The sequence below is a fragment of the Macaca fascicularis genome, chromosome 19 (genome assembly GCF_037993035.2).
Source record: "Macaca fascicularis isolate 582-1 chromosome 19, T2T-MFA8v1.1".
Taxonomy (NCBI): Eukaryota; Metazoa; Chordata; class Mammalia; order Primates; family Cercopithecidae; genus Macaca; species Macaca fascicularis.
Genome location: NC_088393.1, coordinates 51073742 through 51127939, shown reverse-complemented (window position 1 = coordinate 51127939; position 54198 = coordinate 51073742). Strand labels below are relative to the sequence as shown.

Genomic DNA, 54198 nt, shown 5'->3' with positions numbered 1-54198 from the left:
GAATTGAACTCAACTCTCCACCAAGCGGACCTAATAGACATATACAGAACTCTCCACCACAAATCAACAGAATATACATTCTTCTCAGCACCACATCATACTTATTCCAATATTGACCATATAGTTGGAAGTAAAGCACTCCTCAGCAAATGTACAGGAACAGAAGTTATAACAAACTGTCTCTCAGACCACAGTGCAATCAAACTAGAACTCAGGACTAAGAAACTCACTCAAAACCACAAAACTACATGGAAACTGAATAATCTGGTACTGAATGACTACTGGATACATAACGTAATGAAGACAGAAATAAAGATATTGTTTGAAACCAACAAAAACAAAGATACAACATTCCAGAATCTCTGACATATTTAAAGCAGTGTGTAGAGGGAAATTTCTAGCACTAAATGCCAATAAGTAAAGCAGGAAAGATCTAAAATTGACACCCAGAGATACACCAGTGGAGCAGAACAGAGCCCTCAGAAATAATACCACACATCTGCAATCATCTGACCTTTGACAATCCTGACAAAAACAAGACATGGGGAAAGAATTCCCTATTTAATAAATGGTGCTGGGAAAACTGGCTAGCCATAAGTAGAAAGCTGAAACTGAATCCCTTCCTTACAACTTATATAAAAATTAATTGAAGATGGATTAATGACTTAAATGTTAGACATAAAAAACCAAAAACCCTAGAAGAAAACCTGGGCAATACCATTCAGGACATAGGCATGGGCAAGGACTACATGTCTGACACACGAAAAGCAATGACAACAAAAGCCAAAATTGACAAATGGGATCTAATTAAACTAAAGAGCTTCTGCATAGCAAAAGAAACTACCATCAGAGTGAACAGGTAACCTACAGAATGGGAGAAAATTTTTGCAATCTACATCTGACAAAGGGCTAATATCCAGAACCTACAAAGAACTCAAACAAATTTACAGGAAAAAGCAAACAACCCCATCAAAAGGGGGCAAAAGATATGAGTAGACAGTTCTCAGAAGAAGACATTCGTGCAGCCAACAGACACATGAAGAAATGCTCATCATCACTGGCCATTAGAGAAATGCAAATCAAAACCACAATGATATACCAACTCACACCAGTAAAAGTGGCGAACATGAAAAAGTCGGGAAACAATAGGTGCTGGAGAGGATGTGGAGAAATAGGAACACTTTTACACTGTTGGTGGGACTGTAAACTAGTTCAACCATTGTGGAAGAGAGTGTGGTGATTCCTCAAGGATCTAGAACTAGAAATATCATTTGACCCAGCCATCCCATTACTGGGTATATACCCAAAGGATTATAAGTCATGCTACTATAATGACACATGCACACGTATGTTTATGGTGGCACTATTCACAATAGCAAAGACTTGGAACCAATCCAAATGTCCATTAACGACAGACTGGATTAAGAAAATGTGGCACATATACACTATGGAATACTATGCAGCCATAAAAAAGGATGAGTTCACGTCCTTGGCAGTGACAAGGATGAAGTTGCAAGCCATCATTTGGAGCAAAGTATCAGAAAGACAGAAAACGAAACACCACATGTTCTCACTCATAGGTGGGAATTGAACAATGAGAACACTTGGACACAGGATGGGGAACATCACGCACCAGAGTCTGTTGTGGGGTGGGGGAAGTGGAGAGAAAAGCATAAGTAGATATACCTAATGTAAATGACGACTTAAGGTGTGCAGCACACCAACATGGCACATGTATACATACGCAACAAACCTGCATGTTGTGCACATGTACCCTAGAACATAAAGAATAAAAAAATTTTTTAAAAGACAAAGGAAATTAAAAAAAGAAAAGAAGAGAAATTATGAAAGCCCAAAACTACAGTTACTGAGACTAATGTTAATTCTTTAAGTTTTGATCATATTTTCACCTAAGTGAGAGTACAGACACTACAAAATAGAGCCACACAGGCTGGATGTTATATACTCCCAGTGAAATTTTAAGGATTCAGATAGCTCTCAAAACAGATCATATTTTCCTGTAAATAGAAGATTCCAGTCTACATGAGTGAGCATAATAAGGAAGTCCCCTCTGCTTTAACTTTTACCAAAATAAGTGACCTGAAGTACTCTGATGATAACCAATCAATTTATTTCTATGGCTTTGTTTACTGACTCGCATTTGACAAAACCCACTGTTTTGTTATTGTATTGCCCAGGGGGAGTTATCACTGTATCTGTAGAGGGGAGCTGCCCCAAATCATAAATGACAAATTAAACCCAATTCCATGTATAACTAAATTTGTTGAAATTTTGTCTTGTCACACATGTTCACAGCAAGCAATGGCCAGTGGAGTCTCTCAGCCTGCATCCTTCTCACTCTGACTCTCCTACCTTTCTCTTTCACTTACAAGGACCTTTATGATGACACTGGGAAAAACCCAGATAACCCAGAATAAGCTTTCCATCTCAACATACTCAACTGTGTCACCGTTGAACAGTGTTTTTTCCAAGAAAAGTAAATGCATGTGTTCCAAGGGTTAGGATGAGAATTTTTTTTTTTTTTTTTGAGACAGAGTTTCACTCATGTTGCCCCAGCTGGAATGCAGTGGGGTGATCTCAGCTCACTGCAACCTCCACCTCCCAGGTTCAAATGATTCTCCTGTCTCAGCCTGCCAAGTAGCTGGGATTACAGATGCCCGCCACCATGCCCAGCTAATTTTTGCATGTTTAGTAGAAACAGGTTTCACCATGTTGGCAAGGCTGGCCTCGAACTCCTGATCTCGTGATTTGCCCATCTCGTCCTCCCAAAGTGCTGGGATTACAGGTGTGAGCCACTGCACCCAGCCCAGATGTGGACATTTTTAAGAGGCCATTGTTCTGTCTCATACAGGTCACTTTCATAAACATTACCCACAACAAAAGTACGCTTTGCCTTCCTTCCATGTCTCACTTTTCTATCTGCACAAACCACAGTGAAACATACTCGCTCTGCTATGAAGTGGCTGAATGAACCTAAGTTCCTCATTTGACCTCCCTCAGCCTCTTTCCTCATCTGCAGTGTAAGGTTGACTCTTACTGCATCAGAAAATGACAGTGGAAGAGTAAATTAACATGTGTAAGACATTAGTCACAGAGGCTGGTACCTGATGAGCCCTCGGTAAACATTCCTTTCAGTCCTTTCCTTTCACCATCCCATTTTTCTTGCCCTCACTCATCTTTTCCTTCAACTCCTTTCTCTTCAATAACTTTCTCAGTCTATCCTGCGAATTAAAGATGCCACACTACCCATTCTCTCATGACTCTGATGGTGTGTTCTTGTGACAGAGTCTGTTTCCCACTCAAGGCAATGGTATTATGTATATGGAGAGGTCTGTTTGCAACAAGAAATCCTTTTTATGTTCACACAAAATTTATGCACGATTTGTCTTAACTTACACATACCAGTCTCAATTCTACCCTGTTATTTCATACATGCACTTCATTATTTTATTCTTCAGTCTTTCTCCTTATGCCCTAAAAATTAGGATAGTACAAAAACAAAAATAATGGCCTGGGCCAGAAGAGGGTATTCCTTTAGCAAGATGAATGCTGTCTGCAAGGCAGCCCTGAAGCCCATTTCTGGGTTTGGCTTACATCACAGCCATTCCACTCTAGGACACATCCTTAGATTCCCAGGAGACAATGATTGTCACAGAAGCCACATCCACTCTGAGCATTCCTACTGTTAGGTAAATGAATGTTTACTGAATGTTGTGCATGAGTTACTCCTCCTAAATTCTTCTACTCCTGGAAGTTAAGCTTCCCTACTAACCAGCTTCATCTCTAACTGGCCTGCCTGGACTCTGACTGGAAAGTACCTCCCCACTCTGCATGGCCAGGGTGGCACTTTTGCCTATTCCCATCATTATAATATCTCACACAGTGATACAGCACTCACTATGCACCAGGCACTATCCTAAGGGCTTTTCATGTAGCTACAGTCCTAACAAAAATATCCTAAGTGCCACCACCCCGTTTCTGGAGATTAAAAAAAAAGAAAAAATAAAACCTGTGGCAGAGAAGTATGTGCCCACTGTCACCTAACTCCATAATTTAACCTCATCCTCCACTTCATCTGCTAAGATGACACTCTAAAATTAACAAGGTCTCCTGAATGACATCCACCTTCAAAAATGATTTCTGTCCCATTTGCTTTCAGGATTTGACAGCCAGCATTTTGTTTTCTGTCTCATCCTTCACTTATGCACCTGTTCCCTAACACTATACTCACAACTGCACAGTCCTGCATAAAAGCTAGCTTTTAGAGACCTCAATCTGTTTTGGAAAAAAGAAAGGCCAGGTTCCAAGTCTCACAAAAAGTCATTTTTTATTCTATTGTCAACTAGTTGCATGGCCATTCTCTGGCCATAAACAAGTGCACTAGAAACAGAAAGTGTAATGAGAAGAAAGTAGGAGGAGGGTGAGTTTCTAGATAGACACACAGGGAAAAGATTCCAAATCCAGAAAAATTCATAAAATGCACCCAGGGTGTGTGGCTTTGAGCAATGATAGCCTCACTTGCCATGTTCCACGGTGTTGGCCTCTTACTTCCTTCTCAACCTGCCCTTCCTGGTCTTGCTTTCTTAGACCAATACAAACAACCTGGGAGCTGGGGCCAGATCAGAGCACACAGCACTGAGTGGTAGGGTTGGGAAAGGCAGAAAAGGAAGAAGAGTGTTTGACTCATGAAGAGCTCACTCACCTAGGTACATATCACCTATGCAGGTAATAGATTACTGAAGGGCTTTGCAGGACTCATGGTTGTTATCCGGAATGACTGACTGAGGCAAGGGTCTTGAACAATTGAGTTTTATTGAGCCATAGCTCGAAGGTGCACCCTGGGAAAACATGAATTGCAAAAAACCTCGGTGGCTTGTGTTCTCTCTGAAGAGGTTTCAGGAGGCTTAGTATTTATACATTTGATTAAGGGAGAGAAGGCACATAGGAAGAGATGGAGTGGGCAGAGAAACAATTGATCTAATCTTCTCTTCCTTCTCTGCCTCAGAAAATGATAAAGTTATAATCAGCATGTCTTTCTTTCACAAAGAAATACACGTCGTGAAAGGTTTTGAGGTCAAGAAAACACAATTTGTTCAGGCAATCATCCAGAGATGCCTCAGATCTTTGGCTTTCCTGTTTACTCCATTCTTTATCTTTCTTTTTTTTTTAAGAGATGCAATCTTGCACTGTCACCTAGACTAGAGTGTACTCACTGCAGCCTTGAACCCCTGTGCTGAAGCGGTCCTCCCACCTTAGACTCCCAAGTATCTGAGACTATAGGCATGCACCACTGAACCTGGGTAACTTGATTTATTTTGTTTAATAAAGATGTGTCTCTCTTTGTTGCTTAGGCTGGTCTTAAACTCCTGGTTTCAAGTGATCCTCCTGCCTTGGACTCTCAAAGTGCTGAGATGACAGGCCAGTGACAGCACACCTGACATTCCAATTCTTCAAAAGCTCTCAGAGAAAGCATTGTAGAAGACGTTTGTGACTGTATGTTAAATCTGATCCTACATGACTAGGAAAGCTCATTCTTAAGATGTCACGTCCCATGGTAAAGGGGATGAAGTCAAATCAGAAAGGGCAAAGGGAAGCTAAAAGGTGACACTATAGTCCTGGAACCTCATTACAGTCACACAACTGTTGCTTCAATTATAGCAATTTGTTTGGGAAACATGGCTCTAACCCTTTCTGTTGTATGTTGGCTCACCTGTAATGTCTGGAGCAGTGTATAGACTAGATTTTCTAGAGTTTCTGAAGCATCTTCCAATTGCAATTACAATCTGACACAATTCTCTGAATTGCAGTCTGAACCCAGTGTTCATGTGTACCTTTTGTGTAGTCTACACATCAGCAGGCTAAAGGTTGTTTATATATAAGTTGCTATGATTTCTCCAGAATTTTATGTAAGTCATCTAGTTTCAACTTGCAAGGTTTAATCTATCCATCTGACAAAATGCTAATATCCAGAATCTACAAGAAACTTAAACGAATTTACGAGAGAAAAAAATGAACAACCGCATCAAAAAGTGGGTGAAGCATATGAACAGACACTTTTCAAAAAGAGACATTTATGTGACCAACAAATATAATGATAGAAATACAAAGATAATGATAAAAAACTCATTATCACTGGTGATTAGAGACATGCAAATCAAAATCACAAGGAGATACCATCTCATGCCAGTTAGAATGGTGATCATTAAAAGGTCAGGAAACAACAGATGCTGGAGAGAATTGTGGAGAAATATGAATGCTTTTACACTGTGGGTGGGAGTGTAAAAAGACACATGCGCACATATGTTTATTGCGGCACTATTCACAATAGCAAAGACTTGGAACCAATCCAGATGCCTATCAATGAGAGACTGAATAAAGAAAATGTGGTACATGTACACCATGGAATTTGATGCAGCCATAATAAAGGGTGAGTTCATGTCCTTTGCAGGGACATGGATGAAGCTGGAAACCATCATTCTCAGCAAACTAACACAGGAACAGAAAACCAAACACCACATTTTCTCACTTATAAGTGGTAGTTGAACAATGAGAACACGTGGACACAGGGAGGGGAACATCATACACTGGGGCCTGTTGAGGGGTGGGAGGCTAAGGGAGGGATAGCATTAGGAAAAATTCCTAATGTAGATGATGGATTAGTGGGTGCAGCAAAACACCATGGCACGTGTATAGCTATGTAACAAACCTGGAGGTTCTGCACATGTATCCTAGAACTTAAAAGTGCAATTTTAAAAAACGATACAAATTTTAAAAGCACAGTTTTAAGTTATAATATACCAAAATGGAAGAAGAATGGAAGAAAATTCTGAAACCATTAGTTTTGAAACTTGTAGGAAGGAAAAAATTTAGGATTCAGTTCAAATTGTAGGTAAATAACAAAATTCAAAAAAAAAAAAATGAGCACGTCTAAAATTCAATAACTGTTGCTCTGTTGTTTTCTTCTGAAAAATAATCTTCCCCTCCTGTTTCCCATTTTTATGAAACAGAAATAACATGGGACCAATGTATTTCCAAAATAAGCTTTAGTCTTTTACCTGGATTGTTTACATAAAGTGCAGGAAGTATGTAGATTCAAGGCCTGTATTAGTAACTATATGTTGTATATATATTTATATATGTATAAATATAAGAATATATATATATTCTATCATGTAGAATGGCACTAATGTATATTAGCAAATCTGTACAGGTTTTCAGCAGCCTCAATTCTTGTTTCTTCAGAAGAAAGGATTCAACTAAGGGTCATAAGGCAGAAGAAGAGAGTGAGGCAAGTTTTACAGCAAGAGTGAAAGTTTATTTAAAAGCTTTAGAGCAGAAATTAAAGAAAGTAAAGTACACTTAAAAGAGGGCCAAACAGGCAATGAGATTTCATGCGTGTGGTTTGACTTTGGACTTAGGCTTTTGTATGTTGGAATAATTCTGAAGTCTGCATTTCTTATTCCCTGATGTTTCCCTTAAAGTGGGCTGTCTGCATGTGCAGTGGCACACCAGCACTTAAGAATGGAGCCTGTGTAGTGTGTTTCCTGGAGTACAGTTGGAAAACAGATATCGAAATAAAAGCTATGTATGTCAACAAAATTGGTCTCCTTATAAAATCCTGTTATAAATTTCTATCATTTTTGTGTTACCTTGGCATCTATTTTTAATCTTCTTTGAACACACCCACATTCCTTCTCTCTCTCTCTCTCTCTCTGCTTTGAGATGTAAATTTATTACCTACTTTCTCTAAAACTCAGCAAGGGCTTCCTCAGATAAATGTTACCTTTTTCTATTTACAAAAGCACAATGTAAATACAACTTTTTTTTAAAATAGTGAGTTTTATGGGTTCCATGTATAAAGTTTTAAAATCAAAAATCTGGAGGGGTGGAGCAAGATGGTCGAATAGGAACAGCTCCAGTCTCCAGCTCCCAGCACCAGTGACACAGAAGACAGGTGATTTCTGCATTTTCAACTGAGGTACTGTGTTCATCTCACTAGGGAGTGCCAGACAATCGGTGCTGGTCAGTTGCTGCAGCACGACCAGTGGGAGCTGAAGCAGGGTGAGACATCGCCTCACCTGGGAAGTGCAAGGGGGAAGGACATCCCTTTTTCCTAGCGAGGGGAACTGAGATATACAACACCTGGAAAATTGGGTAACTCCCACCCCAATGCTGCGCTTTACAAAGGGTCTTAGCAAAGGGGCACACCAGGAGATTATATCCCACACCTGGCCGGGAGGGTCCCATGCCCACGGAGCCTCCTTCATTACTAGCACAACAGTCTGTGATCTAACGGCAAGGCAGCAGCCAGGCTGGGGGAGGGGTGTCCACCATTGCTGAGGCTCAAGTAGGTAAACAAAGCCACTGGGAAGCTCGAACTGGGTGGAGCTCACAGCAGCTCAAGTAGGCCTACCTGTCTCTGTAAACTCCACCTCTGGGGACAGGGCACAGCTAAACAACAACAACAATCACCACAACAAAAAAGGCAGCTGAAACCTCTGCAGATGCAAACGACTCTGTCTGACAGTTTTGAAGAGAGCAGTGGATCTCCCAACATGGAGGTTGAGATCTGAGAATGGACAGACTGCCTGCTCAAGTGGGTCTCTGACCCCTGAGTAGCCTAACTGGGAGACATCCCCCACTAAGGGCAGAGCGACACCCCACACCTCACACGGTGGGGTACACCCCTGAGAGGAAGCTTCCAAAGCAAGAATCAGACAGGTACACTTGCTGTTAGGCAATATTCTATCTTCTGCAGCCTCTGCTGCTGATACCCAGGCAAACAGAGTCTGGAGTGGACGTCAAGCAATCTCTAACAGACCTACAGCTGAGGGTCCTGACTGTTAGAAGGAAAACTAACAAACAGGAAGGACACCCATACAAAAACCCCATCAGTACATCACCATCATCAAAGACCAGAGGCAGATAAAACCACAAAGATGGGGAAAAAGCAACAGAAAATCTGGAAATTCAAAAAATAAGAGCACATCTCCCCCTGCAAAGGAACGCAGCTCATTGCCAGCAACGGATCAAACCTGGACGGAGAATGACTTTGATGAGATGAGAGAAGGTTTTAGTCCACCAAACTACTCAGAGCTAAAGGAGGAATTACGTACCCAGTGCAAAGAAACTAAAAATCTTGAAAAAAGAGTGGAAGAATTGATAACTAGAATAATTAGTGCAGAGAAGACCATAAACGAACTGACAGAGATGAAAACCATGACACGAGAAATACGTGACAAATGCACAAGCTTCTGCAACCGACTTGATCAACTGGAAGAAAGAGTATCAGTGATTGAAGATCCAAGGAACGAAATGAAGTGGGAACAGAAATCTAAAGAAAAAAGAAGAAAAAGAAATGAACAAAGCCTGCAAGAAGTATGGGATTATGTGAAAAGACCAAATCTACGTCTGATGGGGTGCCAGAAAGTGAGGGGGAAAATGGAACCAAGTTGGAAAACACTCTTCAGGATATCATCCAGGAGAACTTCCCCAACCTAGTAGGGCAGGCCAACATTCAAATTGAGGAAATACAGAGAACGCCACAGAGATACTCCTCGAGAAGAGCAACTCCAAGACACATAATTGCCAGATTCACCAAAGTTGAAATGAAGGAAAAAATCTTAAGGGCAGCCAGAGAGAAAGGTCGGGTTACCCACAAAGGGAAGCCCATCAGACTAACAGCAGATCTCTCGGCAGAAACTCTACAAGCCAGAAGAGAGTGGGGGCCAATATTCAACATTCTTAAAGAAAAGAATTTTCAACCCAGAATTTCATATCCAGCCAAATTAAGTTTCATAAGTGAAGGAGAAATAAAATTCTTTACAGATAAGCAAATGCTTAGAGATTTTGTCACCACTAGGCCTGCCTTACAAGAGACCCTGAAGGAAGCACTAAACATGGAAAGGAACAACCGGTACCAGCCATTGCAAAAACATGCCAAAATGTAAGGACCATCGAGGCTAGGAAGAAACTGCATCAACTAATGAGCATAATAACCAGTTAATATCATAATGGCAGGATCAGGTTCACACATAACAATATTAACCTTAAATGTAAATGGACTAAATACTCCAATTAAAAGACACAGACTGGCAAACTGGATAAAGAGTCAAGACCCATCAGTTTGCTGTATTCAGGAGACCCATCTCACATGCAGAGACATACATAGGCTCAAAATAAAGGGATGGAGGAAGATCTACCAAGCAAATAGAGAACAAAAAAAGGCAGGGGTTGCAATACTAGTCTCTGATAAAACAGACTTTAAACCATCAAAGATCAAAAGAGACAAAGAAGGCCATTACATAATGGTAAAGGGATCAATTCAACAGGAAGAGCTAACTATCCTAAATACATATGCACCCAATACAGGAGCACCCAGATTCATAAAGCAAGTCCTTAGAGACTTACAAAGAGACTTTGACTCCCTCAAAATAATAATGGGAGACTTCAACACCCCACTGTCAACATTAGACAGATCAATGAGACAGAAAGTTAACAAGGATATCCAGGAATTGAACTCATCTCTGCAGCAAGCAGACCTAACAGACGTCTGCAGAACTCTCCACCCGAAATCAACAGAATATACATTCTTCTCAGCACCACATCACACTTATGCCAAAATTGACCATATAGTTGGAAGTAAAGCACTCCTCAGCAAATGTACAAGAACAGAAATTATAACAAACTGTCTCTCAGACCACAGTGCGATCAAACTAGAACTCAGGACTAAGAAACTCAATCAAAACCTCTCAACTATATGGAAACCGAATAACCTGCTCCCGAATGACTACTGGGTTCATAAGGAAATGAAGGCAGAAATAAAGATGTTCTTTGAAACCAATGAGAACAAAGAGACAACATACCAGAATCTCTGGGACACATTTAAAGCAGTGTGTAGAGGGAAATTTATAGCACTAAATGCCCACAAGAGAAAGCAGGAAATATCTAAAATTGACACTCTAACATCACAATTAAAAGAACTAGAGAAGCAAGAGCAAATACATTCAAAAGCTAGCAGAAGGCAAGAAATAACTAAGATCAGAGCAGAACTGAAGGAGATAGAGACACAAAAAACCCTCCAAAAAATCAATGAATCCAGGAGTTGGTTTTTTGAAAAGATCAACAGAATTGACAGACCACTAGCAAGACTAATAAAGAAGAAAAGAGAGAAGAATCAAATTGACGCAATAAGAAATGATAAAGGGGATATCACCACCGATCCCAAGAAATACAAACTACCATCAGAGAATACTATAAACACCTCTACGCAAATAAACTAGAAAATCTAGAAGAAATGGATAATTTCCTGGACACTTACACTCTTCCAAGTCTAAACCAGGAAGAAGTTGAATCCCTGAATAGACCATTAGCAGGCTCTGAAATTGAGGCAATAATTAAGAGCCTACCAATGAAAAAAAGTCCAGGACGAGATGGATTCACAGCTGAATTCTACCAGAGGTACAAGGAGGAGCTGGTACCATTCCTTCTGAAACTATTCCAATCAATAGAAAAAGAGGGAATCCTCCCTAACTCATTTTATGAGGCCAACATCATCCTGATACCAAAGCCTGGCAGAGACACAACAAAAAAAGAGAATTTTAGACCAATATCCCTGATGAACATCGATGCAAAAATCCTCAATAAAATACTGGCAAACCGGATTCAGCAGCACATCAAAAAGCTTATCCACCATGATCAAGTGGGCTTCATCACTGGGATGCGAGGCTGGTTCAACATTTGCAAATCAATAAACATAATCCAGCATATAAACAGAACCAAAGACAAGAACCACATGATTATCTCAATAGATGCAGAAAAGGCTTTTGACAAAATTCAACAGCCCTTCATGCTAAAAACGCTCAATAAATTCGGTATTGATGGAACGTACCTCAAAATAATAAGAGCTATTTATGACAAACCCACAGCCAATATCATACTGAATGGGCAAAAACTGGAAAAATTCCCTTTGAAAACTGGCACAAGACAGGGATACCCTCTCTCCCCACTCCTATTCAACATAGTGTTGGAAGTTCTGGCTAGGGCAATCAGGCAAGAGAAAGACATCAAGGGTATTGATTTAGGAAAAGAAGAAGTCAAATTGTCCCTCTTTGCAGATGACATGATTGTGTATTTCGAAAACCCTATTTTCTCAGCCCAAAATCTCCTTAAGCTGATAAGCAACTTCAGCAAAGTCTCAGGATACAAAATTAATGTGCAAAAATCACAAGCATTCTTATACACCAGTAACAGACAAACAGAGAGCCAAATCATGAATGAACTTCCATTCACAATTGCTTCAAAGAGAATCAAATACCTAGGAATCCAACTTACAAGGGATGTAAAGGACCTCTTCAAGGACAACTACAAACCACTGCTCAGTGAAATAAAAGGGGACACAAACAAATGGAAAACATACCATGCTCATGGATAGGAAGAATCAATATCGTGAAAATGGCCATACTGCCCAAGGTTATTTAGAGATTCAATGCCATCCCCATCAAGCTACCAATGAGTTTCTTCACAGAATTGGAAAAAACTACTTTAAAGTTCATATGGAACCAAAAAAGAACCCGCGTGTTAAAGACAATCCTAAGTCAAAAGAACAAAGCTGGAGGCATCACGCTACCTGACTTCAAACTATACTACAAGGCTACAGTAACCAAAACAGCATGGTACTGGTACCAAAACAGAGATATAGACCAAAAGGAACAGAACAGAGTCCTCAGAAGTCATACCACACGTCTACAGCCATCTGATCTTTGACAAACCTGAGAGAAACAAGAAATGGGGCAAGGATTCCCTATTCAATAAATGGTGCTGGGAAAATTGGCTAGCCATTAGTAGAAAGCTGAAACTGGATTCTTTCTTTACTCCTTATACAAAAATTAATTCAAGATGGATTAGAGACTTAAATCTTAGACCTAATACCATAAAAACCCTAGAGGAAAACCTAGGTAATACCATTCAGGACATAGGCATGGGCAAAGGCTTCATGTCTAAAACACCAAAAGCAACGGCAGCAAAAGCCAAAGTTGACAAATGGGATCTAATTAAACTAAAGAGCTTCTGCACAGCAAAAGAAACTACCATCAGAGTGAACAGGCAACCTACAGAATGGGAGAAAATTTTTGCAATCTACTCATCTGACAAAGGGCTAATATCCAGAACCTACAAAGAATTCAAACAAATTTACAAGAAAAAAACAAACAACCCCATCAAAAAGTTGGTAAAGGATATGAACAGACATTTCTCAAAAGAAGACATTCATACAGCCAACAGACACATGAAAAAATGCTCATCATCACTGGCCATCAGAGAAATGCAAATCAAAACCACAATGAGACACCATCTCACACCAGTTAGAATGGCAATCATTAAAAAGTCAGGAAACAACAGATGCTGAACAGGATGTGGAGAAATAGGAACACTTTTACACTGTTGGTGGGATTGTAAACTAGTTCAACCATTCTGGAAAACAGTATGGCGATTCCTCAAGGATCTAGAACTAGATGTACCATATGACCCAGCCATCCCTACTGGGTATATACCCAAAGGATTCTAAATCATGCTGCTATAAAGACACATGCACACGTATGTTTATTGTGGCACTATTCACAATAGCAAAGACTTGGAATCAACCCAAATGTCCATCAGTGACAGACTGGATTAAGAAAATGTGACACATATACACCATGGAATACTATGCAGCCATCAAAAAGGATGAGTTTGTGTCCTTTGTAGGGACATGGATGCAGCTGGAAACCATCATTCTTAGCAAACTATCACAAGAACAGAAAACCAAACACCGCATGTTCTCACTCATAGGTGGGAACTGAACAATGAGATCACTTGGACTCGGGAAGGGGGACATCACACACCGGGACCTATCATTGAGTGGGGGAGGGAGGATTACATCAGTGAGTTATACCTGATGTAAATGACGAGTTGATAGGTGCTGACGAGTTGATGGGTGCAGCACAGCAACATGGCACAAGTATACATATGTAACAAACCTGCACGTTATGCACATGTACCCTACAACTCAAAGTATAATAATATTTAAAAAAAAAAAAAAAGAGTTAACAGCAGCGGCCCTGATCTGCCAGTGTAATTCGCATTTATTTAGTACAGATTAAATAACAAAGGTCTTGAGTAAACACCACTAGAAGGTAATTGACATTGCCGACCTTCCGGAGAGTAGTTCCCCCAGCATAAGATTAAATGTTGGTTTTAGGACTGCCTGAGTAAACAAGCTATTTAGATAAACTCCTCTACATTCCTGTGTATCTATGCCCTAAGCTTTTAAGATAATTCAGCTACCTTCAGCCAAACCTTTTACTGAAGCTATGCAAACCACCAGGTTCCAAGAAGGTTTGTGACTATTTCCTATAACTATCTTTATAATTTTTCTCTTAAAATATTTCCCACCACCTTGACTAAAGTCCCAAAGTTGAGAAGACAGGAAAGGGCATGAAACAGGCAAGAAAAAATTAGAACAACTTTGACCATAAGAAAGTAAAATGTTGGTCAAGTCTTTCAACACAGATCCAGAAAAAAAGGGAGATTAGGGCCACGCTATGAGGACACCGAATGGCAGCCTACATAATGGGAAATTCATCCTACAGATAAGAGAAGTCACTGGAAATCTTTGAGAAGGTCACAAACATGACAAACAGCATTGCCAGGAAGATTACTGTGACCAGCACTAGGCAAGAGAAGTTGGGAAATGATCTTCAACTTTGGACACTTAATAGAAATATTTAAAAGATCTATATTTCTTTTCTTTTCATGTTTAATTTTGAAATAATTTCAGACTTTCTAAAATGTTCCAAAAGTAGGCAAAGTCCTCATATGATTTTCATTCAGCTTCCCCAAATATTAACATTATAGATATGCATCTAATAATCAAAATCAGTAAATGATTATTAACACTGTAAAATGAAAGCCTGTAGAGACCTTATCCAAATCCACTCTATGTTCTGACTAATGTCCCTTTACTGGACCAGGATCCAATCTAATATCACATATTGCTCTTCATTGTACTGTTCCCTCAGTCTTCTTTAATCTGGGAAAGTTAGGATTTACCTTTAAGAGCTTCACAATTTTGAAGAGTATTGGTTACTTATTTGGTAGCAGACCCTCATTTTGGACTTTTCTAATATTTTCTCACGATTAAACTCAGGTTATACAGTTTGTAGAAGAATACCACAGGGATGATGCTGCACCTTCTCCATCCAATATATTAGAATGCCCTAAGATGTCATCATCTCTGACTACTGAAGACATTAACTTTGATTATTGGGTTAAAGTTCCTCCACTGCAAAATGACCCTTTTCCTTGAAAGCATTTTTAAACAACCAATCTCTGGGCTACACCACACATTAGCCAAATCAGAAATGCTTGAGGGATGGTACAGGCATTGGTAGGCTTTAAATGCTCTACAGCTGACTGTAATCAATATCTGGAAATGGAAACATATGGCTTAGACAGTGAAGATTAGAATCCTGAAAATCAGCTAGGAGACCATTCCTAAGGCTTCTCTTAAAAAAAAAAAAATCTAATTCTAAACAAAAGCAAATACATGTGGATTTTGGCATGGACATGTGGTTGAGACATTGAGGAAAAATGTAAATCACCTGATGAGGAAAGAGATGCGTGAGTAGACTGCAGTCCAGTTAAAAAAAGAAAAGGCAGAATCAGGTGTGGTGACACTTGCTTGTAACTCCAGCATTTTGGGAGTGAAAGTGGGCAGATCACTTGGGCCCAGAAGTTTGAGAAAAGCCTGGGATTACACCAGCCTGGGTGAAACCCCATCTCTCCAGAAACAAACACAAAAAATTAGCTAGGCATGGGGGCACGTGCCTGTGATTCCAGCTACTCAGCAGGCCGAGGCAGGAGGATTGCTTGAGCTCACAAGATTGAGGCTGCAGTCAATTATGATCTCGCCACTGCATTTCAGCCTGAGTATGAGAGTGAGACACTCGCTCTTTAATAATAATAATAAAAAAAACTACCAAAAAAAAAAACCAGTAAAAAAAATGTTCTAAAGTGAGATCTAGTACAAAAACTGCATCTTATTCTGCGATGTTTAGATGCTACAATTAAAATAGAACATGGAGGTGTTTCCATATGAATAGCTGACAGATTCTATACTTTTTATACAGCTGCTTCATATTCTATTGTGTAGATATAAGGTAATCTGTTGAATTAGCATCGTGCTGGTGAAAGTCTAGGTTGTTCCCAACATTTTGCTGTTAAACAAACAATACAGTGAATAACCCTGATTAGGTGCCATTTTTCATGACTGGTAGTGTGATAAATTTTTCCAGTAAAGTTTGGGAAGCAAAAATATGTATATTTAATATTTTGACATGCATTAAGAAATGTTACTCTCCAAGGTTTGTACATATTTTTGTGTTCCAAGAAAAGTAATGGAGGGTAATATCACCTCAGCTGCTCTCAACTAAAGTCCTGAGTGACAGGATCTTTAGGGACACAGGCACATGGCCATATCCCTGGTGCCCACACAGGGCAGGGGCATTTGGATCCTGGGAAGCTCCAGGAAAGGTGAGGATCCCCTCTAGAGGACACCCTACTAAGGATCAGAAAGGGGCCAAGGAAGTCAAGAGATTACAGCAGGTCTTAAACTATGGGAAAGTTCAACTGGAGGGTATTAAGGTTCAAGGAGCAAGCTGAGGTGAGAAAGTGGTAGAGACTGATGAAAGGAGAAGGTAAAAAGCTCTAGGGAAGCTAGGGAAGGCACATGAGGGCTCTCCACTCCTCCTCAGCCTTGAACTTTGTAGTGGTCATGCTGGTGGGGCTCTGTGAGCTCTAGAATGCTCAACACTATCCGGGGACTCTACCCACTCAAGGCCAGCAGGACTCCCTCCCCCAACTCTGACAACCAGCAATGTCTCCAGACTTTGCCAAATGCTTTTCTCAATGAAAAATTTTCCCCTGGCAGAAGCATTAATCTACACTAATCTATAAAAGCAAATCACCACTAAAATCCATCATCTCTTGGTAGAAGAATTGCAAGTGTGAGAGGGGTAAAATGGAGGTCTTCCATATCTACTGAAATGACTTTTACTTAATCAATAATTTGATGACCCAGAAGGCATGTTTAGAGGTGATGCCACATGGCTGCCTGTACCTCACAGTAGAAAGGGTGTGGGTTTTCCGAGGGTTTTAACCGTGAACTGGAAATGTCTGTAATTGTGAAAGGGAATGACACCCACTGGGTTACATTAAAGAATTGATGTAGGGAATTTTGTAGATATTGGGAGAAAAAATACACAATGTAAACCCAAACCCCATTCTGATTCTCTCACCATTTTAGGGCCATCTTGTCTATCTATGAATGATAGCATAGAGATTTTTGTATATTTTCAAAATTGCATACTGTTGGATCATTTTTAAAATAGGAACAAATCCCAAACTGGATGAGGTAACTGGACACTGATGGAGTTTCACTTTTGCCCAGGAGAGTCAACAACATCCTGCTCCCCCTGGCCTGGACATTGTCTGACTCAGGGGCCTAAATGCTCTCTTATTATGGAGAAAGAAGATGTTTTGAACATTCTCATCATTCACCCATTCACCTCTCACACCCGTTGACCTCTCAAACCTCTTCCTCACTCCTGAATTTCATTCTCAATTACTGAGCTCCATTTCTGTCCCTCATTCATTCCAACATGTGATGGGTCCAGGTGGTGGCTTCTGCCCATGGTTTTGTAAAAAAACAAAAAAACAAAACAAAAAACAAACAAAGAAACAGAAACAATGAAAAAGACTTTCAAAATTGCTTTGCCTGAATCCTCCTTAAACTGACCTACACCCGCAGCACCGTGATCATACCAGCAGAATTTGAACACTTTTTCTGGTAATCAGATGCTTTCCATCTCTCATTAGGAAATGTGACTCTCTCCACCCTGCATAAAGATTTCCCAGTAGAAATCAACACAGAGATACTGCCCGTGTGTTCCCAAAGGAAATGGATTCTATAAGAACAAGTGAAAGCTGCAATTATAGAAAAGACCATGTAAAACATACATTATGCAGATGATTCTCACCATTCCTTTAAGAGATATATTGTAAAACATGACATTAATAATCATTCTAGAAGAATAAAGCATGCATAGTGTTTTCTTAAATTAATTTTAATAAGGTGGTTCCTCCCACGTGCCCAGGCTGGGACTCTGAACAAAATTCTCCATCTTCAGGGGCAATGCCTGAGAGGATGACATGGACTTAGGCCTGATATGCAGCCATTTCTGTCCACCCTGTCCCTGCTGCAGGACAGTACCAGCCCAGGGCCTAAATCTCCTGCTGAAGAGCTGAGAGAGAAAATGGAATATCCAAAGCCTCTTACCTTTTTCCAGTCCACTTGAATGGGTACCAGTGCAGTCCATTTTCCCCTGAGGACACCCACCTGCTAGTCTTTGACTTTTAAGAGTCAGACCTCACTGGCTTCTCTGGGTCCCAGCTGCTTTCACTCTGCTGAGTCCTACTCTTTCCCGTGGGGGTCACTCCCCTTCCAGGCATGTCCTCCAGCTCCAGCTGACAGGTCAGCCACCCAGAACCAAGAGAATGAACAAAGATTTCAATATCTAGTGTGTCCAGCAGAGATCTAAACTGCACAAAAAAATAAAGAAGTAGAGAGGCACACAGCTCCCCTGACAACATTGTGTCCCAAAGCAATGTCTTCTGTGCCCCTCATTAAGGAGCTCACTGTCTCTCACCACAGAGGCAACTGCTTCCGGCGTCTCTCAATTCCTCAACGGGAGGCAACACACATTTTAACCCAGTACCTCAGCAATGGAAGTGGTGATAATTTACCTACTTGTGATAAAATTCCTGAAAAAATCCCTAGACTGCAAAATTCCCCTCCGAAATACGACAGAAAAAGCTTTCCAATTGCAAAACATTGGCCTCCTTGATGTTAAAAAGTACCCCTGAAAGAGCCAAAACAGTTTTGCCAAAATAAATTGCAGAACTTGAACTTTCTTATTTGAAATCTCACAAATCATTACAAGTACTAAAAACAGCAACTGCTGGCATAAGAATACAACTAGGGACCAAAGGGATAGAAATGAGAGTCCAGAAATATACCCTCACCCTTATAGTTCATTTCTCTTGAATAAGGGTGTCAAGATAATTTAATGGAGGAACAATCATCCTCTCAAATAATGGTGCAGAAACAACTAGATAACCACATGCAAAACAATAAACTTAGGGAACTCTGCTTTCAACCATATCAAACAATTATCTAAAAATGGATGAGTGAGTTAATTATAAGATCTCTCACCACAAAAATATCTTAGAAAAAGACATAGGGGTAAAACTTAATGACCTCAAATGTGCAATGGATTCTCAGGTATGACCCAAATGCATGAGAAAGAAAAAGGAAAAATAGATAAATTGGGCTAAAGACGCAAGCCTTTTGTGCGTCAAAGGATATTATCAAGAAAATAAAAAGACCAAACACAGAATGAGACATAATAGTTGCAAATCACATAGACAATGGTTTCATGCCCAGAATATATAAAGAACTGCTACAACTCAATAACAAAGAGAAAAACCTCCCAATTTATATAAATGGGCAAAAGATGCAAATAGACATTTCTTCAAAGAAGATATGCAGATCATCAAGAGGGACATGGAAAGAAACTCAACATCATTAGTCATTAGGAAAATACAAAGTCAAAGCCACAATAGGATCCCACACTAAACCTACAAATATGGCTACCATTCTTTTCAAATGTTAAATAACAAGTGAAAGCCTTATGTAGAATTTGGAATCCTCATACATTGCTGGTGAGATTATAAAACTGTGCAGCCACTAGGAGAAATAGTTGTGCTGTTCCTCAAGAAGCTAATCATAGAATTCCCATGTGAAACAGCATCCATTCCTAGGTATATACCCAAAGAATTGAATTCAGGGACTGAAACAGGTACTCACATGGGAATGTTGGTTGTAGCATTACTCACAAAAGATAAAATATGAAAACAATCCAAGTGTTCATCAGCACACGAATAAACAAATGTGGTCACACATACGACAGAATGTTAATCTGCCATAAAGAGGAATGAAGCTCTGATATCCGCTGGAAGATGCATGGACTTTGGAAACATTATGCTAAGTGAAATATGTCAGAAACTAAAGAACATATATATATAATTCCATTTATATGAAACATCAAGAATAGGCAAATTCACAGAGACAGAGTAGAGATGATCAAGGTCTAGGGTGGACAATACAGGGAGTTATTATAGTTTCAAAGATACAAAGTTTCAGTTTAAAATGATAAAAATTTTCTAGGAAAAATAGGGGTGATGGTAACTTAACACTGTGTATGTGGTTAACTCCATTTGACTGCACATTTTTAAGTGATTAAAATAGCACATTATTCACAGAAGTGTGCAAAATCGCTTTCTATCATTTAATTGACCCAGGCTAAGGTGTTTGTTATGGCAGCTGAAGCCCATGAATACATCATCTGACCCAGTGTTTTCCATGAAACGTATCAGTTTTTCAATCAAGTTAGCTGGAAGCTCCTGTCCCCAGAAGAACTGCAGGTACCAAAACAAGAGCTCCAGCAGGGGTTCAACCAGCACAGGTCCCACAGGGCAGCCTCGATGTCAGGCCCTGGATGGTATGTGAGGCTATAATGATACAACCACAACGTGAAAGTATTTTTACTACTTACAGACACTGGGGCGCACTCGGCACACGTGGAGACCACAGATACAGAGGTCAGCGAGCCCAGGCAGGGAGGAGAGAAGAGACTGGTAAGCCGATGGCTTTAGTAAGTCCAGGTGTTATCTGACAGGTTTCCAGCAGGAGCTTTAATGGATGTGATTAAAGAAAGTAGCAAACACTGGGACCAAGAGATCATGCTGTGATTGAGAAGTGGTCACTTTAAATGTAAGGACAAATGTCAGAATATCAGTTTAAGGAAATCAGATGGAGAGAGAGGAGCCCAGCACACCAAGCAGGAGAGATGCCTCTTAGATTTTATCGCTGGCCACCAACTGCAGTCACTTGAACCAGATACAGTATTGAAAACTGCCATGGTGAGCAAGGCCTGCCTCTGATGTGAGGCAAATAAATTTACACCTTAAAAAAGGAATGCCAGGCAACATGATACTATGAGCACTCATGACATCCAGGGACACCAGCAGGGTGTGCTACTGTGCCCTGGAGTCAGAATCCTGGGTTCTGGTCCCTGGGAGTGAGAAAATGAAAATGACTTGTCCCTGCTCCCCTTTCATTGATCCTCCCGCCCTGCTGCTCCGTCTTCTGCTCCCAAGCCCATGTGCAGTGCTCAGCCCCAGACATCACTGTCCCCCAGGTATACAGAGTGCCGCCTACTGCACACACACACACAAACTCACTGAAGGTGACAAAAATCTGCGTTCGGGACATCCGATCGTGAAAGAGGGAGAACAGTGAACGTAGAGCCGCAGAGACTGGGACTCACAGGGCTGAAAGGTGATGGAACTGTAACATAGCATATGTGTGACCTCGTTTGAAACGTGCAGATCCTTGTGGAATAAAATACGCAGCCTTGGCCGGGCGCGGTGGCTCAAGCCTGTAATCCCAGCACTTTGGGAGGCTGAGACGGGCGGATCACAAGGTCAGGAGATCGAGACCATCCTGGCTAACATGGTGAAACCCCGTCTCTACTAAAAATACGAAAAACTAGCCAGGCGAGGTGGCGGGCGCCTGTAGTCCCAGCTACTCGGGAGGCTGAGGCAGGAGAATGGCGTGAACCCGGGAGGCGGAGCTTGCAGTGAGCTGAGATCCGGCCACTGCACTCCAGCCTGGGCGACAGAGCGAGACTCCGTCTCAAAAAAAAAAAAAAAATTTTGTATCCTGAGACTTTGCTGAAGTTGCTTATCAGCTTAAGGAGATTTTGGGCTGAGACAATGGGGTTTTCTAAATATACAATCATGTCATCTGCAAACAGGGACAATTTGACTTCTTCTTTTCCTAACTCAATACCCTTGATTTCTTTCTCTTGCCTAATTGCCCTAGCCAGAACTTCCAACACTATGTTGAATAGGAGTGGGGAGAGAGGGCATCCCTGTCTTGTGCCAGTTTTCAAAGGGAATTTTTCCAGTTTTTGCCCATTCAGTATGATATTGGCTGTCTGTTTGTCATAAATAGCTCTTATTATTTTGAGGTACGTTCCATCAATACCGAATTTATTGAGCGTTTTTAGCATGAAGGGCTGTTGAATTTTGTCAAAAGCCTTTTCTGCATCTATTGAGATAATCATGTGGTTCTTGTCTTTGGTTCTGTTTATATGCTGGATTATGTTTATTGATTTGCGAATGTTGAACCAGCCTTGCATCCCAGGGATGAAGCCAGGATACAAAATTAATGTGCAAAAATCACAAGCATTCTTATACACCAGTAACAGACAAACAGAGAGCCAAATCAGGAATGAACTTCCATTCACATTTGCTTCAAAGAGAATCAAATACCTAGGAATCCAACTTACAAGGGATGTAAAGGACCTCTTCAAGGAGAACTACAAACTACTGCTCAGTGAAATAAAAGAGGACACAAACAAATGGAAGAACATACCATGCTCATGGATAGGAAGAATCAATATCGTGAAAATGGCCATACTGCCCAAGGTAATTTATAGATTCAATGCCATCCCCATCAAGCTACCAATGTGTTTCTTCACAGAATTCGAAAAAACTGCTTTAAAGTTCATATGGAACCCAAAAAGAGCCCGCATCTCCAAGACAATCCTAAGTCAAAAGAACAAAGCTGGAGGCATCACGCTACCTGACTTCAAACTATACTACAAGCCTACAGTAACCAAAACAGCATGGTACGGGTACCAAAACAGAGATATAGACCAATGGAACAGAACAGAGTCCTCAGAAATAATACCACACATCTACAGCCATCTGATCTTTGACAAACCTGAGAGAAACAAGAAATGGGGAAAGGATTCCCTATTTAATAAATGGTGCTGGGAAAATTGGCTAGCCATAAGTAGAAAGCTGAAACTGGATCCTTTCCTTACTCCTTATACGAAAATTAATTCAAGATGGATTAGAGACTTAAATGTTAGACCTAATACCATAAAAATCCTAGAGGAAAACCTAGGTAGTACCATTCAGGACATAGGCATGGGCAAAGACTTCATGTCTAAAACACCAAAAGCAACAGCAGCAAAAGCCAAAATTGACAAATGGGATCTAATTAAACTAAAGAGCTTCTGCACAGCAAAAGAAACTACCATCAGAGTGAACAGGCAACCTACAGAATGGGAGAACATTTTTGCAATCTACTCATCTGACAAAGGGCTAATATCCAGAACCTACAAAGAACTCAAACAAATTTACAAGAAAAAAACAAACAACCCCATCAAAAAGTGGGCAAACGATATGATCAGACATTTCTCAAAAGAAGACATTCATACAGCCAACAGACACATGAAAAAATGCTCATCATCACTGGCCATCAGAGAAATGCAAATCAAAACCACAATGAGATACCATCTCACACCAGTTAGAATGGCGATCATTAAAAAGTCAGGAAACAACAGGTGCTGGAGAGGATGTGGAGAAATAGGAACACTTTTACACTGTTGGTGGGATTGTAAACTAGTTCAACCATTCTGGAAAACAGTATGGCGATTCCTCAAGGATCTAGAACTAGATGTAGCATATGACCCAGCCATCCCATTACTGGGGATATACCCAAAGGATTATAAATTATGCTGCTATAAAGACACATGCACACGTATGTTTATTGCAGCACTATTCACAATAGCAAAGACTTGGAATCAACCCAAATGTCCATCAGTGACAGATTGGATTAAGAAAATGTGGCACATATACACCATGGAATACTATGCAGCCATCAAAAAGGATGAGTTTGTGTCCTTTGTAGGGACATGGATGCAGCTGGAAACCATCATTCTTAGCAAACTATCACAAGAACAGAAAACCAAACACCACATGTTCTCACTCATAGGTGGGAACTGAACAATGAGATCACTTGGACTCAGGAAGGGGAACATCACACACCGGGGCCTATCCTGCGGAGGGGGGAGGTTGGAGGGATTGCATTGGGAGTTATACCTGATGTAAATGACGAGTTGATGGGTGCAGCACAGCAACATGGCACAAGTATACATATGTAACAAACCTGCACGTTATGCACATGTACCCTACAACTTAAAGTATAATAATAATAAATAAATTAAAAAAAAAAAAAAAAAAACAAAAAAACACGCAGCCTGGCCTGGGACTTCGGCCCCCCACACTTCCCTTCCAGTCCACCAGAGGGCGGCAGAGTCCCTACAGCCTGAGGCCTTCCCAGGGGATGCCGACCTCCCTCAGCAGAACCCGTAGCCAAGCAGGGTCCACCCTCACCAGGGTCACCTCGGCCGAAGTCCTCAACGTCCTCCATGCTCCCCACACGGACTCTGTCAGCTCCTTCCTGACCTGGCGGCCGCCAACGTAACACCACTCCCTCTGCAGGCAGCTCCTGCCCCACACACCTGCTCCTTCCCTGGGCTCAGTTAAAAAGACATCTCCCAGGGCAGCGCTGGGGCACGCGACGCCGCACTGTGCCCTTTCCCCTCGTGACTTCCCTCCATCCTCATCAACTCTTTCTGTCACTGCTCCCTAAATGCCCGCCTCTGCTCCATCTGTCCTGTTCGGTGGGGCATCCTAGGCCAAGCCTAGCGCTGACACAGAACAGCGGCTGCCTGAGGGCCCACAGCCTCCCCGGGAATCAGTCAGGCACCCTGTGACCTGCCTGCCCGCTGCACCCCGTGGGGCTCAGAGCGCGCGTGATGCTCACACACAGGCACCACATAGGATGTGACTACCTACCCCCGGCTGTCCCTTGGGAAACAGACCTCTCCTGTGTCCCTGCCGGGAGAAGGGGGTATTATTGCTCTTTGCTCTGAGAACACAACTCACCCCCACCAGCCTTCTCAGGTGTGAGAGACGTCCCTCCAGACAGGCTCTCTGGTGACTGCCTGTTCCTCCTCTACAGAGAGCATCTTGGCCGGGTGAAAACCCTCAGGACAGAACCGTGGGTATGTCAGCACATGGAGGGCTGAGCCCATCACGGCCACGGAGTAAGTCTGGATGAATCTCTCCAGCTCTGAATCCCTGCTGTGTCCCAGGTTCCCTTTCCTGTATCTCAACGAGTCATGTTCCACGGGGTTCCTGGGTAGCTCCCCACTTCCTCCTGCACCACCACGGGGAAGATGTGGTGTCCACAGGACAATCAGACGGCCAGGGAAGAGTGGACACCAAAGATGGTCAGGAAGAAATGAGAGACCCACCCACCAGTCCCAAGGGAGCAATAGAGTGACTGAGAACTGTCCCTTTCACCCTGGGAGTCACAGCCCCCACTGAGCAACCAGCACATGCCTCTCCTCCCAAGAGGCATGAGAGACTCACCCTGCACACCTCCAGGAAGGACAGTTTCCTCCGGGACACCCAGGTCACGAATGTCCATCCTTGGAAGTTGCAGCCAAGCTAGACACAATTAGAGAAAGGAAGGGTCCCTGTCACCAGGCAACACACAGCTCACCCACAGCACAATGTGGTGTCCCTATAACAGGGACCTGATGCAGCTCCAGCCTCCTGCACTGAAGGGGAGAGCCAGATGGGGATAAAAGAGGGTGAGGGGTGTGAATGTGCACCCCGACCCAGAGCCACTGGGACAGCAGAAGGCTGAGGCCCAGCTGTGCTTGCCCAACCTACAGGGTATGTGTGTGACTCTCTGTGTCTGTGCACGTTTCTTTTGTGTGTGTGTTTGTGTTTCTGCACATAGTGTGTACCGAGGTTTGGTGACAGAATCACTGCTGAAAAAGGCAGAGGCCTCCACAATTCCCAGGGACCTGACACACAGACAAAAGGAAAAAGAGAAGGAGGGACAAAGAGGCAGGACTGAGAGGGGAGGGGATAGAGAGGTGACCTGGGCACAGACCCCGCCCATAAGCCTGAGAAGTGCTCCTGCCCCGGGAAGAGGCTCAGCACAGAAGGAGGAAGGACAGCACCGCTGACAGCTGTGCTCGGAAAGATTCTGGATCCCAGACTCATCTCCACAGAGGAGAACATACAGGCAGAAGAGGCCATGGGGCCCCTCTCAGCGCCTCCCTACACACTGCACATCACCTGGAAGGAGCTTCTACTCACAGGTGAGGAGAGAACTTCCTGGGAGAGGACAGGAGGAGGAAGCAGAATGATTGGATGGGGTCTCCTGGAGGGGATGGGGTTCTAAAAAATAAAATAAGCCAGCACTTTGGGAGGCTGAGGTGGATGGATCATGAGGTCAGGAGTTCAAGACCGGTCTGATCAACACAGTGAAGCCCCGTCTCTACTAAAAACAGAAAAAATTAACCAGGTGTGGTGGTGAGCACCTGTAATCCTAGCTACTCAGGAGGCTGAGGCAGGAGAATTGCATGAATCTGGGAGGCAGAGGTTGCAGTGAGCTGAGATGCTGCCACTGCAAGCCAGCCTGGGAGACAGTACGAGACTCCGTCTCAAAAAGAAAAAAAAAAAAAAAATAAAGGAAAGAAGGCTCTGTTGGAGCCTGGATTGGGGATAATATGCCAGAGAGAGACAGGGTCACAACAGGAAAATCACATTGAACTGGAATTGGTAATAGGTAGGAAAATCTCAAGTGTTCTGTTCTCCTGGTTAAGCATCACTGGCCACAATATTTTGAAAAATGATAATAATAACTATTATCGGATGACACTTCAGGTGAAAATATAAGCAGGACATGAAACACTGTCCTCAGCAAAACACCTCAACAACTGGGGAAAGACAAAAAAAATAGCCCTGGCTTGGAGATCCCTGGGAACCTTCACATCTGCAGGAGTCTGCAGCCTGTCCCAGGCACTGGGGTGCAATCAAGATCACAAACGTCCCTGTCCTCACGGAGCTCATGCTGTCATGGGCAGGAAGACAGACATGCAAAGAGATCTAGAATGTGAGGTCAGGTGTTGGCAAGAGCTCCGGAGGGAGCAGAGCACAAAAAGGTCAGAAATGGAAGACCCAGGGGCTCTGAAGGAGGTGTCAGGAAAGAAGTCTAAGGATGCCCTGATGTGAGCAGGACCTGAGGGCAGTGTGGAGGGAGCCATGCAGACCCCTGGGGAAGAGGATTTCAAAGAGAAAAATGCCGAGGTCAGAAGGATTGAAGGAATGGGGGTTGTGCTGCTGACCTTGACCCAGTAGGACAGTAGGACAAAAACACACACACACACATACACACAAAAAGGGGTGTGTGTGTTTGTGTGTGTGTGTCTACAAGGCTGATGATTGAAGAAATCTTCTCAGGACCCAAGGCTCCATCTTTTCATCCCAATACATAGGTCTCAATATTGACTGATGCTCTCTCCACCTCCTAGCATCACTTTTAATCTTCTGGAACTCGCCCACCACTGCCCAAGTCACGATTGAAGCCCAGCCAACCAAAGTTTCTGAGGGGAAGGATGTTCTTCTACTTGTCCACAATTTGCCCACGAACGTTGTTGGCTACATCTGGTACAAAGGGCAAATAATGGACCTCCAGCATTACATTACAGCATATACAACAGACACTGAAATGATTCTATTTGGGCCTGCATACAGTGGACGAGAAACAGTATATTCCAATGCATCCCTGCTGATCCAGAGTGTCACCAAAAATGACACAGGATCCTACACCATACAAATCATAAAGCGAGGTCATAGGACTGAAGGAGTAACTGGACATTACACCTTATACCGTGAGTGATTCCACATGATCCCTGGGTGTTGGGGGGTGGGGGTCACTTCTACTTTGCACACCCAGGATGGTCAGGCCTGGACTGTGCCTGTGTCCCTCTCTGCATTATGTCCCATGTTGGGGTTTCGGCATTTAGTGCAGGACACACACAGAGGAGACAAACATCAGCAGATCAGAATTCCTTTCCTGCCTCCAGACCCTGCAGACACTTGCTGCACAGGAAGGACAGTCTGATGGGGGGGGGGGGTGCTCAGCAGGAGGAGATCAGCCTCAGCCAAGCACCTCATGCCCTCTTCATAAACTTGACCCTGAGAAAGACCCTGGAGAACTGAGTAGGGCTTTGCCTAAGAGGCCCCTTGAGATACTCTCAGAGAAGCTCAGCCCTAGAAACCTGAACCCCAGACCGCTGTCCCTAAATCCTTACTCCAGATAAAGCTGAGGAGCCTGTGCCAGGGCTCAGTTGTGGCAGGGCTTACTGGGACCAAGGATTTACCAGCTGTCTGAGGACTGTGTCTCCTGGAGCTGCTCACCAGCCAGGGCTCAGCCCTCAGAGCCTCATCTAGGCAAGGACAGAGCTTTCTTCACCTGAGACTCAGAGTGGAGAGGACAGAAAGACAAGCTTTGTAGGCCATCAGTCAACTGCCTTGTGTGGCTTAGGACACTCCATAGAACGTCTATAGTCCCCAGAAGCAGAAACAGAAGACAGAAAATGTACTTGGCAACAGCTTATCCACAGGGATCTGACCTAAAGGTGCTCCCTCATGGAAGTGAATAATAATAAATGCTGTTTGTGTGAACACCTCCACTGTGCCAAGCATTAGGTCAGGTGACTGTGAAGAATTTACAATTTATTCACAGAAAGCATGAAAAGCCACAGTCCATTGGCCATTTAGCTTATTTGACTGAGAGAAAACTGAGGCACAGGAAGGCACAGTCACTGAACCAGAGTCACACAAACACAGAAGGCAGATCAGGGTCACATGAGGTCTGTCTGCAGCCACAGGCCCATCCTCTCCTCCACCAGAAGTGAGGGATTACTGGGATCCAAGGGCCCCGTAGTCATTTCTTGGCTCAAATCCTCTCACCTTCGGCATCCAAACCTCAGAGGAGTGAGAGCAAATGGTCAGCTGATTAGTGTGTACTCCAGAACTAAATCACCTGCCTCAACTGTCAGAGTCAGTGCAAAAAATGTCCAGGCGTCCCCCTCAGATCTTAACCCCTGTCACTGAACCTGAAATCCTGTGTTTCCCAAAGTGTCCATGTCACTGGCATGACAGGATAAAGGAGAGGAGCTTGTGTTCTTTCCCCACTGACACCCTGCACTAGCATAGGCCCAGTGAGAGACACACACTCAGGTGCTCTCACATAACAAATGGAGGAATTGAATGAAGAAATGGATGATCCATAACCTCTTTAGAGACTGGATCTCAGATGCAGAATCCTAGGAGGTCTAGGCCACACCTTTCCCTTGTCCTTCAGAGGCTGACACCCATGTTTCATCCCCCCACTACCTCTTGCCCCTAAAGACACCCCACCTCATGGAAGTTGAAACCCTTTGGCAACTGGAGGGTTTTCAGGGCTCCCTGGTCCTGGACTGTTGAACTGGGGCACCTGGTCCCTGGGGTCTCTGAAGTCACTGTAGTCCCCACTGTTCACTGCCATGCTGTCTCTGCCTCGCTCTGCTTCTCTGTGTCCCTCATCTTCCTCCCACTTCATTCTAACTGGCAAGCCCTGTCCTGCACAGCTTCTTCCTCCACCCCTAGGCCTTCCCCAGACACTCGCTCTAACTAGGCTGCCTTCTAATCCCTTCCTGCTAACACTGTGGAATGGTCCACCTCCCAGGTAATAGGAATGGCATAGAAATGACCTGGAGTTTCCACTCCTGCCAGGCTTCATCTCGAGCCAATGTCCCCAAGTCACTAAGAGAATAAGCTTCCACTGTATACCCATCCAGGGCTCTTTCCTGTTGTGAGACTGATCTGTGCACAAGACTGTGGGACAGGGATAGGCAGCTCCTCCATCCATTCTTATAATTCCCAGACATGTTCTTCTGGCCTCCTGCACAAACAAAACCAATTTATCCAGATGGTGTTTTGCAGTAAAGAAATATTTTAATGACTCCAAGTCTGCCAAATAGGAGGACGGAGGTATATTATTACTCAAATCAGCCTCTCTAGTGGATCAGGGGTTAGAGAGTTTTTCTTTTTTTAATTTTAAAATCTTTTTTTAAAAAAATATACTTTAAGTTCTAGGGTACATGTGCACAACGTGCAGGTTTGTTACATATGTATATATTTGCCATGTTAGTGTGCTGCACTCATCAACTCGTCAACACCCATCAACTCGTCATTTACATCAGGTATAACTGTCATTGCAACCCCACCCCCACCCCCTCCCTATAATAGGCCCCCGTGTGTGATGTTTCCCTTCCCGAGTCCAAGTGATCTTATTGTTCAATTCCCACCTATGAGTGAGAACACACGGTGTTTGGTTTTCTGTTCTTGCGATAGTTTGCTGAGAATGATGGTTTCCAGCTGCATCCATGTCCCTAAAAAGGACACGAACTCATCCTTTTTTATGGTACATAGTATTCCATGGTGTATATATGCGAAATTTTCTTAATGTGGTCTGTCACTGATGGACATTTGGGTTGATTCCAAGTCTTTGCTATTGTGAAGAGTGCCACAATAAGCATACGTGTGCATGTGTCTTTATAGCAGCATGATTTATAATCCTTTGGGTATATACCCAGTAATGGGATGGCTGAGTCATATGGTATTTCTAGTTCTAGATCCTTGAGGAATCGCCATACTGTTTTCCACAATGGTTAAACTAGTTTACAATCCCACTAACAGTGTAAAAATATTGCTATTTCTCCACATCCTCTCCAGCACCTGTTGTTTCCTGACTTTTTAATGATCGCCATTCTAACTGGTGTGAGATGGTATCTCATTGTGGTTTTGATATGCATTTCTCTGATGGCCCGTGGTGACGAGCATTTTTTCATGTGTCTGTTGGCTATATGAATGTCTTCTTTTGCGAACTGTCTGTTCATATCCTTTGCCCACTTTTTGATGGTGTTGTTTGTCTTTTTCTTGTAAATTTGTTTGAATTCTTTGTAGGTTCTGGATATTAGCTCTTTGTCAGATGAGTAGATTGCTAAATTTTTTTCCCATTCTGTAGGTTACCTGTTCACTCTGATGATAGTTTCTCTTGCTGTGCAGAAGCTCTTTAGTGTAATTAGATCCCATTTGTCAATTGTGGCTTTTGTTGCCTTTGCTTTTGGTGTTTTAGACATGAAGTCTTAGCCCATGCCTATGTCCTGAATGGTAGTACCTAGGTTTTCTTCTAGGCTTTTTATGGTATTAGGTCTAACATTTAAGTCTCTAATCCATCTTGAATTAATGTTCGTATAAGGAATAAGGAAAGGATCCAGCTTCAGCTTTCTTCTTATGGCAAGCCAATTTTCCCAGCACCATTTATTAAATAGGGAATCCTTTCCCCATTTCTTGTTTTTGACAAATTTCTTGAAATTTGTCACTCGGTTCTAACAGTAAGTAAACAGCTGAACAAACTCAAAAGTCGACAACTCGTTAAAATCCCTCAGAGATGGCCAGGCACAGTGGCTCACATCTGTAATCCCAACACTTTGGGAGGCCGAGGCGGGCGGATCACGAGGTCAAGAGATGGAGACCATCTTGGCGAACACGGTGAAACCCCATCTCTACTAAAAATACAAACAAATGAGCTGGGCATGCTGGCGGGTGCCTGTAGTCCCAGCTACACGGGAGGCTGAGGCAGGAGAACGGCGTGAACCCGGGAGGCAGAGCTTACCATGAGCCAAGATCGTACCACTGCACTCCAGCCTGGGCAATGGAGCAAGACTCCGTCTCAGAAAAAGAAAAAAAATGCTGTTAGAGAAATGAAGAATGCTTTTGATGGTTACTGGTAGAATGCACACAGCTGAGGAAAGAATCCCTAGCTTGAGGATGTTTCAATAGAAACTTCCAAAAATGCTGCACCCATCAACTCATCATTTACATCAGGTATGCACACCAACATGTCACAAGTATACATATGTAACAAACCTGCACGTTATGCACATGTACCCTATAACTTAAAGTATAATAATAATAAATAAATTAAAAAAAAAAAAGAAACTTCCAAAAATGAAACACGAAACTTCAAAAGGAGTAGGGGAAAAAAGTGGAGCAATATATTCAACTTCATATTTACCATTTTGTATTGACAATCGCAATTTTAAAATTTTGTAGTTATGGAACAACTACCAAGGCTGTAACATTCATGGAATGGGAATACTGGTGGGTTCGGGGACCTGTTGGAGGTGACCAGGGGGTGCTACCTGATGGTTTTCCTGCCTGGGGCACATTCGATTGTTGCTTCATGATGATGCCATCTTCATAAGTTGGGATTCTTCTTGTGGGGGACACATGACCCAATGGCATCTCACTTAGACTCTTCTTAATTCACACAAACTTAAACTCTAGTTGTATTTCCTTAGGTTGAGAGTAAATGAAGACAGCACTTCACATACCTGTTTTGGGCTCCTCCCCATTTTTCCTAACTCTGCACAGAAATTAGAAACAGGGAGTTCTTTCTATATTTACTAACATAACAAACATCACTTCTTTTAATTCGGCATCATTCCTCCCTTTATGTAATTGACACACTAACCAGTTCTGTCTCTTTAACGGGTCTCTTTCTACTCAAGGACTTGCTAATTTCAAATCACCTTTGGCATCTTTCTTTCAGCATAATGTGATCCTGCTGAATTCACCCCACACCTAAACCTTAATTGGGTATCAAGAGAAATACTACTACCAGCAATTCATCTTAGATACTTGGACCATCAGTAAAAATTTCCACTGATGACAACATTTTAATGTTTCCTTCAAATTTTGTTTTGTTTTGTTTTGTTACTAGAGTCACATCATAACATGAGGTCTAAACTCCTGACAACTTTTTATGGGAAAACTACAATATTACAAATTGAGCATCCCGAATCCAGAAATCCAAAATCTGAAATGCACCAAAATCCAACACTTCTGACCACTGATGTGCTAACTGGAGCATTTTGGATTTAAAATTTTTCAGATTTGGGATGCTGACCCAGTACATCTACTGCAAATATTCCAAAATAAAAAAAGTTAGAAATCCAAAACACCTGGTTTTAAGCTTTCTGCATAAGGAACACTTTATCTGTATGAACTATAGGTATGAAGATCTACAGGAGATCTCTGGAACCTCCTCATCCTGCATAACTGAAAACTCACACCCACGGAACAATGCCCTATTCCCCTCACCCCAGCTCCTGGAAACCACTATTCTACTCTCTGATTTACTCTGGAATCCACTGAGATGAGGTACATAGAGTAGTCAAATTCACAGAATCAGAGAGTAGAATGTCTAACGACAGAAAGTATCTGCAAGACTTCTTCCCAAATATTAGTCTAATAGCCACCAAACACAAACGGTCCATGAGGACCAGACTTCCATCATCAGTTCATGCTCGCCCTTTCCACCAGTCAGTTCTGCATTTGCAAAAATCCACATGTATTTCTAGAAAGATCCACACGGTCCTCACCTGCCCTTTAGAGGGGGAAGGGCAGGTGAGGGCATGGACACAGGACAGGGAACATGGTCTTGGTCCAAAGCTATCAGCTCTTGCCTGTCCCCTTCACTCTTTGTAGCTCATTCCTTGGACTCTGCTCTATCTTTAGAGGTCGCTGGCTCAAGTCAGTCACTAAGAGACAGCTGGGAAAACTGCCCCAACTTGTAGCTCCACTCCCTGATGACTAAATTGACCTCCAGGCTTGACTCTGGTCTCCCCTGTGTTATTTCTGCTGAAGTACCCAGTCCCAGGCCAGTTTTCCCACTACCCAAAGGGTTTAAGAACAATGGGAAGTTCCATCATCCATCTCTAGGATGCCCTTGGAAAGGGAAGCTGCAGGGAAAACATACCTTGGGAGCAAAGTAAGATTGAAACTAAGAAGATTCTAGCACTGCATGCTCCTGGTGAGGATCACAAGGTGGGCCAGGCAGGCAGTTGGAGAGGGAGGGACTCAGAGAGGCACCAGGGGCTCTGACTGCTGGACCCATGTTTTTCCATGATGCAATGATGCTGCTCAATTCACACTTGAGAAAGTCTGTGCTTCTCCCACATACAGAAGGCAGCCTCACAATCTCTGAGCCCTCAGATTGCTATGCATCTGTCTTGTAACACACACATCTGCCATGGATTTTTAAGGACTTGGGTGGGCTGAAGTGGGAAACGCCATCTCTGATTGAAAAATGTTTTTGGAGGATTCAAAGGTGCCACACAGGACAATCTTCTCTCTGTTATCTGCACAGTGGAGACTCCCAAGCCCTACATCTCCAGCAGCAACTTAAACCCCAGGGAGGGTACGGAGACTGTGATCTTATCCTGTGATCCTGACACTCAGGATGTAAGCTACCTGTGGCGGATAAATGGTCAGAGCCTCCCTATCAGTCACAAGTTGCAGCTGTCCAAAAACAACAGGACCCTCGTTCTATTTGGTGTCACAAAAGATACTGCAGGACCTTATGAATGTGAAATGAAGAACCCAGGGAGTTCCAGCCGCAGTGATCCAGTCACCTTGAATCTCCTCTGTGAGTATCTTCTGTTCCTCTGTGAGCCAGGCTGCCATCCCAAATACACATGGCCAGAGGCCAGGCCTCCCAGTCCTTCTCAGGTGCAAGTACAGAGACCCTTCTCCCCGGACATCAAAGCTGGCCATGAGTCCTAAGAGTAGGCTTAGGCTTGATCACCAATGGGAGAGAAGAGGCTGCTCCTGTCATGGGAGACTCAGGGACCAAAGCTTATGATGGGAGAAGTAGGTGAATGTCTCAGGCTCCTGATCAGTGAACACAGCAGGGATTTGGCTGGGACTTCAGTGTTGTGACTTAGCTCACAGGGTCACCGTGGCCGTTCCACAGACCAGGATTTTTGCTTCCCTCTGACAACATCAGCTGTGATTTTATTCTCTTGGCTCCAGTTGGCCTGGACGCCCCCACCATTTCTTCTTCATACACCTATTACCATCCAGGGGAACTCCCCAAGCTCTCCTGCCTCACAGACTCTCACCCACTGACAGAGCATTCTTGGCTGATTGATGGGAAGTTCCAGCAATCAGCACAGGTGTTCTTTATCCTCCTAACCACTAAAATATAGAGAGGGGTCTATGTCTGTTTCATGCATAACTCAGTCACTGGTGGAACAAATCTCATAATCAAGAGGATCATAGTCCCTGGTAAGTGGATCCCTGGAGCACTGGCAATATGTTTTCCAGTGAAGTCTATCTGGCTATCAGGGAAGAGCCACCTCCCCTCTGCTAAGGGAGAGGGAAAATCAAAAACCCAGGACAGGGAATATGTTTCTGCTCGAAAACCACGAGCTTTTGCCTGTGGCCTTCACTCTTTCTAGATCATTCTTTAGACTATACAGTAACAATGAACAATGTGAAAGGAAAGTCAGAAAAGAATTTCCATTCTCACTAACATCAAAAGGAATAAAATATTTTGGAATAAGTTTAACCAAAAAGGTCTAAGGGTTATACCCTGAAAACTACAAAATGTTACTGAATGAAATTAAAGACGACATCAATATGTGGGAAGACATTTCATTTTCATGGATTGGAAAAATCAACATTGTTAGGATGACAATACTACCCAAAGTGAGCTGCAGATTCAACGCAACCCCTACCAGAATCCCAGTAACACTTTTTTGCAGAATTACAAAAATCTGTCCTAAATCTGACCTGATAGGCTCTTATTGATGACTGCCACAACAGAGACACTGAGAAAAAGATGCAATCATGGAAAGGTGGAAAATGTTCATGACATAGAAAATAGCAATCATTATTTCTCACATCCCAAAGCCTTCAAAAACATACAAGTGCAGCATGGCCAGTATGGAATTGACCAAAAACTATTCACCAAGCTAGAAAAGTGGTGAGAAAAAAAAAGGACAAGAATGTATTTAGCCTATCGCCACCCACTTTTGCTGACTAATCTGATGCTGAAAAGTAATGCTCACTGGAACATTTTAGATTTTGAATCTTTCAGATTTGGGATGCTAAACCAGTAAGTATGTGACAAATATTTCGAATCAAAAAATGTCAGAAATCCAAAACACTTTCTGTCCTAAGTCTGATGTGTAAGAAACACTCAATCTGTGTGAACTATAGGCATCAAGCTGTACAGCAGATCTCTAGAACCTCCCCATCTGGCATAACTGAAACTGCACACACATGAACAACTTCTGATTCTCCCCACTCCCAGCTCCCGGCTACCAGCAGTCTCTTCTCAGATTCACTGTGGAATCCACTTACATGATGTCCCTAGAGTAGTCAAGCCCATGGAATCGGAGAGTAGAGTGTCCAATGAAAGAAAATATTTGCAAAATTTCTCCCCAACTTTGTCTCATATCCATCAAACACGTATGGTCCACAAGGACCAGATTTCCAGCAGTTAATTCCCACCCTTTCCACCAGTCCATTCTGCATTTGCAAATGTCCACCTGTATTTCTGGAAAGTTCCATTTAGTCCTCACCTGCCCTCTGCAGAAGGAGAGGAAACTTAAAGAACCCAGAACAGGGAACATGGGTCTGCTCCAAAGCCACCAGTTCTTGTCTGTCCCCTTCAGTCTTTCTAGATCATTCCTTGCAGTTTGCTCTGTCTTTGGAGGTCACTGGCTCAAGTAAGTCATCATGAAACACCTGCAGAAAACTGCCCCACTTTGTGCCTCCACGGCCTGATGACTGAAGTGACCTCCAGGCCTGACTCTGGTCTCCCCTGTCTTATTTCTGCTGAAACATCCAGTCCCAGGCCAGCCTGCTCAGTATCTTCAGGGTTTCAAGGCAATGGGAAGTCCCATTATTACTCGTCTCTAGAATGTCCTTGGAAATGGAAGCTGCAGATAAATCACATCTAGGGGGGCAAAGTAGGATGGAATTTGTAAGGAGTCCGGCAGTTGCACATTGCAGGTAAGGAACCCAAGGAGAGCCAGCCAGTCAGCTGATTAGAGAGGGACTGGGAGGTGTATCAGGGCCTGTGACTCCCACTGATGTATCTGTCCATGACCCAACACTGCTGCTCAATTCACACTTGAGAATGTCTGTGCTTCCCTAAGACAGAGCAGGTGGCCTCACAGTCTTTGAGCTCTTAGATCATCATGCATCTGTCTTGTGACACACACACGAGCTATTGGTTTTCAAGGACTCGGGTGGGCTGAGGGGAGGGAGATCCCAACTCTGATTGAAGGATGCCTGTGGAGGAATCAAAGGTGCCACAGGACAATCTTCTCTCTGTTATCCACACAGTCCCAGGCTAAAGCAACCCGGTGAAAACAGGATCCTCATTCTAGCCAATGTCACAAGAAATGACACAGGCCCCTATGAATGTGAAATATGGGACCAAGTTGGTAGCACACCCAGTGACCCAGTCACGCTGGATGTCCTTTGTATCTTTGGTTCCTGTGTGGACCAGGCCACCCGTTAAAATCCAAAGGAACACAGGCCACGCATCTCAGTCTCTCTCAGGTCCAAGTACAGACACTTTTATTTCTGGACACCAGGGTTGGCCATGGCTCCCTGCCCTGGGAAATTCTAGGTATGCATAGCCTTAAACAAAAATATAAGGGGAGGAGATGCTTTTGTCATGGGAGACTTGGAGTCTACAGCCTGTGATGGGAGAAACAGGAGAATATCCCAGGCTTTGGCCCAGTGAACACAGGAGCGGTTTGGCTGGGCCTTGAGGGTGTGTCTTGGCTCAGAGGGACACTATGTCCCTTTAAGAGACCAGGAACATCCCCTTCCTTCAGATGACATCACCTGTGACTTTATTCTCTTTACTCCAGATGGTCCACGCATCCCCAGCATTTTCTCTTCATCCCCCTATTACCGTTCAGGAGAAAAACTCTACTTGTACTGCTTCGCGGACTCTAACCCACCGGCAGAGTATTATTGGACGATTGATGGGAAGTTTCTGCAATCAGGACAAGAGCTCTCTATCCGCGAAATTACTGCAAAGCATGGCGGAATGTATGGTTGCTCGGCTCGTAACTCAGCCACTGGCAGCGAAAGTTCCGCATTCAAGATGATCAAAGTCTCTGGTAAGTGGATCCCTGCATCACTGGCAATAGTGTTTTAGATGGTGTCTATCTGCCTTTCAGAGAAGACCTGGGAAAACATTTTAATTCCCAGCCTGTGTCCCATTGGCAGAAGCAAATCCTAAATTCTCCTCCTGAACCCTCCCAATTTGTCTCTACAGATTCTCTTCTCCTTGTTTTTCTGTTTTCTCATGGTTGACCTTGTGTCCAGCCTGAGAAAGGTAGGGAGGGGGCTTTGTCAGCCCTGAGCCCTATGTGATGGAAGAGGCTTCACAGAGGGACAAGAAGGAGAGTCCTCAAGGTCAAGTTGCTTCTCGCTGTCACCAACACATCCCTTTCTGCCACGTCTTTATTTTTTTTCCCTCTGCATGAGCTACAAGGAGCATCCGAGGCTTTGAAACAAGCTCACATTTTTCCCCCAAATGAGAGTAGCAAACCCCTTGGATGAGAGAGGAGCAGCTCAGACCACTCCCTAATCTGCTCCAGGCTTCTCGGTGACTGGCCCTGCCTGACTCCACCTGGTGTGGGACCAGCATGTGTGGAGAAAGAGCCCTGGTGGCCTGTCCTGATTTCGGCTAAATCAAACTGCCAGTTGGTGTGAAGGCTAGGCTGCAGGGAAATTAAAAGAGAGGGAGCCTCGGGGCAGACTCTTGAGCTGTGTCCTGGCTCTGAAGTCACCGGCTGTATGAGGCTGTTGGCACAGCACGTGGGACACAGCACAGAGGACAGTGAGTGATGCATACTTGGAGACATAGGGAGATTCACCTCTGGAGTTCTGCATGGCAGGAAAGGGGCTATGCCAAAAAGTGTGTATTTATAGAGTGTAAGACTACCAGGACACTTTATATATATCCAATATAAGGCTTATCATTAACTATTTCTAAGTGTGCAATTTAGTGTTGTGTAACCATCACTCTATCCATTTCCAGAACTTTTTCCTTTTACCGTATTAAACCTCTGTACCCAATAAACAGTAACTCTCACTCCTTCTCCCCCTAACCCTTAGCACATACCATTCTACTTTCTGTCTCTATATAACTGGCTATTCTATTTTCTAAATGGAATTATAGAATAATTATCCTTTCGTGTCTGGCTTATTTCAGTTAGCATAATGTCTTCAACGTTCATTCACTTTGCACGATGTATTGGAATTTTATTCCTTGTTAAGGTTGAATAACATTTCGTTGTATAGATATATCTCATTTGCCTACCCACTTATCTTTCAATGGACTTTTCCATTGTTTCCATTTTTGGCTATTGTGTGTAATGCTTCTCTGAACATCAATGTGCAAATATTTGTTCACATTTCTTTCAATTCTATAGGGAGTATGTCTAGAAGTGGAATATCTGGATCGAATGGTGATTTATTGTTTAAATTTTTGAGAAACAGCCACACCACTTTTTACAGTGGCTATAACATTTCCCATTCCCATCAGCAATGCACTAGAGCTCCAACTTTTCTATTTGAAAATACTTGTCATTTTGTGTTGCTGTCATTGTTGTTGTTTATCAAAGCATCCTAAAGTGTATGAGGTGGTGTCACATTGTGGTTTTGATTTGCATGTCTCTAAGTATTCGTGATGCTGAGGAGCTTTGCTTGGGCTTATCGGATATTTGTATATCTTCCTTGGAGAAAACTCTATTTTAATCCTTGGTTCATTTTGTAATTGTGTTTTTGGATGTTTGCTGTTGTTAACTTGTAGTTTTTTGTGTATTCTGGAAATTAATTTCTTATCACACTTATAATTTGCAAATATTTTTCTCATTTCATGGGTTGCCTTCTTACTCTCTTGATAATGTTCTTCGATATATAAAACGTTTTGATTTTTATGAAGTCCAATTTATCCATTTTATTTGTTGCCTATGCTTTTGTTGTTACAACCAAGAAATCATTGTGAAATGCAATATCATGAAGTTTTTATCCTATGTTTTCTTCTAAGAGTTGTATAGATTTTGCTCTTACATTTAGATATCTGATCTATTGTGGGTTAATTTTTGTATATGATGCTAGGTAAAGGTTCCACTCATTCTTGCCCTTGGATATCCAGCTTTTCCAATATCTTTTGGTGAGAACACTGTCCTTTCCCCATTGAATGATCTTGGCACACTCGATGAAAATCATTTGGCCATATATGCAAGTATTTCTTTCTGGAGTCTCTGTTCCATTTCATTAATTTCTATGTCCTCTTTTATGCCAGTACCACACTGTATTGGTTACGGGGGCTTTGTAGTAAATGCTGAGATCAGAAAGTGTGAGTCCTCCAGCTTCATTCTTCCTTTTCAAAGTTGTTTGTCTATTTAGGGTCATGAGTTTCAATATAAATTTTAGGACGGATTTTTCTTTTACTGCAAAAATGTCACTGAGATTCTGAGAGGAATTATATTGAATCTGCAGCTCACTTTGGGTTTCATTGTCCTCCTGACAATAGTGAGTCTTCTAATTCATGAAAACAAAAAGTCTTTCATTTTATTGATGTCATCATTAAGCAATATTTTATGGATTTCAGGTATAATCATTTCACCTCTTTGGTTAAACTTATTTCTAAGTATTTTATTCTTTTTGATATTAATACAAATTAAAATTTTTTTCTTAATTTCCCTTCAGATGGTCCATGGTTAGTGTATTGAAATACGACTGATGTTTGAATGTTGATTTTGTATTGTGGAACATTACTGAATTCATTTGTCAATTCTGATAGGTTTGTCCATCTTTAGGATTTTCTAGATATAAGTTCAAGTTATCTCCGAACAGAAATAATTTTACTCCTTTCTTCCAATTTGAATGTCTTTTAAAAAATAGTTGCCTAATTTTTCTGACTAGACCTTTCAATACTACCTTGAATAGAATTGTCAAAAGCAGCAACCCTGTCTTGTTCCTGCTCAAACAGGGAAAGCTTTCAGTCTTTCTCCGTTGAGTATGATGTTAGCATTGGGTTTTTTCACATATTGCCTTTATGTTGAGGTGGTTTCCTTACATTCTTAGTTAGAATGTTTTTATTATGAAAAAATATTGAATTTCATCAAATGCTTTTATTGATTCAATCTTATTACTGATTATAGTTGTAGTCATATTTTTTGTGTTTTTCTAGGAATTTGTCTATTCCACCTAGTTTATACAATTTATTGGCATACAAATACTTACAGTAATTTCAAAATCATTATTTTATTAGAATTGGTAGTAATCATTTCATTTTCTGTTTTTTCATTTTTACTTTTCTTTTCTTATTTTTTTTTTTGAGAGAAAGAGAGAGAGCCACTCACTCTGTAGGCCAGCCCAGGCTGAAATAGAGTAGTGTGAATGTGCCTCACTGCAGTCTCAAACTCCTGGGCTGAAGAAATTCTCCTTCTTCAGCCCCCCAAGATACTAGGACTACAGATGCATGCCACCATGCCCAGCTAATTGGTTTTAAATTTTTTTTTGTAGAGACAGGGTCTCCTGAGGTTACCTATGCTGGTCCAAACACCTGGTCTCAAGAAATCCTCCCATTGTGACCTTCCAAAGTGCTAGGATTAAAATATGACCCACCATGCTCGGACTCCATTTCCATTTCTGATTTTAGTAATTTTAATCTTCTCTCTTTTTTTCTTAGTCCAGTTAATGGTCGTCAATTTTGTTGATTTATTTTGAAGAATCAACTTTGGTTTCATTAATTTACTGTATTCTTTTTTCATTCTCCATTTTATTTTTATCCACTCTAATCCATATTGTTTACTTCATTCACTGTGCTTGGGTTTAGTTTGTTCTTCTTTCATATCCTGAAGCATGAGAGAGCTTGCTTCATACGATTCTTTTAAAGGTTTATTGCAGTCAATGAAACAAGATGCCACACAGATGAACCAATGTCAGCTGCTCTATTACTACTGTCATCCTTAGCCTTGAGGTCAAATAGTCCCAGAATGAAATCTCACATCCTCCTATTAGTAGCCATATGACACCAGGAAAGTTTTTACACTACTCTAAGCTTCTGTCCTTTCATTGGTAATTTGAAAATAATATGTAGGCCGGGCGCGGTGGCTCAAGCCGGTAATCCCAGCACTTTGGGAGGCCGAGACGGGTGGATCACGAGGTCAGGAGATCGAGACCATCCTGGCTAACAAGGGGAAACCCCCTCTCTACCAAAATACAAAAAACTAGCTGGGCGAGGTGGCAGGCGCCTGTACTCCCAGCTAGTCGGGAGGCTGAGCCAGGAGAATGGCGTAAACCCAGGAGGCAAAGCTTGCAGTGAGCTGAGATCCGGCCACTGCACCCCAGCCTGGGCGACAGAGCAAGACTCCGTCTCAAAAAAAAAAAAAAAAAAAAAAAAAAAAAAGAAAATAATATGTAACTGACAGGGTTATTGTGTGAATTAAATGAGGTACAGGTAAAGTATTTAGCACAGGGCCTGACACATAAGATGTGTCCCTCAACAGTACCTATTTCCATATATATATAGAAAAAAAGGTAACACATAAAACAGTAGGACATGGTTACTGACTACTTGTGGGAGAGAAAGGAAAAAATCTAAGTGTAAAGAATCAATCCTGGTATTTTTTTTTTTTTTAAACCAACTGAGATGCATCCAGGATAGGACTAGACGAATAAGATAAATTATCAGAGAAGACACCTGTGAGGGAATGTGGGGCAGGCATGAAGGTAGTGTGGGAGAACCCACAGACCACTATGCAAAGCTGACTCCTGTGAAAAAGAAAGGGAAAGAAATTTTAGGTATCAATGCAGTTCTTAAGACAGTTTTCGCAAGGCTGATGGGGAGTCCTCCAACCAGTCACCCATTAGAGTTAAAGAGAGCCTCAGAGAACTAGGCTTGCTTACACGCCCTTGCTGCGAGCCTGTGGGAAGGAAGCTTTCTGTGCAAAGGAGGTTGTGAATTTGAAATGCACTGACCTGGGCCTTTTGTCAATCAGGTCCCTGCCAGGGAGTGCTGGCAGGGTCTCATTCATGGCTGCCACCACAGAGACACTGAGACAAAGGTGCAACCATGAAAAGTTGTAAAGGTGGATAGTTCTACTGACATAGAAAATAACGATCAGCCTTTCACACATCCAAAATCTTTCTGAAATATCTGAGTGCAGTAGAGAATTGACCGAGGACTGATAAAAAACCTAGAAACAAGGTGAGAGAGGAAAAAAAAAAAAACTGCAGGAATATAATCATCTCCTATCAACTTTCCAACAGAAATAATGCTTTCCTTGAAGAAACAATTATAGACTACCTCATGTTACATGCTGGTTCCTGAGGTTCCCCCCTGTAAAGTAACATCATCTCCATTCCTTCTTTTCTTTTCTTTTCTTTCCATGACAGGTTCTTCAGGAAGAGGACATCTATCCTGGCATTGATCCGACATAGCAGCCGTGATGTCATTTCTGTATTTCAGGAAGTCTGGCAGGTATGATGGCCTTTTCTCTTGTACCGCTTCCTGCAGGCTGACTGCCATGCTTGGGAGAGGGAAAAGACTTATTGGCCTGTATCTGGGACTGGATCTCCTCCTTCCACTAAACTGCTGCTTCTCAGCACTAATTCCTGCAGTTCCCTTTCTCCCTGGCCTGTATGCTCCCTCTACCCCAATGTCTTTTAGCCATAATTGTCTCGTTTATTTCTCAGATTCAAATGAGAAACACAATTTCACATTGTGAAACCCTCTTCATTATTTTTCACATCTCTCAATAGTGTAATTCTCTCCATTCCCATAAAGCTCAACCACTTCTCAAAGTGTTGCTTGACTTCTTGTGTCCAGACTTTGAAACCTTCCTTGCATATGACTGCCTCATTACCTTTCTAAAATCTAGTTAATTCACTTAATCAAGAATCTTCAGGGGTCTACACTAGCCTATTTGGTAAGTTCACATTTCTTCTGTTTACTAATCCTTCTCACTTCCTTTACCTCTACTTCCTAGTATAATTCCTCCATCCTAATTAGAACTGTCTTCCTACACATCCCTGCCCCTTCACCCATATAGACAAAAAATTCTTAGTTCCAATGCTACGCCTAAAAACAGGGTGAACTCCCCTCCACCATCTGCACTACAGACTTAACCACTCCCTTCATCACAAGGAACCTCTGACCTCGTGGAAGAAAAAGACTTTAGGATCAGCCTGTGAACCTGAGACTCAGAACACAATGTATGTGTGGTGGAGACCTTTTCCTGATGACTAATTCACTTGTTCAAAAAAGATACAGAAATGAAGAAGGCAAGGTCCCTACCCCAGGGGACATAAAGCATAAAACAGGAAATGAGATCTGAAATTCATCATGATACCAAAATAGAAAAAAAGTGAAGGCCACAAGAAATCAGAGAAATCTGATGGGAAATATAGCTACACTTTGGAATCACTGGAAAACATTTTTAAAAGTGGATGCTCAAGCCCCACCCATGAGTTCCAGTTTAAAGGTCTGGAGAGGGACCCAGCCATTGATAATTTTTAAGTCTTCCCTGACACTACTAACATGTAATGAGGGTGGAGAACTCTTATTATAAAAGGTAGAACTTACAACTAAGTCAATGATTTTGAAGTAGAAGTACCGGAATTACCTAAGGACGTTTTTGAACATATGTAAGACTATGCGTTTTTGGCCCTAATTATTAATGGGCTACACCAAGAACTCAGGAATCCAGCTGGGAAACAGAAGCTGAATGGAAAAGCCACCTTATTTTATATGTTAAAATATATATAAAGCATTTTCAAATAAGTGATAAGTGTTGCTAAACCTTCTCTAAATAACGTTTATGGGAATGTTAATAATATGAGTATTCTAGGCTGGGCGCAGTGGCTTATGCCTGTAATCCCAGCACTTTGGGAGGCAAGGCTGGCAGATCATGAGGTCAGGAGATCGAGACCACCCTGGCTAACACGGTGAGACCCCGTCTCTACTGAAAACACAAAAACAAAATTCACCGGGTGTGGTGGCAGGCACCTGTAGTCCCAACTACTCCGGAGTCTGAGGCAGGAGAATGGCGTGAACCCGGAGGTGGAGTTTGCAGTGAGCGGAGATCCTGCCACTGCACTCCAGCCTGGGCAACAGAGTGAGATTCCATCTCAAGGAAAAAAAAAATTAAAAAAAAAAAGAGTTCTAAAAACCGTATGAAATTTCTGGAAATCGAATATGTTATCAGTCATAGTGTCGTATGCCACAGAAGTAACTAGATTTCTATGTGAGTTGTGTCTTTACCATAATCAGCCTAATAAAAATCCCATTAGATTTTTAACCATGATCATTTTAAATCTTTGTCATTCCCAGACCGTTGCTTTGATTCTTCCTCGAAGTATTTACAGTCAGCTACAGTCCAAAATTGCTTTTTCTTCAAGGAGATATATGGAAAAGACTCTGACAATGACTCTTGAATACAAGTTTCTGATAACTTCAGGATCATACCACTGGACTCTCTGAGAACTTTCAAAATTTTAATGAACAGGCTGATACCTTCATGAAATTCAAGACAAAGAGGAAAAAAACCTCAGTTATATTGGACTTAATAATCAAAAGGATAATATTCTCATAATTTTTTTTTGAAAACGTGCTGATTCATTGAATGTGTTATTCTCCAGATTTATGGACTTTCTCTTTTAAGCTCTTTATACTTTACAGAAATTTGATAAAGTATACTTTTGTAAACAAAAGTCAAAACATTTGCTTTTGTTCCCAATCTGAGTACCTCAGAATTGGGAAACTATTTGTGAGTATTCATATGTTTATGGTAATAAAGTTATTTGCACAAGTTCAGTAAGAATCTACTCTCTTTATAACATGACACATTTGAAAACATTGGTTATGTTACTAAGGCTTTGACTGGGATGTTGTATTTGAGAATATACATAGAATAAACCCATACGGAATGCAGGGAAAGTCTGAAGTTGGCCTTGATTTGGCTTCCGAGTCTCAAGAGGTTTTTGGAAACTTAATCTGAGAGTCTTATAAAACTTCTAAGAACGCAAAGTTTAAAAAGATCTTCTATGGTCCATTGCCACTCTTGCTGAACTTAGGTAAAAAATCTAGGCAAGTTTGGTGAGAGTCAACCTATTTTGCAAACAATTCATCCTACTGGAATTATCTTTGGTAAAAATACAGACTCCTATTTAGAGAAAAATTATGTTGAAAAGAAAAACTGTAGTATACCTGTTACCAGATTGAACCACTGTTCATTATCTTTGAGCATTTACAATCTACTGGTAGACTGGACTGGACCCTGAATTCTTTTAGTTCTTCCAATTAAATTTTCTCTAATGAAATCACTAAGAACAAGAACAGCTCTGTTCCTGAAGCCATATAAGCTAGAGGTGTACAACTCAACGTAAATTTCACGGGAAAACCCTCGTGTCTGATGTGTGGGCCACTCAGAGCTCACCAAATGTTCGACACCATCACTTAGAGACACTTATACTGCAAAGCACGACAACAAGTTGATGACTGTACACTGTGGACAGCTTTTCTCAAGATGTCCGAACAAGACTGTCAATCATGATGAGACTCTTACCTCTCTTAATTTGTCCTTGCTTACGCCTGTCTCCTTTGCTTCCCAGAATAATGCTGTACTTAGGATTTCACAAGAAGTAGCTTCTGAGAGTAAGTTAACAGTGTCAGATATATCATGTCAACCACATTATTATTTTTTTAAGATGGAGTTTCTCTGTTGTTGCCCAAGCTGGGGTGCCATGGCAAAATCTTGGCTCACCAAAACCTCTGCCTCCTGGGTTCAAGTGAATCTCCTGCTCCAGCCTCCCTAGTAGCTGAGATTATAGGCATGCACCACGACACCAGGCTAATTTTGTATTTTTAGTAGAGACCGGGTTTCTACATACTGGTCAGGCTGGTCTTGAACTCCCGACCTCAGGTGATCCGGAAGCCTTGGATTCCCAAAGTGCTGGGATTACAGGCACGAGCCACTGCACCTGACCCACACATTTTTACATAACAGGAGATCCTTTAGTCCACCCAAAGGCTGCCCTTAGCTGCATCTTTAACACAACTTTTTCCTCAAGTATATGGAGAGTTTTTTTAGGCTTCTACTTGTATACTTGCCTATTCTTCTCACTCCCTGTTTTAATTTAACATAGACATGCAATGCTAGAAAATAGAATTGCTCTCTACCAGCTAAGCAGGGGGGAGACTGTGCAGTTTCTGACACTTCTCGTTGCACATGGATAAATACATCGGGTATTATAGAGACTCAGTTGTAAAAATCAACAAATGTGCTGCCTGGTTAAAATGACTAGACTCTTCTGGCTTCTTCTTTGATCTATTCTATTGTAGTTGGTTTGCATCTTGCCTAAGGCGCATATTCCAAACTCTTGATATTTTCATCCTGATAGTCATACTGGTAGTCTCCCTCGTGTGGTGCAATCTACAAACATTTTTATTTGTGTGCAAATATTTGTGTGCAGCCATTCCTCAAATATCAAATTGTTTCTCTTGGGCTGGAATTCGAAAACCCAAAGAAATGTGTGGTTTATGTGCCGGGTACAGTGGCTCACGTCTGTAATCCCAGTACTTTCAGAGGCCACGGCAGGTGGATCACAAGGTCAAGAATTTGAGGCCAGCCTCGTCAATATGGCAAAACCCTGTCTCTACTAAAAATACAAAAATTATCTGGGTGTAGTGGTGCGCACCTGTAGTCCTGTAGGGAGACCCCCCTGAAACCATTGCTATGGAACAAAAGATGAAAGGCTCCTGATTGTTGTAAATTCAAAATTGCATGCAGGATTGTGTAAAGACAATGCCAGGATGGGCTGCCAGAATGAGCCAACAGCACGTGATATACATCCCCCTGCAGAGAGCCTATAAATGGACGTGTAGTCAGGGAGGTTTCACATCACCAAGATTCCTATCTCAGAAAAGTAGATGTTCATAGCTCTGGGAATGAGATGCAACCCTTGTGGAGAGTCTACAAATTGACACATGAGGGGCGTATGTTCATATGGATAAGATAGGGTTATAAATACCCTTATCTTGCCACAGCTCTTCTAGGTCTCTTCAGGGTTTAGGCATACTCCATTCTGAGAATTTTTTGGTTTAACTGGTTATCTAGCTTCACGTCCTGTTTCTATTGATTGTTTGGAACAGCTTTTTCTGCAACTGTTACTGCTGATTAATATCTTGCTAATCATAGGATATGGATTGACTGTGTTTTAAGACTGTTAGAAATTACTGATGCACACACTATGATGTAAATTCTTATCTCTGTATACTGTACTTCTGCATACCGATGTTATGTTAAATAATTATTTCAACCCCATGTGACCATCTCACCTCATAATCAAACGACCCTAAATCCCTCACTAACCTACCCCCGCCCTCACTAAGCTTAATAATAAATGCTGGTTTATCCAGTGCATTGGTGGCATCACAGGACCAGATGGCAATGCCCCACCTGGACCCACTTTCACTATCATGGGTGTGTCTTTTATTTCTTGACCTGCCAATCCACCTGGGAACAAAGAAAGAGGCCTGTTACACTGTGGGCTGCTGGCCAGATCCCACAATATAATCCCAGCAACTTGGGATGCTGAGGTGGGAGAATCACTTGAATCCAGAAGATGGAGGCTGCAGTGAGCCGAGTTCATGCCACTGCAATCCAGCCTGGGCCACAGAGTGAGACTTCATTTAAAAAAAAGAAAAGGGGGGGTGGTGCCAAGATGGCTGAAAAGGAACAGCACCAGCCTGCCGCTCCCAGCACCAGCAACACAGAAGTCGAGTGATTTCTGCATTTCCAAGAGAGGTACCAGGTTCATCTCACTGGGGCGTCTTGGACAGTGGGTGCAGGACGGTGGATGCAGCCCAACGAATGAGAGCAGAAGCAGGGTGAGGCATCACAAGGGGGAAGGGAATTCCCTTTCCTAGCCAAGGGAAACTGTGACACACAACACTTGGAAAATCAGGTCACTCCCACCTTAGTAATGTGCTTTACCAAGGGTCTTAGGAAACGGCACATCAGGAGATCATATCCTGCACCTGGCTTGGAGGGTCCCATGCCCATGGAGGCTCCCTCATTGCTAGCACAGCAGTCTGAGATCTAACTGCAAGGCAGCAGTAAGGCTGGGGGAGGGGCACCTGCCATTGCTGAGGTTTAAGTAGGTAAACAAAGTTGCCAGGAAGCTTAAACTGGGTGGAGCCCACCGGAGCTCAGGGACGCCTGCATGCCTCTGTAGACTCTACCTCTGGGGTCGGGGCATAGCCAAACAAAAGGCAGCAGAAACCTCTGCCAATGTAAATGTCCCTGTCTGACAGTTTTGAAGAGAGTAGTGGTTCTCCCAGCATGGAGTTTGGGATCTGAGAATGGACAGACTGTCTACTCAAGTGGGTCCCTGACTCCTGAGTAGCCTAACTGGGAGACATCCCCACTAGGGGCAGACTGACACCCCACACCTCACACGGCCAGGTACACCTCTCAGATGAAGCTTCCAGAGGAAGCTTCCAGAAGAATGATCAGACACGCTGTTCAGCAATATTCACTCTTCTGCAGCTTCCGCTGCTGATACCCAGGCAAAAAGGGTCTGGAGTGGACCTCAAAGAAATTCCAACAGACCGGCAGCTGAGGGTCCTCACTGTTAGAAGGAAAACTAACAAAGAGAAAGGACATCCACACCAAAACCCCATGTGTACGTCACCATCATCAAGGACCAAAAGTAGATAAAACAACAAAGATGGCGAAAAAGCAGTGCAGAAAAGCTGAAAATTCTAAAACTCGGAGAGCCTCTCCCCCTCCAAAGGAACACAGCTCCTCGCTAGCAATGGAGTAAAGCTGGACAGAGAATGACTTTGACGAGTTGAGAGAAGAAGACTTCAATCAAACTTCTCCGAGCTAAAGGAGGAAGTACGAACCCAGTGCAAAAAAACTAAAAACCTTGAAAAAAGATTTGACAAACGGCTAACTAGAATAACCAATGTAGAGAAGTCCTTAAACGACCTGATAGAAATGAAAACCATGAAACAAGAACTACGTGACAAATGCACAAGCTTCCGTAACCAACTCGATCAACTGGTAGAAAGGGTATCAGCGATTGAAGATCAAATGAATGAAAATAATCGAGAAGAGAAGTTCAGAGAAAAAGGAGTATAAATAAATGAGCAAAGCCACTGGGAAATTTGGGACTATGTGAAAACCCCAAATCTATATCTGATTGGTGTACCTGAAAGTGACGGGGAGAATGGAACCAAGTTGGAACACACTCTGCAGGATATTATCCAGGAGAACTTCCTCAACCTAGCAAGGCAGGCCAACATTCAAATTCAGGAAATACAGAGAATGCCACAAAGATACTCCTCGAGAAGAGCAACTCCAAGACACATAATGGTCAGATTCTCCAAAGTTGAAATGAAGGAAACAATGTTAAGGGTAGCCAGAGAGAAAGGTCGGGTTTCCAACAAAAGGAAGCCATCAGACTAAGAGCTGATCTCTCAGCAGAAACTCTACAAGCCAGAAGAGAGTGGCGGCCAATAGTCAACATTCTTAAAGAAAAGAATTTTCAACCCAGAATTTCATATTCAGCCAAACTCTGCTTTATAAGTGAAGGATAAATAAAATCCTTTACAGATGAGCAAATGCTGAGAGACTTTTTCACCACCAGGCCTGCCCTAGAAGAGCTCCTAAAGGAAGCGCTAAACATGGAAAGGAACAACCGGTACCAGTCACTGCAAAAACATGCCAAAATGTAAAGGCCGTCGATGCTAGGAAGAAACTGCATCAACTAATAAGCAAAATAACCATACAACATCATAATGACAGGATCAAGTTCACACATAACAATATTAACCTTAAATGTAAATGGGCTAAATGGTCCAATTAAAAGACACAGACTGGCAAATTGGATACAGAGTCAAGAGCCATCAGCCTGCTGTATTGAGGAGACCCATCTCACGTGCAGAGACACACATAGGCTTAAAATAAAGGGATGGAGGAAGATCTACCAAGCAAATGGAAAACAAAAAAAGGCAGAAGTTGCAATCCTAGTCTCTGATAAAACAGACTTTAAACCAACAAAGATCAAAAGAGATAAAGAAGGCCATTACATAATGGTAAAGGGATCAATCCAACAACAAGAGCTAACCATCCTAAATACATATGCACCCAATACAGGAGCACCCAGATGCATACAGCAAGCCCTTAGAGACTTACAAAGAGACTTAGACTCTCACACAATAATAATGGGAGATTTAAAAACCCAACAGTCAACATTAGACATATCAACGAGACAGAAAAATAACAAGGATATTCAGGAATTGAACTCAACTCTCCACCAAGCGGACCTAATAGACATATACAGAACTCTCCACCACAAATCAACAGAATATACATTCTTCTCAGCACCACATCATACTTATTCCAATATTGACCATATAGTTGGAAGTAAAGCACTCCTCAGCAAATGTACAGGAACAGAAGTTATAACAAACTGTCTCTCAGACCACAGTGCAATCAAACTAGAACTCAGGACTAAGAAACTCACTCAAAACCACAAAACTACATGGAAACTGAATAATCTGGTACTGAATGACTACTGGATACATAACGTAATGAAGACAGAAATAAAGATATTGTTTGAAACCAACAAAAACAAAGATACAACATTCCAGAATCTCTGACATATTTAAAGCAGTGTGTAGAGGGAAATTTCTAGCACTAAATGCCAATAAGTAAAGCAGGAAAGATCTAAAATTGACACCCAGAGATACACCAGTGGAGCAGAACAGAGCCCTCAGAAATAATACCACACATCTGCAATCATCTGACCTTTGACAATCCTGACAAAAACAAGACATGGGGAAAGAATTCCCTATTTAATAAATGGTGCTGGGAAAACTGGCTAGCCATAAGTAGAAAGCTGAAACTGAATCCCTTCCTTACAACTTATATAAAAATTAATTGAAGATGGATTAATGACTTAAATGTTAGACATAAAAAACCAAAAACCCTAGAAGAAAACCTGGGCAATACCATTCAGGACATAGGCATGGGCAAGGACTACATGTCTGACACACGAAAAGCAATGACAACAAAAGCCAAAATTGACAAATGGGATCTAATTAAACTAAAGAGCTTCTGCATAGCAAAAGAAACTACCATCAGAGTGAACAGGTAACCTACAGAATGGGAGAAAATTTTTGCAATCTACATCTGACAAAGGGCTAATATCCAGAACCTACAAAGAACTCAAACAAATTTACAGGAAAAAGCAAACAACCCCATCAAAAGGGGGCAAAAGATATGAGTAGACAGTTCTCAGAAGAAGACATTCGTGCAGCCAACAGACACATGAAGAAATGCTCATCATCACTGGCCATTAGAGAAATGCAAATCAAAACCACAATGATATACCAACTCACACCAGTAAAAGTGGCGAACATGAAAAAGTCGGGAAACAATAGGTGCTGGAGAGGATGTGGAGAAATAGGAACACTTTTACACTGTTGGTGGGACTGTAAACTAGTTCAACCATTGTGGAAGAGAGTGTGGTGATTCCTCAAGGATCTAGAACTAGAAATATCATTTGACCCAGCCATCCCATTACTGGGTATATACCCAAAGGATTATAAGTCATGCTACTATAATGACACATGCACACGTATGTTTATGGTGGCACTATTCACAATAGCAAAGACTTGGAACCAATCCAAATGTCCATTAACGACAGACTGGATTAAGAAAATGTGGCACATATACACTATGGAATACTATGCAGCCATAAAAAAGGATGAGTTCACGTCCTTGGCAGTGACAAGGATGAAGTTGCAAGCCATCATTTGGAGCAAAGTATCAGAAAGACAGAAAACGAAACACCACATGTTCTCACTCATAGGTGGGAATTGAACAATGAGAACACTTGGACACAGGATGGGGAACATCACGCACCAGAGTCTGTTGTGGGGTGGGGGAAGTGGAGAGAAAAGCATAAGTAGATATACCTAATGTAAATGACGACTTAAGGTGTGCAGCACACCAACATGGCACATGTATACATACGCAACAAACCTGCATGTTGTGCACATGTACCCTAGAACATAAAGAATAAAAAAATTTTTTAAAAGACAAAGGAAATTAAAAAAAGAAAAGAAGAGAAATTATGAAAGCCCAAAACTACAGTTACTGAGACTAATGTTAATTCTTTAAGTTTTGATCATATTTTCACCTAAGTGAGAGTACAGACACTACAAAATAGAGCCACACAGGCTGGATGTTATATACTCCCAGTGAAATTTTAAGGATTCAGATAGCTCTCAAAACAGATCATATTTTCCTGTAAATAGAAGATTCCAGTCTACATGAGTGAGCATAATAAGGAAGTCCCCTCTGCTTTAACTTTTACCAAAATAAGTGACCTGAAGTACTCTGATGATAACCAATCAATTTATTTCTATGGCTTTGTTTACTGACTCGCATTTGACAAAACCCACTGTTTTGTTATTGTATTGCCCAGGGGGAGTTATCACTGTATCTGTAGAGGGGAGCTGCCCCAAATCATAAATGACAAATTAAACCCAATTCCATGTATAACTAAATTTGTTGAAATTTTGTCTTGTCACACATGTTCACAGCAAGCAATGGCCAGTGGAGTCTCTCAGCCTGCATCCTTCTCACTCTGACTCTCCTACCTTTCTCTTTCACTTACAAGGACCTTTATGATGACACTGGGAAAAACCCAGATAACCCAGAATAAGCTTTCCATCTCAACATACTCAACTGTGTCACCGTTGAACAGTGTTTTTTCCAAGAAAAGTAAATGCATGTGTTCCAAGGGTTAGGATGAGAATTTTTTTTTTTTTTTTTGAGACAGAGTTTCACTCATGTTGCCCCAGCTGGAATGCAGTGGGGTGATCTCAGCTCACTGCAACCTCCACCTCCCAGGTTCAAATGATTCTCCTGTCTCAGCCTGCCAAGTAGCTGGGATTACAGATGCCCGCCACCATGCCCAGCTAATTTTTGCATGTTTAGTAGAAACAGGTTTCACCATGTTGGCAAGGCTGGCCTCGAACTCCTGATCTCGTGATTTGCCCATCTCGTCCTCCCAAAGTGCTGGGATTACAGGTGTGAGCCACTGCACCCAGCCCAGATGTGGACATTTTTAAGAGGCCATTGTTCTGTCTCATACAGGTCACTTTCATAAACATTACCCACAACAAAAGTACGCTTTGCCTTCCTTCCATGTCTCACTTTTCTATCTGCACAAACCACAGTGAAACATACTCGCTCTGCTATGAAGTGGCTGAATGAACCTAAGTTCCTCATTTGACCTCCCTCAGCCTCTTTCCTCATCTGCAGTGTAAGGTTG

At 42.2% G+C, this 54198-nt stretch overlaps 1 pseudogene; it reads left to right on the top strand.

Moving 5' to 3' along the window:
* Nucleotides 1–26020: 26020 nt before the first annotated feature.
* LOC135968351 (pregnancy-specific beta-1-glycoprotein 2-like) lies at nt 26021–43637 on the top strand (annotated as a pseudogene).
* The last annotated feature ends 10561 nt before the right edge of the window (nt 43638–54198 follow it).